We start from the raw sequence: 72089 nt of genomic DNA on the forward strand, positions 1-72089 counted from the left end.
TGTGTGTCTCTGTCTATGTGTACTCATATTTATAGCACGGTGTCACATCGTAGCTCTGTTCTGCGGTGAGACAGCTGTCTGGGGTGGGGGTGGGGGGCGTTGGCCTTTGGGCAGGGTGGAGGGGGGGTTTATGCAGAGTAACAAAGAACAAGTGGAAAGATTGAGGGACAGGCATTTAAATGAGACGTAGATGAAGGAAGAGGAAATCCAGTTGATGCACTGAGAGAAAGATGAGAAACAAATGGTAGAGAACAGAAAGGGGTGGCACACAGTAAGTAAATGGGAAAGCAAGAATTAGTGACAGATTTCAATAAAATAGCTGATAACAATCAATATTGCTGCTACTACAAAACAGTGGAAACTGGGGAAATAAAAAAAAAGTAATATTCTTTTATTGGCACCCCCACTCCCACCCAAAGACTCACTTGTGCAAAGAGAGAGAAATATTTATTCTGTGGAAAACAGAAACTAGGGAAATTACATGGTGTTTTATTGTTCAGCTGTTTATTGAATGAAGACATTCCCATTCAGAGGCCCTTTTAGATACTTCACTATTGTTAGTACAGTTACAATGGTTTTCATAAAGTCCATTCAAAACAGTAGCAGGAGACTACGTGCCATCTAGAACATGGCAGCAAGGGTGAAAAGGTCACAGAGGCATTAGCAAGGCATCTTAACATGGAGCTGAAAAATCATTTATGATAAATAATTGTTTTTGCTGTTAACATAACCAACAAGAAAATAAATAATAATATGTAGTAGCAGATCCTTCTGTGGCCATAAGTTCTCTGACAGTTGTCGAAATCCTTGCTAGCTGAAAGTGGTTGATCCTATAGTGATGATCAATGTATAAATCTCTTTCCCCTGTTTAGAAAATAAAAACTTTCATTGGACTCCAGATTTCCTTTTCTGCCCGGGACTTATCTGTTCCTTTGGGAAACAGTATAGAAAAGAAAATTCCAAACTAATTATAATTTAGAACTACAGGTCATAAAAGGTCTCTTCCAGGTTTTATCCACAGTTTAGATTCTTCAAAGTGGGGGCTGATACTTGATCCAACATGGACGTCTGGCTATCAAATGTTAGCGCTTTTTAAGCACTGACTAAACTATGTCAGTACAGAGTCATGAACTGTCATGAACACATGACACTATCATGACACAGTCATGACACATGAACCCTAACCCTAACTCTAACCCTAACCCTAACCCTAACCATAACCATAACCATAACTTGTCATGACAAAAACCGAATGACACTTACTAAAAAAAGTGTTATGTCATAAACGTTTATGACTTGTTTATAATGTTTATGACACGTTCATGACAGTGTCATGTCACTCTTATGTAGATACCAGTGTAACCAAAATGTGTTCAACATGGAGGTATGTAGGATTTGTGCATTGATATTGTTTGGTATTACTTCACACTTGGCGTGCTTTATGTGAGGAGGCTCTGGGGGTAAAGATAAGATGAGAACCTTGATGGTATTCCCAACTTCCGTGAGAGAAACGTCTGGACCAAGGGTTACACATGTTGTTTTGCCTCCTACCTGGTGGCACAATTGTGATTCTTTATGACATGGGACGCAACTTAAACTTGACAACAACAGACTATACATTTCTACACATGTTACAGATTAGTTGTATTACATTCATTCTGACCATGTATGGTTCACTACGAGAAAGTAAATTAAGTTAGAAGGATACAACTTGAATGTGAAATTTGCCTGATACTAGCAAAGCTCATTATGCAGCGCTAACATATGGAAGCTGTAACATACAATTTTTCATCATGACTTGTTGCTATACTAACCCAGCGCACTTTCTTAAAGGATGTCTCTACTAAAGGTGTCACTTTAACCAAACTCTTCATCTGTTACAGAGGAAGCTGTAGCTGACTTATGAATGGATTTATTGATGGGAGATTTTTGGGGTTAGCTGGATGTGTTGACTTGTTAACTGCGTGTATGCTGCATGTTTACTCAGTCAGCCACTAGTAAAGCAGTGGAACATACATGTGTGTAGAGGTGCTGAAAATATCTGATGGATTTCCCTTATATATGAATGTGTATTTGTGGGATACAGATGGCAGTGCTATCCTCTGATTTGCCTAATCCAATGGGCTTTAGCAAGGATACATCATGCCCTTTAAATGTTTAAACCAGGTCACTCATCATCTTCTGTCTCAGTGTGCATGTGCATTCATAAATGAATGTGTGAAATGCGTGTGTTGTTGTCAGTATAGAGTTCATAAATGCTTCTGTTCAAAAACACGTCTGTGTCGCACACATACACAGAGGGCTCCCTGAAAATAACACCCAAGTCAACAACGTCTTCATTTGACTTCATTCACCATCAGCAGCCTCATTTTACCTTACCATAATTATACCTCAACCAGCCTCCATTCCCCAGCGACAACATCTGCACTCCAGTTTCATCAAGCGGTTGAGTGTGAGATTACATTGTCAATGAATAAAATATCCATATTGGAAATATTTAACATATCAATATCATATTAGAAGTTTATCCTGCTGACACATGGGAATTATAATAATATAGATTCCCTAGTGTTTTAATGTTACTTTAAATAGCAAACAAAACTGAGTTTTATTGCAGCATAAATATAGCATAGTTCTAAGAAACCTTGGGAACCGTACTTTTGGTCAAATGTTTGCCTGATCAGACAAAGTACAGTCACATAATGTGCACAGCCAAACACGCCAGTGGCCCAAAAGGGAGAAATAAATTAGCATAGCTGCTGCAGTGAACCGAAAAGCCTCCTAGTTCATGGTCAGTAACTTGAACTTTTAACATTTCCCAGTTTTAATTCAAAAAGAAACATGCACAAATAATAATTTAGATTCATTTTGTCATGTTTTGAATTACGATATTGTTATTAGAACTCCTCCTTACACATTTTCAAGGTTGCACATGAATCATACACCTTAACTGAAAAGAGGAGTAAATAATTTTTTTTGAAATGTTTATTTTCAAACTTATGCTCTCATAAGTTTGAAAGAAAAGTTTCCCTGTGTTACTGATGAAATTGAGCCTGCAATAGTCACAAATCTTGTAATACTATACATAATGCATATAATTTAGTGTGTGTAGTTTCATGTAATACGCATTTAAGATTTGTGAATGCATACACTTTTGGCTCAGGTTAGCACACTGACCTGGATGAGAGGGCAGCAGTTTTTAGATGTGTGAGAGAGAAACACAGTGAGATGATGTGAGAGTAAGAGAGGTTAAAAGAGAGACAGAAACAGGGAGACAGCGACGGACAGACCGAGAAATTAGGGGCTCCAGAAACTGCTCTGACTCAGACAAAGTCAACATCTTTGCTGACATCACTGACCATCAGCTCCATCATTTCAACTTTAAATGCTTTGATGGCCCAAACAACCTTCATTTGTCTGAACCCACAAGGGTTTTACTACTGCCACTGAGACAGGGGTAGCCCTGTAGCCCTGTAAAAAATATGGCAGGTTTATGCTACATCCAAACACATTAAAGGTTTTTAAGTCAAATTACTTCACTGCAATGCAAAATTCTAGCTTCAGAATGTTAATATTGGCCAACGTCAATGATGAGTTCGGTATCTCTAAAAGATGTGGAAAAAAATGCCAAATTTCTTCTTTTTTTTGCAGTGACTGCCTACTTGTTAAGTGTATTCAGAATAAGAGGACTTCAACTTGAGATGAGAGAGGTAGACAACTGACCACAGGCATCCTGAAGGCACCAGTCAAATATACACCAACTTAATTGCAACACTTCTGAAAACCCTTAACAAGGCTAACAATGTGATCCATGATAGTTTTTTTATATATAATATAACACCAAATGTTCAGCAGCTGGTATGGAAGGTTAGGGAGGCATGTGAGGTAATAATACGAGGAGGGTGTGTGTGTGTGTGTCTGTGTGTGTGTGTGTGTGTGTGTGTGTGTGTGTGTGTGTGTGTGTGTGTGCATGTGTGTGTGTGTGTGTGGGGGATTTAATTGCATAACAGGCAAGTAATTTAGATTTATAAATGCTGAGAATTTGGTCATATTTGACGAATAGACTGTTTCATTAAAATGTAAGGGAAATATAAATATAATAATATACATATTATAATATTGATCTCTCAATAACACCTATACTTAAGTGTCTATCTGTTAATTAGACTTTAATGATATTCCCTTTAATTCCAACACATGTGATTCAAGAATAAGGACGAGGGGTAAGAGGGAGTTGAGGGTTTAAGGTTGTGGTTGTCTGCATGGGGGGGACAGGCAGGCCAAGGGAAAATGGGGGGTGGGGGGGTTGGGGTTTCAAACCAGCAGCTTCTAATCCTGACACGCTGCCTCTGCCAATTATAAGGGCTTTAAACACAACCGGTGGGAGGAAAAACATGACCAGGGAGACCAGACTAGCGCCGGGGCGTATTTAGCAACATACAGGCAGACTGTAATTACATATATGGCCAACAGAGAGATTTAATGACTTTTTCCTCCTTCTACTGATTGACAAGGCAGAAGGGTGGAGGAGGCTTGGGTGGGGTGGGGGTTGGGGGGGCGATGAAGCAATAACGGTGAAAGAGCATTAGCGTCAGTGTTTCATTTTAGCAGAAAAAGAACATTTCTGGATCTTTGACATAATGCATTTACTGTAATATGTGATCAATAAATTTGCAAGAGTATTAAAACGATTTTGTTATGAATTGATGTAGTGAATCATTTTTTTCAAATTTCACAACAACATACATACATACATTAAAATATACAGCGCGGTGTGTAGATATTTGGAGACTAATTGTTGGGTTGTTTTTGTTGTGGCTCTGTATTCTAGCACACTAGACTTGAAATTAAACAAAGATAAACAACTTCATGGCTTGAGTATGAAAGTTTATTCTTGATCTTGGGAACAACATGTGTGATCTTAACTTAAAGGTCAACTTAGTAGCTTAGTTCTGAGCTTTCAACTGCATCTCCCTTTCTTCATCATCTGTGCAAGCTCCATCAGGGAATCGAGCTGGGTCAGGTGTTAACATGACCATCAAACATCGATAACGTGATAGCAAGTGGTGATGGCTAGATATTAACTCTTGCCTTGATTCAAAGATGATTAGTAGTATTCACACATCATTACTGATGAAGATATGGTTGAAAGCTCGGGAGAAGCCAGTGAATCAACCATTCAACTTTTGAGTTGACATTATTTGACAGTTGAAATTATTATTTACAATCCTCAGACATCAGCACAAACCTGGTTTCTTCCCTGGTGATGCTCTGCCAGGTCTATACAGTGGCAAACAGTTTGTCAGATTCAACATCTTAGTTTAGCATGCTAACATTTGCTAATTAGCACTAAACACAAGGTATAGCTGAGGCTAATGGAATTCCAGGTATTTAGTCCTAAACCAAACTATTGGACAAATCAAAAAAATAAATCTTGATGATTGATGTAGATGAAAAGTCAGAGGGTCACCCAAGTCCGAGGGCAATGTGGATGCCTTTGCCATATTTCATGGCAATTCATCCAATATATAGTAGTAGTTGAGACCTTTCATTTAAAACCACAAATGTGTACACTACAGGAAATGTCAGGGGATACATTGTTTGTGAACCATATTGGCTGTACAAACTTTGTGCCAACAAAGTTTGTACAGCCAAGTTTGTGTTTTGAAAGTTCACAGGACTTAGACCCGCTAGATGACTGAATATATCTACCACATTTCATGGCAATCTTCTAAAACATCTTAATGTGAACCTCATGGTAGATGAAAAATATGAGGATCACCAAAGTCAGAAGGCTTATCTTCTGGTGACCACAAATGTTTGTATAAAATGTTATGGCAAATCCATCCAATAGTTGGATATTTTATTGTATATATATTTTAACCTGGACCAAAGTGATGGACTAACCTGCCAACAGACTAGCATTTCACTCCCCTGTCAAATGACAAGTAAGAACAGCTGTACAGGTATATTGTATACTGGCCCTATGTTCACTGCAATTCCAAACATCAACAGTTGGCGGAAGTAATGTGCCGTAACAAATATGTTCCGATCAGGATGCAAGTTTCAAATTTTGGGAAAACGTTTTGGGAAAGGAATGCATTCAACATATTTGCTAGCCCCTACAAATTAAAAATTAAAATGAAAACTCATGGTACTTTTAACTGTAAATTATGAATTCACCTAAGATGTAAGAGTGAATATGTCTACATGTATGTATGTATGTCTCTGCTTCCTATCCAGTTAACCAACCGCCTGACATGTTTGTTTGGATTAGGAAACAGACGTGGGAAACAGTATACCATTTTTTTTTTATCGTACAGTGAATGGTTAGTGATGTCTTCAGTGAAATGTCTACAGCATATCAACTGTTTCTTAGAGGTATGTCACAAAAAAAGCTGATTCTTCGTTTAATGCGACAATTTACCAAAGTCCTCAAATACCTAAATTCCCGAAAGTAAATTGAATGTGTCCTTATTTTTTTCTGGTGAAAATGGCAACTAAAATGTACTTCTTCTATTGTCATCGTCTATTTGAGACCCACAGAAACATGATGTTTTCATATGTTGTTTGTAGATAGCGTGCTGCTCTTGTTTACGCCCTCGCGATCATCTTACATCATTACAACCACAGCAACATAATAATAGCGTGCACTGCAGACACACACACACACACACAAACAGACATCAACACACACACCTCATCCCATCCTTTCATCGCAAACCACATTCACACTTCCCGTAAAACCCTGGCTTCTTAAATTGAAACCCAAGATGGGTCGCAGCCACACTTCCGGTGGGTTGCCACATGATAAAGAGCGCTCATATTGTTTAATGAGGCTGCATCCCAGGCTATATTTCTCCTTTTGGCTTTAAAGAGAGAGGATGTGAAAGAAACTGCCATAAACATCCCCTTCTCTTGGTGATAGATACCCCCCCCCCCTGTCCTCTATTCATCAAAAGTCTCCATCTTTAATTTTCTTCTTTCGTATGTCTGTAATCTGTCTCTACACCACAACCTGTTACCATGGAGATGACTGCATCATTGTTCATCACAGATGGTAGGGTGTTACTGTACTATACACAGTCATTACTGTACACGGCATGGCACTGCAGTTGTTCTGGGGTTTAGTTCGTCATCAGACATGTTTTGATGAACAAACAGGAATAATATCTCAGCTGCTAACATTTGTAATCAAAGAAGCATGGTTTCTGAATCACTTGTGGAAGTTGACTCAGGGCATGACACGCCCCACTTGATAAAGAGATGAAACAGATCTTGAGACAGCAATAGACTAACAATACAGTCAAACTAAATTAAGTACTGCATCACCATATTCAAATGTGTGACTGTTACAGCTTATTGTATATCATATACACTCACCTAAAGGATTATTAGGAACACTCTACTAATACCGTGTTTGACCCCGTTTTGCCTTCAGAACTGCCTTAATTCTTCGTGGCATTGATTCAACAAGGTGCTGGAAGCATTCTTTAGAAATGTTGGCCCATATTGATAGGATAGCATCTTGCAGTTGATGGAGATTTGTGGGATGCACATCCAGGGCACGAAGCTCCTGTACCACCACATCCCAAAGATGTTCTATTGGGTTGAGATCTTGTGACTGTGGGGGCCATTTTAGTACAGTGAACAACAGGCATGACGGATCCATGTTCTCATTCTGTTTACGCCAAATTCTGACTCTACCATCTGAATGTCTCAACAGAAATCGAGACTCATCAGACCAGGCAACATTTTTACAGTCTTCAACTGTCCAATTTTGGTGAGCTCATGCAAATTTTAGCCTCATTTTCCTATTTTGAGTGGAGATGAGTGGTACCCGGTGGGGTCTTCTGCTGGTGTAGTCCACCTGCCTCAAGGTTGTTCGTGTTGTGGCTTCACAAATGCTTTGGTGCATACCTCGGTTGTAATGAGTGGTTATTTGAGTCAAAGTTGATCTTCTATCAGCTGGAATCAGTCGGCCCATTCTCCTCTGACCTCTAGCATCAACAAGGCATTTTCGCCCAGAGGACTGCCGCATACTGGATGTTTTTCCTTTTTCAGACCATTCTTTGTAAACTCTAGAAATGGTTGTGCGTGAAAATCCCAGTAACTGAGCAGATTGTGAAATACTCAAACCAGCCTGTCTGGCACCACTAAAAATAGGAAAATGAGGCTACAATTTGCACAAGCTCACCAAAATTGGACAGTTGAAGACTGGAAAAATGTTGCCTGGTCTGATGAGTCTCGATTTCTATTGAGACATTCAGATGGTAGAGTCAGAATTTGGCGTAAACAGAATGAGAACATGGATCCGTCATGCCTTGTTACCACTGGGCAGGCTGGTGGTGGTGGTTTAATGGTGTGGGGGATGTTTTCTTAGGCCCCTTAGTACCAATTGGGCATCGTTTAAATGCCACAGCCTACCTGAGCATTGTTTCTGACCATGTCCATCCCTTTATGACCACCATGTACCCATTCTCTTATGGCTACTTCCAGCAGGATAATGCACCATGTCACAAAGCTTGGATCATTTCAAATTGAATTATTGAACATGACAATGAGGTCACTGTACTAAAATGGCCCCTACAGTCACCAGATATCAACCCAATAGAACATTGGAGCTTTGTGCCCTGGATGTTGAGTGATAAGTGATAAGTTGAGTGACAAGTTGAGGCTTTAGTGCGTAACTTTTTGATATTAATGAACATCTGTTACATTCAAGCCATTGCCAAATTAGTTGATACAAAGCTAATTAAGACTATCAGCTCCACACAACTCTCTCTGTATTTCTCAGTATGGCTATGTTCAGAAGATTGTGGCGTCTGCAGAAACTCAAGTAAAGTTAATTACCTTTTCTGAAGACTCCATCATGTTTTGTTAATCCTGCGTGTCCTCCTAGCATACTAGCAACTGCGTGGAGGAAGGGTGGGGGCGCGTGCGCGATCACTGAAGGCTGTATAATGAGGACGCGAGAGTGTTGTTGTCATTACTTAGAATTCCTCATGGGGGGACACAAACTACGCACTATAGCTTTAAATTTGATGACGATGACATTTTCAAGTAATGAACAGGAAAAGGGAACAATTTTTCATACGGCAATACATTTCAGCGTATAGAAATCCTTACTGCACACAGTTGAGTCTAAAGTCCTTTTTTTATTTTCTTTACAAATAGATATTTTTGTTCATACAAACCTGTACATTTTGACAGGTTTGTATGAACAAAATCATCAATTTACTTAACAGGAATATGCCCAACAAGGTGGCGCGCGCCATCGTGACGTCAAAATGACGTAATATCCTGCCGGCGCACACACCTCTTTTTTTTTCAATGGCGTGCGACAAAGCGGAAGCAGGAGGCCTGAACGAGTTCGCCGAAAACCAGATACCAGGACTCTCAGAGTGACTGCAAGTCTGTCTTGTAAACTTACTGGGTTAAGATGAGTTATTTTATGGTGAATGAAAGGCTTGATTCGACGAAGTAGGTCATCAAATCAAAGCATTGACGGCAATGCTGCTGCCAGTTCTGCCGTTGTTTACCTTTTTTCTTCTTCTTCTTCTAGTCCGTAGAAAGAGCATCATCAGTAGCGTTTGCTCATTAGCGCCACCGCTGTTCAGGAGAAGAATCCAACTAGTGTCGCGACCACCAGCGCGGGTATAAATAGTTATTATATAGCTATTTCATGATGTCACATATGCGCGCGCCAGCTGGGCTGCGGTTACTGTAAAACACACTTGAGGCATCGCACTTCTATCCCATCTTTGTTGGGAGGCGCACATGTGCAGTAGCTAGGTAAGGACCACATCACCTAGCTGTTTGTTTCTACAACTTCAATTAGTACAAGGCAGGATTAGCCAGAAGACTTCTTCTAAACGAGAGTGCACTTCCAACTTTGCGTGGAATACCTGCAGAACAGGGACATGTAAGTAGTTCTTTTGTAGATTATGGTGAACTAGTGTGTATTGTAGCAGTGTTTTGCCATTGAGAACGAGCTAGCACACTCGCGCTAGCATGCTACGGTTAGCCACCTCGTCTCGGCTCCTGACGTGGAAAGCCCTGCAGATTTTGAACAGCTCACCCAGAGACTGAAGGCAGAAGACATTCAGAAACTCGTATCTCACTCAAAACAGCATGGATGTTTTTTTTCCAAGTTTGTATGCGTGTGGAAGCACCAGAGACACAAAATAACACCCCAAATCCCAGAAAAAGTGTTTTTTTCATAATATGGGCACTTTAATATCAATGAAGTCAAAGATTTAAAGGCGTCTTGAACAAGCTACAGAGTGACACATGAATTATACTATACACATCCAAGGTGGCGCGCGCCATTGTGATGTCAAAATGACGTAATATCCTGCCAGCTTCGCTTCAGAACTCGAACCTCCTATGGCGCCATTTTGATGCTACTACAATATCACCTCTCGTTAGCATTCCATTGACTGCCATTCATTTTGACGTCACTTTGACAGCAAATAACTTTACATCTGAAGCGTTTAAAGACTTAATTTGTCCATTGTTTATTTCTAAAGAAACACGACAATGTATAAAAGGCTCCATTACCTTGTACCTCACGTTATTGCTCCGTAGCAGACGTTTTTGTAAAAGTAGGCTAACGATTAGTTACACAGTAGAGGAATTACCGTATAGTACAGGAGAAGCTTGCAGGCAGTTTCGACTTACATTAGCTGTTTAAGTTTAATTACTAATGTTAACTAGCATTTTAGTTAGCAATAATTAGCCTGTGTCTATGTTATCTCCTTACATATACCTACGCTATCCGTCTCTGCAAGATTTCTCTTGGCACAGCTACCAGAAGACTTACAACTTTCAGACAGGTTGCTCACGTCACATTTATGTCGTCTCTTTCAGTTGGAGGCTGTGCAGTAACGCTCAGCGCTCACCGGAAAAGTGCTTCTAATATCCTTCAATGGTCTCCGTCCAGAGCAACGGGATCTGTTGGTCCATTCTTATATACTGTCTATGGTCTTGAAGGGTAAGTAAAATGGAATATCATGTGTTTGTGATAAATTAGGTTGAAATCACATCCTTTGTTTTAATGTATTATATCCTATCACAATGTACTAAATATTTATTAAGTTCTCCTGCAAATAACAGTCCAACCAGTCCTATTTTACTGGACTTACTTGTCACTCTGAGATTTAAAAAGCTTTTTAAAGCTGGCCCCTCTGTAATATTCCACATTCCCAGCCCCCCTGAAATACCCACCAGTGCAGCATTTAAGAGGTGGACAAAGCTTTACTTTAAAAAAATGTCAATATTCATGCATAGTATTTATTGACAGGTATGCGTTTAATAAATCTTTCATGCATTTCATAAAAATGTGACAGAACTCACATCATACAATTTCATTATGTTGGATAGACAAAACATAGCGGCTTCAGGGATATTACTTAAAGTGATGGTTCGGAGTAATTCACCCTAGGGTCCTTTGCACCATGACCTCGAGCCAAACACCCCCCCAGAAGCTTTTTTCACCTGGGTCTAACATTGGGAGAGTTAGCGTAGAGTAGCGTTATCAGCTGAATAGCTTAGCTCAGGGGCTAACGGACCCACGTTTGTATCTCGTAAGTTACCCCACTAATAATGCCCAAAATGATACCAAACGTCTACAAGTAGTACAAATAGGTTATGCTCTCATAAAACGATGGATTGGAAAGTTTGTAAGTACACCAGAATTTTATGTAAATAACACTTGCCTGCTCTCTTCTGCTCTCTGCTGTTGTTGTTGCTGCTGTAAGATGAGTGCTTAGGGTCGTCTACAAATTACAACACCGAAAAGAGATGCAACAAAAATATTTATCAATTTAATTTTTTTTTTAAAGTAAGTGCTGTAGTATAACTAGCAGGAGACAAGTAATAATTGAGGTAAGTTCGGAAACATTACGTTATTTAATCATTGAATTAATAAATATTTTTGTTGTAACTCTTTTCGATGTAATAATAGCCAAGCGACTTCGTCTAACTGCAGGTAGCAGGCAGCAGCAACAGAGAGCTGAAGAGAGCAGGCAAGTGTTCATAACTTCTGGTGTACTTACAAACTTGCTCAATCCATCGTTTTATGAGAGCATAACCTATTTGTACTACTTGTAGACGTTTGGTATCATTCGGGCATTATTAGTGGGAACTTAACAGACCTAAACGATGGGTCCGGCCCACTTAAGCTATTCAGCTGATAACGCTACCCGCTAACTCTCCCAATGTAACAACTTTGATGAAAAGGGTGTTTGCTTTCGAGGTCATGGTGCAAAGGACCCTAGGGGGAATTACTCCGAACCATCACTTTAAGTCCTGGTTTTTAAAATTGAAAATAGCAGGTGAAAACTTAATGTTGAATTAACCTAAAATATTATGTAAAAGTCTGCAAGTGTTGTACCTTTCTAACTATACGTAAACTACTAATGCTTATATTGAATATTTTATTATCTCCTACTATTTTGCTATCACGCAAACAGATCTGTAAACTGGATGCCAGGGCAGTGTCCCTATATGCACATACACTCTCTCTCTCACACACACATGCACACACACACGCACACATACACGCACACACACACACACACACACACACACACACACACACACACACACACACACACACACACTCACACACACACACACTTACATATTGCTCCCAGCAGATGTTTCGTCCACCGCTGCCTTCCCAGAAACCCACAAGTGAGCGTATTTTCCCGCCGCAGGGTCGGGGAGCAAAACCACTGAAGAAGACCGCTGCACCCCAACATAAAACAAAACACCAGAGGGAAAAAAATGTACAGAAAACCTTTCAAAAAGGAAAGGAAGGGAAAAAAGCAAAGGATTTTCTAATCCATCCTTTATTGAGGTGGCTGGTTTTCGGCAGTGCAACCTTTTTTATGTGTGAGAAGCCTGGCCTGTAATTTGGGTAGCCACTGCGACCAGAGGGACTTGTAATAAAACGAGACTCTATTCTGGGATGCTCTGTAATAATGGACGCCACCATCCAATCCTCTTGTTAGAGATGGAGGGATGGATGGAGGGATGGAGATGGATGGACAGAGGGATGGATGAATGGCAGCATCACATATGGACAGGCTGAAAGACCGATGGACAGTGGATGGACAGTGGATGGACATGAGCGCTTTATGAGGAATGAAATTAGACCAACAGAGGAATAGGTCAAACAAAAAGCAAAAACTTGAGCTAATAGCCTGATAGAGTATTGATAAAAAGATTAAATGGATGGACAGATGAATAGACAACTGGATAGTTGGCTCAGCAGATAAACCAGTGAAATCAGTCACTCGAGCTCACACTAGCTAACTCATTCCCTCTCAGGCTCCCTCTCAAACACACCAACCTACCTGTTGCGATCCATACTTGGCAGGACTTCTGAGTGACCATTTGTCACTGTTAAAAAGTCCCTGTGGTTGCCTTTTTGCATTCAGACACCTCTCTATAATCTCCACGCCATGTTAACAGTCACCCATTATGCCAAGGCCATAATTAGGAAATCACATTGGCATATACATCCATTCATTAGAAGTGTCTATTGCTATTGCATTGTAATTACATTTTAGTAGGTTGTTATTACACCATTTAGAAGCTGTCCGTCTTACCTCAATCTCCTCCTTAATTGGTCATTTTGGTCTGTCCCGCCCCCCGGGTCCGCCCACCTCTTTGACGGAACATTCCAGTGGTCTAAGCATTTTAAGCTGGAGAGTATTACAACTGAGTCTAATATGCCACAGAATGAAAGAAATGAAGAAGGAGAAAAAAAAGTGGGCAGAGAGAATTTGGTGAAAGACAGAACTTGGGAAGAGGGGTAAAGAAAAAAAGGGATCAAGAAGAAATGAAAGAGGGAGAAAAGGGTGAAAAACACAGTTTTCTTGTTGCATGACAGATTCCCTCCCAGTCAACCAAGGCTTGTCCTTTAATACCCAGAAGCCTTCATGTGGCTTCTCAACGATTGCACATGGGGCAAAGCTGACCACATCGCTGCCACGCTGCTTATTATACGGCATTGCTCACACTTTTCATGTGTGTTTGCATGTGTGTGTATGAGACTAAGTGCCCATGTACAGTAAATGCATACACATGCAAGTGTGCATGTGCATCTTGTTGGACAGCAGCATCAGTCATGCAGAGAAGCATTCAATGAGACTTGCATGTCCTAATTTGTCAACACTCTGGTGATGGATGGGAGAGAGAAAACTGGGGGGAAATTTTAAAATATATAGAAGAAATGGGATAGAAGAGATACAAGTGAATAAATGTTGATTTTGTATCATTTTGTAATAGTATTTAAACAGAAGTAAATCTTGTAAAAAAGATATATAATCCGCCCTCTTACTGTATGTATCAGTTTGAAATGGATAACTATGAGCAGTGTGTCAACTTTTCTTTAATTGTAAATAATCCCATGTAGGTACTCCCATGTACAGAAGGTCTACAGCAAGCAAATAAACAACATACTACTGTACCAACGAGGCTTCACTTCATTATGGTATTTCATACAAGTGCATAAAACTATACAGGCTCACTCACAAAAAAAGGGCCCACTGGACACACTGCATTAGCTTTCCACTACAGTCAGAGGCAAGAATAGATGGATGAAGGAGAAGAAAATGAAGGACGCAGGCTATGACATGAAGCAAAACGTGTTCATTTCTACTGACCGCAAGGATTTCCTCTTTATAACCTTCGTGACCAGCCTTGTCATGCACACACGTGCACATATAAACACGCATGGACAGTGCAACTTTCTAAAACTCGCTATAAGTCAGATATCTGATATAGAAAACACATATTTGAATATATAAAGCAATTATGACTTTTTTAATATGATACAAAACATTCCGATCTAAAAAACTAAAAACAAAACAACACCAATAACTCTACATGACAGGAGGAAGAGAAGGCATGAATAAGGTTGTCTTGTTTTGACAGTGACCCCCTGAGACATGCAAAGACAGAAATGTGCCAATCAACAGTAATGTTCATGCTCAAACAAAAACTGACTTGAAGAAAATAAATGCAAGTACAGTACTAAATACAGTAGACTTGTATAATGGTAGTTTTACTCAGTAATGCTCACTAATACTGCAATGTCCACCACTTTGGAATAGCATATGAACAGTAAACCAGCAATGTAATGTGTATGTGGAAAATATGTATATATTATATTAAAATTTAAACACAGAAATGTTAATTTTACGCATTAATACTCACATTAAACATAAATTTTAATAGTGCAATAGTTTGACTGACTGTCCAATATTACAAATGCTCCTATTGTTAAATTGTGTCAAGCATATAATAATAGGCTATACTGTATATTATAAAAATATAGTAGTGATTACAGTATGCCCAACGCTTACTGATTCTGAACAGGTGGTTGTGTGACAACATTATTGGATTTTGCTGCCCTCTGCTGTTCAGCAGTCAAACTTCAAAAGGCTGATTAATATTTATCTCTAACAATTGAATATACAAAGGAAAGAAGTGAATAATTTGAACAACATATGATAGTCAAATAAACCAGTGAGCTGAAAGATTTCTCTAGACAACATACCTGAAAAAACAAACATTAAAATGCATAGTCGTGTGTTTAAGAAATCATTTGGAATAGCAACTAATTTGCTATTTTAAAATGTGCCTTTTGGCATGTACAATATCCAGTTGATCTGTATTAGTTATTAGTTAACAGCAGTTATTATTCTTGTTTGTCTCCAGACAGTTGGACATAGATATCATGACTCAGTATATAATGTACACATACCCATCTAAATTATAGTCACTCATCATCTTTAGGTCAGAACTTCCAAATATAGACAAGACATGAAGAAACACACACACACACACTGCACATAGTGTATTGTAGCTTAATGTTCTCGGTCAGTGGGTTAAAAAAAGTTGTCAAATGGCCGATTATAGTCAGCCAAATAGGGCTAGAGGTGTGTGTGTGTGTGTGTGTGTGTGTGTGTGTGTGTGTGTGTGTGTGTGTGTGTGTGTGTGTGTGTGTGTGTGTGTGTGTGTGTGTGTGTGTGTGTGTGTGTGTCTGCGTGCCCGTGTGTGTGGACAGGAAGTGGTGGTGGCTGGTTTGAGGTCAGTGGCAGGAAAGAATGGTAACTATGCTGTTGCTGTGACTACGGCTGGTCACAGCGCAGAGCTTTGGGTTTCCTGACACGCTGCAGCCTAAACCGCATCCCACCATCACTCCATCCATCTGCCCATACCTGCTGCATCTGTTTCATTGATGATTTTACAATAAATCATTATGTTAAATAATCTCACATCCATCCTTTTTTTTTCATCTTGTATGCATCTCTTTGCTTCTCTCTCTTTGTATCTCTTTTGCATCCACCCCAAATCCCACAACAACCCAACATCCCACTCCATGCCCAGTGGCATCTATATAAAATGCTTCCTTACTAAATGCTGCTCCACCCTTCTCTTTAACCATTAAACGCTGCACAACAGCGTGACCACAGGAACTAAAAGGCCGTGTTTCTGTGCTGTTTACTAGCCTGAGACATACCGCATCCCTCTCATTCACATCTGGGCCCACAACCATCTACAACCAATGAGAGAGGGACCAAATGGCATCTTTTCAGAATTTTGTTTTCACACACCATGAAAGCAATAATAAATGTTTTTAATTATTTCTTTAATTAATGATGTAATATCCAATACTTTTTGATATGATAAAAGGGTATCGTACAGCATGTTTAAGCATTGATCTAGGACCACTGTATGATGGGTAGCTGTCAATACAAGTAACTATTTAGTGATCCTTCAGTGGGGGAAAAAAAAAACATTTACACTTGAGATTCTGCAAACTGAAACAATTGGTAATGGGAATTTCCCAAATATGTAAGGGTCATTTTTTGGTAATTTTTTCCAAAGTTGCCCAAAACAAGAAATCACACTAAAAGAACAAAAGTACGGGCTCTGGTGGCAAATGAAAATAAACAAAGCCCTAGCCAAAATTATACCAGTAGATGTCAGTCTTGACGAAGGAAAAAGTCAAAGGAAGATAAAAATGAAGCCAAAGGAGGGTATTGGGTTCACCAATTCAGCACTTTCAGAAACCATCAAATGATCTGATTTAAATGTGCACCAGTCTGAACTATAATCATGTTGGCTAATACCAAGTGAATTCCAATTTTGTTGTGCTGAATTGAAACTTTAAAACTTTATATGTCCACTTTCAATGTTGCCGCAATGTCAGTACAAATCTTACTGCATTGTTGCATTTTACATTATATCATATTATTTTAAATAATACTTAAACTATTGCCAGAGATGATTCTTATATTATATTGTTTTACTCTTGTAACATGTATTTATTATTATATTTATATTATTATATTGTGTTTTATTATTGATTTAAAAAAAAATGTCGGCCATTTGTGATATAATTGACATTAGTAATTCAATACCGTTCATTTAGCTGTATCAAACATGATCAATGATCAGTGGCCTCAGACTGAAACGCGCATGCGCACAACAGCGGGAACCCTCTGCCAGCTCAGCTGACAACAGCAGCTCCTCGGCCAGATGATGATGGCAGACTCTGGAAGTAACGAAGAAGTAGCTGTGATCGTTAACACCGACATCACTTCAACAGAATCCGAGAACAACCTTATAAACACGGTCGTACTTTTTGTTGTTCTCTATGAAAAACATGTTTGGAGTTTAAAAACCTGTCTTCACTAGTGAAAACTTCCCCATACAGGCCTAACGTAATGTAAGCTAATGTTAGGTGGAGTTAACAGTGACATGAAGCAACGGAGACTTTTCCACTCACCTTTTCAAAAAGCTGTTGCAATGTTTAGAATGTTAACTGGCTTCAAAACTAAATGTAGCTACTAGTTCCGCAAGGTAACGTTAAGCTAAAGTTGCAAAGTTGCTAACAACAGTGGTTCGTCTTTGGTAAACTTTACTCCTGACGTTAGCTTGCTAGCTATAGCACGTCTGAACGCTAAGTCTAAAGTTTAGTTTAAATTAGCCAGAGTCTTCTTTGTGTCCTGCATGTCTGTCCAGTCCTAATTACCGTGGTTTCTAGTGAGAAAGGACAATTTCCGGGATACATGAGCAACGATTTCTATGCCTTTGGTGGAAGTATTGGCTTGTCTTGTGACCGGGGCACACGCCTGTCATAACCCTGTGTAAAGAATCACAGTACCTTCAATAGCAAAACATCTGCCTGCTTTTCTGTGCTCATCTGGTTTCATGCTTGTCAGTCTGTTTAGAATTGAATAGAATACAACTTTATTGTTTATATTATTTATTGTGTATTAGAGTGGAAAAGAGAGAATGTTTTGTTCTCTAGGAACCTGAGAACACATACCTGTCTGTTTATATGTTATTTTTTCTGATGCTCCATCATATATTGGCCACATACCTTTTTATGTTTTTCTCTCCCTCTTCTATTCTCCCTTTCTTTGACTGTCTTTCTCATGCTCACACAATATGTTTTCTTGTCTATGTAGATGGTGGAAAGAGGGACAGCTCTGTTGAGAAAAATGGAGATAAATGTGGCAGAGGCAGAGAAAAGAACAGGAAAGAATACGGTTAACATGCAGGAAACCTATACAGTCTACCTCATAGAAATACGGTAGGTCATAAACTGGAGTGTCTAGTTTTCTGCTGCCATTTATTGGCCTTTCGTTGTTTTTGAATAACCTACTGTTACTTTGTGCAATACATAAACAACTTTTCAGGTTATTTACCCTGATTGTTATCTGGCTTACTGGATGTACAATGCAAGGGCACCATCACTGCATCTGGTACTTAGCTCCACACAAAACAATTGTGAAAGCAAAAGCGCTGTGGAGATAGGTCTGGCAATGCAAGACGACCTTGATTGTGACAGCTATATAAACAACTTAATATGGTGGTGCATACATAAAAATAAAAAATAGCCGGGACAAGAAGAGTGGAGTGGGACCACATAGTCCTACACTTTATCAGTATTAAAAGCACATAGGACATATTTGCTTTATCTTGAACATTGTTATTTCGAAAAGGTCCTTAGAGTAATTAAGCCAAAGTTAGATGAGATATGTTGCTCATTCTGTGTCTTAAGTTGCTTTGAACATCAGTAGCTTAAATGCCTTACCACTTCTATCATGACACCTGATAACAATACTGTTTTCTCATTCCTCTGTCTGCAGGCCAGCTGAAACTGTTCCAGAGGGGGGTACGCCTGCCACACCTGACACTTTGTGGAGACGCTACAGTGAGTTTGAGTTGCTCAGAACATACCTCCTGGTCACCTACCCCTACATCATCATCCCTCCACTACCTGAGAAAAGGGTGAGTGACAGATACTGTAGGTGGAAGGAAACTTATAATTAATAAATAAAAAGATAAATTAAGGCCGTCTATTACACCTATAGTTAATTTGCTTTGGTCCGAATGACTTGATGAGTTTGTAAACTTGGAGCGTGGTTCGGTTTTATTTTTACACAGAGGAAAATCCTAACGAAACCGAAATGCAACACTACCAGAGCTTATTGGTCAGATATGTCTGGGGCGGGAGCAAGAAAATAAATACAGGAAGAAGGTCCTTTGTTCTGGACTAGTGCATATTTCTTGCATCTCTATGGACAAACCAGCTTATTTCATTGAAATCATTTTTCGGACATTGTTTTGCAAGCAACATTACTACGTCTGCTCTAATCATGAGAATTCGCTCTGTTCTGTCTCCAACTTTGGCGGCGGCTGGTTTGACCACAGAAATGGGAGTGACGGCAAGCTTGACTGCTGTCTATTTCTGTGAGAGAAACATTGCAAGCTGCCACAGTTTGCCTGGTCTGCCGCATCGCAGATTGCAAAGCACACCTGACTACAGGAATCATTTAGGTCAGACTTGCGGAGTACAAACATAGTTTGGGCGGTTCGAGGTCAGGTCATGTTCTCACCAAAAACGAACCGCTCCAGAGTTTGTTTGAAAGCGTACTGAGACCACCTCTTCAAGGAGGTCTTGGTACGCTTGTTTGGTCCGCTTTTGGCGCGCATCCGAGTGTGATTGCTTCATTCACACATGCCCAAACGAACCGCACCAAGGTGGAAATCGAACTTTAGTGTGATTGAACCGAACTTAATGAGTTAGGTGTGAAAGCCCCCAAAATGTAATTAATTTGCTGGGTAAAGCTAATGAGTTTTTGTGATATAACTACTTCATCTGTAGTTAGTTAATGACATTTATTTAGTCTTTCTTTCATAGTTTGCTGACAGTAAATGGTGCATACCCTTGTCTTTTGAGGTGGTATTCACTTTTTCTTTTTAACTCCCTGGATTGGGCCTCTTGTAGGCAGAGTTTGTGTGGCACAAGCTAGCAGCAGACAACCTCGACCCAGACTTTGTTGAGCGACGAAGAGTCGGCCTGGAAAACTTCCTGCTGCGTGTTGCATCGCATCCTGTCCTTTCCAATGACAAAATCTTCTTCCTCTTTCTGACAGAGGTTAGTACTCAAGCATTTAATTATTATGTTCCACATAATGTCCCATTGAATTCTGCCATGCATATGTCAGACATGCACACTCTCACACACTCACAGTCTAACATGGATTTCAAACTGACAATAGCACTGTGGCAAAACAATGCACGATGCTGCACTGGTAGGAGGATGCAGACAAAGAAGAAGAAGTATGAAAGGGCAATTCCAGTCAGAAGGGATATCATGCTGCTGCGGAAGAAATAGGGGACGAACCTGTTGCAATGGCACCCCCTACCGTACTTATTGACATGAATGACAAAGCCTTTTATTTTTGCCACAGAGCTATTGCCACGCGCCCATACCAGGTAGAATAACTACAAGTTCATAATTCTATTTTCTGTATGTCTGTTAGTATGGAAGTAGCCTATATCCTTGACGTTCCACTTCCGGGATTGCTCCGTTGCTGACGGAAATTCCGCCGGATTTCACTCATTTAGGCCGGATATCCATTGCCTTGGGTTTCCTTTGTGTTGACATTTTAAACTCCGGTCGATTTATAACCTTTTCTTAGATCTTTGCAGGGTAAATCCAGACAGCTAGCTAGACTTATCTGTCCAATCTGAGTTTTCTGTTGCACGACTAAAACAACTTTTGAACGTACACGTGTTCCACCAAAACAAGTTCCTCCCCGAGGCTATTTTGCAGCGGCACCGGGGCTTTTCCTTGTGCCTAGCACCGCCCTAGCACCGCCCAGGAGTGATTGATTTAAAGAAATGCCAATAATCCAGAGCACATTTATCTCCCATCCCGGAATGCTGTGTGGACTAGACTAGGGCTGGGACGATTACGTAAATGCGTCGACACAAATAATTTGCATTTACTAAATAAAATAAATAAATAAAACTTGTGTGCAAATTAATTACTGTAATGCGGAACTAATGTAATGTGGAACTACTGTAGGGCTGTGCAATTAATTGAATTTCGATTTCAATTTCGATTTTTGGCTCCCAACGATCACCAAAATAGTATAATCGAGAAAAAAAGATTATTTTGCCATGTTCTGTTTTGAAAGAACACTCTTATTTTGTCTTGTGTTCTGAATGACACATCTGCCCCTCTCGAAGCCTGTCAGGGAGGCAAGTCGTGTGCATATCATCCGCTGGAATTTAAAACCTCAGTGCGAGTAAAGATGGCAGCAGCGTTTGGTGAGCAAAAAAAGGCAAAACCAACTCAACTGTCTGGGAACAGCTAACGTTAGCTAACCCTGCGGTCCCTCTGCCTTTGCCCCCCCCCCGCTGTAATATGCTGTCTACGTTGTATTCATAGACATACTGCTCAAAACTAACATGAAAAAACATAGTAATGTTCCCTCAGCGTTTAGTTTTGTTGTTAAACTGTATGTAAATGAGCAGGGACGTTAGATCACCTGTTTCACGTAACGTTACTCTAAGGTACCGTCTATGTGCTGGATTTTTCCTAAGGTCAGCTAGCAAATAAGCCCATTGACAGCGACATTATTGTTGATATTTTGGCACAGTGTTTAGTAATGACAGTAGTAGTGGTCATAGTGAGTGAACATGTGATGTGAGATGCACATTGTGCTATGTCTGTGGAACTGTTCATTAGCTGTGTGATATCTGTAAAGCTGAACCGACTCACAGTAGTAAAACTGATTATATTCTGATCCAAAGACTCTTTCTGTGAGATAAAGGACACTAACCGATTATACCCTGGACACTATCCATTATATCCAAATGTTAATGAGTAATCATGTTAAAAAATCGTTTGTTAAATTTCAATATTGACCAAAATAATCGTGATTATTATTTTTTCCATAATCGAGCAGCCCTAAACTACTGTTAGATACACGGGTTCTAGGGACACCTAAACTGTAGCCCCGCCTTAGCCTTAGGTCAGTTCGAGTAGTAGGCTACAGGCGAGAGAGTGGCGGATAAGACAAGGACTGTGTGTCGGCGTTGTTCAGCAGTTGTTGGGTATGTGAGTGGAAATACATCTAACATGCTATCCAACGCCATCACCCAGATGAAAAAAAACTGTCCAACTTCTCCTCCCTACAGTGCTTAACCAGCCTTTAGATACAAATAATTAAAGTCAAATTAAAGGGAAAAGAGCTCAGATGTTAAACAAGAGCTTTTTCATTATTTTACCTACTGTTAAAAAAAGCAAATACAAGTTAATCTCTCATACACTACTCTTCTTGCACTTGCTCTGTTTACTTTAAGTTTTTATTTGTGTATTCCTCCTGAAAGTGACTTTATTTTGTGGTTGGATTGATAGCCTACATCTGGCTTCAGGTTGCACTACAAATTAATTTTACTTGAACAATGCAGTGTTAAACAATCCTGTCTATCATGTGTCTGTCATCTGTCAATCATCTGTCCTCAGGAGAAAGGATGGAGGGAGGCGGTTTTGGAGACAGGCTTCCAAGACAAGGTACACAGTTAGTTGTACTTTGTCTCCTTCGCACTTTAGTTTGATAGTACATTGTCTAACTGTTTAACAAACATCCATCAAGTTCCTCTTTTTCTGAATTGCTTGACTGAGAATTTAGTTGTAAAATAACACTGTGAGTGTTTCAGTCACTTGTTTTATAAAAGGCAAACTGGATCATATGTATTACTTTTCATAGATTCTCCTGTATGCCATATGCATATAAAAACCCTGTTAACGTGTATAATTCTGTTCCCCGCCAGGTTGACTCCAGACTAAAGTCTCTGAGTGCCATGTTCAGAGTCAAAAACCCTGACAAGTAGGTGTACAATGGACAGAAAAAAAGTTTGACGATCATTAGTTTAACCAGGATTTATACAAAGCAGGAAATGTAGTCAGATTACTGAATTATCGTGAAAAAATGGTTTGAAAGTTGTTAATGAGTAGACTTAAAAGTGAACGATCCCAGTGGCAAAACGGGTAGCAAGAGGTAACATTAGATGGTAATTAGGTGATAATAAGAGTTTCTCATTAGTAAACATCACACATTAGAGCAAAACAAACTGTATCACAAAGAAATGCTAAGAGTCAGTTAAACACTGTTTAAGTTATGATCCATTTGTTGTGTTCTCCAGGCGATTCACAGCACTGAAACACTACAGTGATGAACTGAACACTGTCATCTCTCAGTTACTGAGGGTGCGGGCGGTGAGTTTTGGGATGTGCAAACACACACACACACCTATATTCAAATGTCTGCTTAGGTTTGGCCTGTGGTTTTCTTGTACACCGTACTGTGCTGTGTAACATGGGCATTAATATTTCACTGACATTTAGTCTGCCAACTGCTGAGAAATATAACTGGGTATTTAGCTTGTTAGATTTTGACCTTCTTCATCAATTACTTTAACTCTGCCATTTTGTCTAGGACAAGTAGTACACAATCAGCGTGTGTGAGCTCCTGTGAGCGCTGCCTACATTTATTTCTGAAGCAGCATCATTCTGGATTCATTTTTCTGACTATCCATAACATATTAATGATTTGATTGTCTTTATTTTAGAAAGTAGCAGACCGGCTGTATGGAGTTTACAAGGTCCATGGTAACTACGGCAGAGTCTTTAGGTGAGAAACAGCTGTCCTGTTGTAACTGCATTTGGACATAAAATCATAGTTATGGCCTAAAAGAGGGCACTACATGTAAACAAAAGAGCATCAACAAGCCTTAAGTTAAAATTAAAAGGCATTCAGTGCATATACTGTATCAAGATACCTTTGGTCTACACAGTTGCTTATAGACACGTGCAAGCCATATCGTATTTAACATCAGGTTGAATTTAGTATTTCTTGAATTCTGTATTGTTGTGTCTCCAGTGAGTGGAGTGCTATTGAAAAAGAAATGGGAGACGGACTACAGAGTGCTGGCCACCACATGGACACGTAAGTAGACTAAAGATGCACTTTAACTAATGTACCCTCTCTAACACTCAAACTGTAGCTTACACTTACATGTGTTTACATGTGTCATTAAACTACTAACTTAAACACATACAGTAATACTTTTTGTTGTTGTATTTGTTTACTTATGAATGTGATCTGTACACAGGTATGCTGCATCAATAGATGACATTCTGGAGGAAGAAGAGCACTATGCAGACCAACTGAAAGAATACCTTTTCTACACTGACGCTGTCAGGTGTGTGTTTGTGTATACTTAAAAGAGAGAGAGAGCCAGGCCAAACAAGCTAATGTTCTTGTTGGTATTGACAGAGTGTCAGACTAGATTGTAAGTCAGCACACTTGATTACCATATGGTTTGAAGAAATATCACAATATATCAATTAGTCAATTGAGAGAAAATGAATCGCCACCTATTTTGATAATGGATTAATTGTCTAAGTCATTCTCAAGCAAAAATACCAAACGTGTGATGGTTGTGGTAGACATTTTTCATTGTTTTCTAATGTTTTATAGATCAAACAATTAACTGACTAATCATGAAAATAATCTGCAGATTAATTGATAATTAAAACAATCATTAATAATAATAAAAATAAATAAAGGATATGCCATCTCCAGGGTATTGGTCATTAGTCTGGCAAGAGTAATGTTAGTGGTTGTTACATGTTACATTACATTACATGTCATTTAGCTGACGCTTTTATCCAAAGCGACTTACAATTGCTATATGTCAGAGGTCTCACGCCTCTGGAGCAACTACGGGTAAAGTGTCTTGCTCAGGGACACACTGGTTGATGTACCACAGTGGGTATTGAACCCAGATCTCCCACAACAAAGGCATGTGTCATATCCACTGCGCCATCATGTAGAGATAAACCCTCACTTTTCCGCACTCAGTATTGCTCTTATGTTTGTTTGGTTAAAGCTTTTCTTAGGTGGGTTTTAGAGCTGTCTGTTAAATAAGGAAAACATTTACGTGCTGTTCTTCCGCCTCATGTTGACTTTGTTCTATATCTTTCTATTCAAAACAAAGCAACATGTAGCGGTGCTAATGCAAACATTTTATAGCATATTTAAACCATCTTTCAGCAGAGCATGTAATGCAGACCTGTAGTTGTCAACGGGTACTGAGGTTATGGCTCCTTTTATTAGATGAAGATCAGCTGTGTCTTACTTCATTAATAGTGGTAGTGAAAGTGTAATTTCTGTTTGACTGTAATATTAGTATCAGGATGCAACACTGTCATAGGACTACACATTTTTGTGGTGTAAATAAAAAAAATTGTCTGTGTGTTTGTGAATTAAGGTCAGTATGTAGGAAACATGAGTTGATCCAGTATGAATTGGAGATGGTAGCTCAGGACCTCGTCCATAAGAAACAACAGAAAGAAGAGCTGGCTACTGGGGTAACGCACTAACACTCACACACTCGCTTATTGTCTCTCACTTTCTCACACATTCTGGGCACATACACAAGTGGTACACACACACACACAATGACTGTGTCAAAATTGTGCATGATTACACATAAGCAATATAAAGTGTGTGTGTGTGTGTGTGTGTGTGTGTGTGTGTGTGTGTGTGTGTGTGTGTGTGTGTGTGTGTGTGTGTGTGTGTGTGTGTGTGTGTGTGTGTGTGTGTGTGTGTGTGTGTGTGTGTGTGTGTGTGTGTGTGTGTGTGTGTGTGTGTGTGTGTGTGTGTGTGTGTGTGTGTGTAGACAGTACGTATCTTTTCTCTGAAGGGGATGACCAGTAAACTATTCGGCCAAGAGAGCCAGGAGCAAAGGGAGAGCAGGTTGGCAGCCCTGGAGCAGAGTATCCAGGAGGGAGAGGAAACACTCAAAGAGAAAAACACAGAGTGCGGGTAAGCTCAACCCCAATTATGAAATCCTCCACCTTCTTCTAATTTGTCTGTCTTTTAAAGGAATATGCCACCGATTGTTGAAATAGGGCTTATTACGGTCTGCCCTGGCTGTAGATAGGTGGACCAATGCATTTTTTGTCTTTTGTTGGCTCACTTTTACTCACAACATGCTAACCGGCAACATAGGATTCCATTCACTACGCTAAGCTAACTAGCGGCGGCGCTGCCAGTGTTGCACCGGACTAAAACAATGCATGCACAACAAATGTGTTGGCCCACCTATCTACAGCTAGGGGAGACCGTGATAAGCCCTATTTCAACAAACGGTGGCGTATCCTTTTAAATGTATTCCTTCTTAAATGTCAGGTCCGCTCACTCTTTTCCTCTGTCTGGAAATACAGTATATTGTCTGTTTTATAGTCAAACAATTTGCAGATACCATATTACTTTTTCCAAGCATGAAGTGGTGGATAGAGTTCCTTCTGTGAAGTCTGAATCATAGCCCGGGGTAGCCCAGAATCAAAATCAGGTATTGGGTATGAATAAAAATACATCACTAATATTACTCGGTAATTTTGAAAACAAAAACTACCACGTTGTACGTTCTTCTTTCTCTTCCGTGTCTTCTGGTCCACCATCCCCACCTCTACTTAACACAAAATGATCTTTCTGATTGTGTCTCTTCAGCGAGTTTGTGCAAACAGCCTGGGAAGACATTGAACGTTTTAAGGAGCAGAAGGACAAAGATTTGCGTGAAGCACTAATCAGCTATGCCATTATGCAGATCAGCATGTGCAAGAAGGTATGGGGCTCTTTTCCACAACGCGTATGTTCTTGTAAACTTGCTTACTTAAAGGTCCCATGACATGGTGCTCTTTGGATGCTTCTATATAGACCTTAGTGGTCCCCTAATACTATATCTGAAGTCTCTTTCCCAAAATTCAGCCTTGGTGCAGAATTACAGCCACTAGAGCCAGTCCCACAATGAGCTTTCCTTACTATGTGCCATTTCTGTGTCTGTAGCTATTGAGGAGGAGAGGGGGGGGCAAGGTGGAGGGTGGGGGTGTGGCCTTGACCAACTGCCACTTTGCTCGTTTGAAAGCCATGATGTCTCTCTCTCATGGGTGGGCCAATTTCTTTGGGTGGGCAAAGCAGAGAAAGGGGAGGTAACCTTGCTCCTTATGACCTCATAAGGAGCAAGATTCCAGATCGGCCCATCTGAGCTTTCATTTTCTCAAAGGCAGAGCAGGATACCCAGGGCTCAGTTTATACCTATCGCCATTTCTAGCAGGCTGGGGGAACGCATATTAATGTTAAAAAAAAAACTCATAAAGTGAACTTTTCATGCCATGGGACCTTTTAAAAATGCCAGGCATTTTGTGATGTTGATTCTTCAGCATGTTCTGCTCCCCATCTGATTTGAGATTGAGAAAATTGTCTTGTTTTTGCTGTCTCAGGGAATCCAGGTGTGGTCCAACGCCAAGGAGTGTTTCAACAAAATGTGAGCCACTAGCTACTCTCTTGCACCAAAACAATAGTCAATCAGATTGTTCAGAGTGGGATCATCAGCCAATCGTTAAACTGCAGTCTTATGGAGATGGACCACGGGAGCCCAAATACTGCCTTCACTTTGTTTGCTACGTTGAATGATTTCTCTCTCTCTCTTTCTCCCTCATGCACACACATTTATTTAGAAAGAGTTTCCAAGTCAGTCATTTGGTGGATCCATGGCTCATTTTTTTTTTTAATCCAAGTGTCTTAACAGTACCATTCTCTTGGCTTTCTGCTGACGTTGCTTTCATACTTTTTGTACCTTTTCCTCCTTTGTTGCACAGCTGACAGCATGTCCAAGAGGAAAATCCTGCACTAATAATGCACGATAGCTGCACATTGGGAATGGCTGTGCAGTGTATTTCGGTTGTTGCACTTCTGTCTCTTACCCTGAAAAATGTAGTTATGCGAAGCTGCGCATTTCAGTCAGTGGTTCATTTGACTCTTTTTAGAGTTTCCTGCCTTAGAGAAGTTGAAACAAACTGTGTTGTGCCTTTCCGATGTTTTACTTTTAGAGATTGTACTCTTTCTGATGACAGAGTGAAAACAAGTTCTACAGCATCAAGCTTGTTTGGTCTGATTTTGACCCTTTTAAACACATTATTTGTCACTGCACTAAAGCATAAAACTCTTACTTGGATAATGAGCCTGTCGCCCATGCTAAAGTCTGCAAAAAAATCATCTCCCTACATAAGCATCTATAAACCATTCCCAGGCCTCCCAAATGTAGCAGAACTTTGAAATAAAAGGGCCGACGTTAAGGAATTAGTCTGAGAATTGTTGCCAGGAATTATATCCAGAATAAGGAAGTGTAATCTTTTGAAATTCTAGTTATTAAAAATGTCGGGCGGAGATCATTCAGAAACAAGAAATTAGATTTTAAGCCTAGGGAACATAGACCAAGCTTTAGGAAGTCACTACAAATTCACTTCCTTTTCTTATTTTCCTGAAATGCGTTTGAAATGCTGTTATTGATTGATAGCCGACCAAAGTACTTATGACCAAGTACCAGTCTGTATAGTACGGAGCACAGGAGAGGGGTTGACAAGCTTGGGGTAGTTTTGGTTATTGTTATTGATATTGTTTTGTTTTTTGTTTTGTGCCAAATCAAAGAGCCATGAGTAAGATACAGTCATGAAGGCCTTACAGGGTTTTGGTTACAGTAGAGCCTCTTTTTCTTGAACTCATTAATGGAGTTTTCGAAGACCGAAACATTGCACCCCCAGAAACTACCTGATCTACCAAGTGCAACCATAAGTGTTGCTAGCAACACACTTAATAGATCAGTGGAGCCTTTTCTTCGCTGTCGAACTTTATAGCCTTAAAACGAACATTGGTTTTGTACAACAGGGGAGGGACAAAACATTTGTTTGTCCCTCTTTGCCAACTGTCAATGTGCCTCGCCCCTTTTTCTGATGTTAAGTTACTGCACTAACTAATAGACATGAGTTCAAAGCATGCCTTAGGTCAATGTTTATGAAACATACTGACAAAATAGTGGAAACCTTTAACTACAGATGTTGGCTCCTCAAATTCTGGCTCAGTACTTATGCTATGTACATACACAATACATGTGCTACTTTTGCTTCCTTAATGACATCCACCTAAGGAGGAAGGATTGATACTTATGGACATGTAAAAGTTGTGCAGAGGTGACTTTCTGTCAGTTTACCCTACCTTTTCAGAATAAACAATCAATTCACTCAAATAATCCCAAATTCAGGCTTTATGTACGTATGTTTTATAATAAACGTGTTAAATGATTGTTTTTATGTTCATGTAATCATTGTGCTGAGACTCTAATAAACATATTTCTTTTTTTAAACTATTTTCAGTGCGTTTTCATAACAAATGTACAAATGAGTCTAAGGTGATGCTGAAAGCTAGGACGATATGTGACACTGCTGGTTTCACACAAAGTTTACAGATTACTGAGCCAGGATGCTTGATGACTTTTCATGTATGGGACATTTTGTTTTTCTTTGTGTCTAAAAGACTAAATAAACTTAAATGAGCACATTCTTAAGGTCAGACTATTGTAATTCATCTGTGTCAAAGTAACACAGCCTCATGATGGTGTATGGATTAGATGGGCATGTCTGTGTCTATTCTGATCAAGCATGAATTATCAAATCACGGTTATGATTTTTTTGTTAAAACAGATTTTTTTGCTAAAACAGTAAGGATATTAAGCTACTTCTTATTTAGTGGATACGTGCATCAACTGTTTAATATCTACATGCATCATTCTTATAATATGAATATTGTTAATAAAAAAATTTAAGGTGTTATTGAAAAAAATAGGTCCTATAAGCTTTGCTAAGGTGTTTGATTTTCAGCCATCAAAAAATCATAGGTTATTAATCATTCTTGGAGGTATTTAATACAACTTAGTTAAATGTGATTTGTCTGGTAAGATTTAATGGATGTAGCCCTTCCTTCACCATTTATGATCTACAATATGAGATATAGGCCTACTTTATCTAAAACTCAAGCAAATTCGCAGTATGGTGGTTTGTATTGCAATTATCTTGTCAAAAATGCCTTTTGAATATTTGTACACTGCAGCTAGGAAGGGCTCGACAAAGCCTTGAACATTTTCACGAGTATTGGGATTTGAACGCCTCATATAGAAAAGATTGGTTGAAGGTGTGAACTATAATTGTGAATGAAAGGCGCCACCTGCCGATCAATACTAGTAAAGGCATTTCAAGTGGTAATGTAAAGGAGCTAGGAACATGCTCTCTTTTCAGATCCACCTACTGGTTGGTTTGCATGAGGTCATGTGAGGTTTTCTCAAATAAAAACCTAACATTAATTTAACATTATAAACAGACCAAAGCCTTACATTTCCAAATCCATTAATTCAGTTTTTCTCAGAAATCCGATAGGGCCTAGGCTACTTTAATACATCCAAGTCAATCATAGCCTCGAGGCTGTAAGAAAGTAGCACAGACTTCCCAAAATCGTACCCAAATCATAATGGAGATGTTTCATTGTATAGGCCTAGACATGCTGATAGGGGAGATTTTGTTGAGAATTTTTTTTTTTTTAAACATGATGGATGGATCCTGTCAGTTATGGACTAAAATGAAAGGGGCACAATTACAATTTCATCTCAGTAATCTAAAAGGGCGACGACTGGAATATTGTTCTGCATAATTGAGCTTTTTCTCGCACTAATCGATGTTGATAAAGACGAGTACCAAATTGTTGATAACAGTCATAGCATCGGAATGGTAATGGTAAAAACCCTACCCATTAGAGGGTAAGTAATGCCTTCACAGCAGCACCGTACACAGCCCTTCTGTCCGCCTGCCTGCCTGTATTTGAGAGAAGAGACCCGCCCACCTTAATAAAGACTGGACCTTCTCTCTTCAAATCCAGACAAAAGGATCCGCGGCGGCGCGCACTGAGCCGAGCATCTGAGCACCTTTGGAGACACCACGGGTTTGATCCGTAGCGCAAGAACGCACCGGCACACCGACACGCACGCCCTCCAGGTCCACCTGAAACCTTCAAGCCGGTTAATTGACCTGTTGGAAGGCCGAGGAAAGAGAGTCTGAGCACCGGTTCAATCGCAGCCAGAACACCGTGTTCCCATGATGTCATACCTGTGGATTCTGCTATTAGGAAGCCTACTGGCGGCAAGCGCCAAGGCACAAGGTAATGATTTATTTTCAATTAATTCAGACCAGCCTTCAGCTGAATGTAGATGTTTTTGTTTGCACGCACATTATATCTATCTATCTATCTATCTATCTATCTATCTATCTATCTATCTATCTATCTATCTATCTATCTATTTATCTATCTATCTATCTATCTATCTATCTATCTATCTATCTATCTATCATGTCTGTCTGTCTGTCTGTCTGTCTGTCTGTCTGTCTGTCTATCTTGATATGCCTTCTGCCTTCTGTCTGTGTGTTGGTCATCTTCATCTCACTGTCTCTTTTTCCCTCATCCATATCCCTCTGGCTTTAACCTATATCTTTCTCTCCTGCCTTTTCTCTCCTCTTCTTCTTCCGTTTGCCTCATGTCTCATATGTGTCTGTGCGAGTGCAATTTCCTCTTGTCTCTTTTGCCAGCCTGTCTGCCTCCCTGTCGGAATGCCAATTCAATTCACCTTTACGTGGCTGTAATCGGCTTGTTTTACTCAGTTCTGACTGAATGAATAAAAGCAGCTCTGCCCTCTTCTTCTGTGCTGATTGTTCAAGGACCTGCAGCCCATACATTATCAGTGAAATAGGTGTGTCATGTAATGTGGCCATATATTTTTGGAAATGAGTTTTGGCTCACAGGGGTGTGGTAGGCCCATTATCTTTACATAAGTATTTCCCTCTTTTTTCTCTCTTTCACCCCTCCTTCCTCCTCTTTTTTATCTGTTTTTTCTTTTTATCATTTGATCCCTGATGCTTTTTTTTTAAAGTCACAAGTCTTTCTTCCTCTCGTCCTTCCTCTAATTTTCTTCTCTATACCATTATTCTTCATTATTTGCTCTCTCCTTCCTCTTCCTTCTTCTTCAGCTGGCCCATGGGCCCCTGCCCTTTCCTGCGGAGCATGCAATGATTTCAGATTGTTCAAACGAGCAATAAAACTGAGGGAGAGAAAAGAAGCATTGAGAAAAGCACAGACACTGGGAAAGATGGAGGGAAAGTTTGGGAAATGTTGGAAGAAGATAAAAGAGAAATGTAGCAGATTTAGAGGGAAAACAGAGAGATATACAAGGAAGGAAAGAGTGAGAAAGATAGTCAGAGCAACAGTGAGCTTCATCATCATTATGCAAACAACATTTCAGTTGAACGTTGGCTTTGCTTGGATATGATCTACTGTAATCTCACTCTACCGGTTCACGTTTTATTATCAAACGAACAAACCACCAGAGAGGAATCACCTTTAAAAACACACACACACACAAACACACACACACACTTTTTTCTAATGCTGAACTGTAACCTCACTGTAAACCCAATGGGTTCTGGTGTACTGTGACACAGGAAATCTCCATGGGTGTTTGCTCGCTGAAAATGGATTGTTAGGTCAGTCGCATGTGTGCACATCATTCACGGTGTGTGTAAGCTATAGAAGTGAAGGACAGGGAGTGTCTCAGTAACTAGATCCAGCTCCAGCTGTAGACAACACCCAACAGCACAACTAGTTTCAGCGCCTTCCTCTCCCCCAGGGCCCTCAGCATATGTGTGTGTGTGTGTGTGTGTGTGTGTGTGTGTGTGTGTGTGTGTGTGTGTGTGTGTGTGTGTGTGTGTGTGTGTGTGTGTGTGTGTGTGTGTGTGTGTGTGTGTGTGTGTGTGTGTGAGAAAGAGTATGTGTGTGTGAAAGAGTATGTGGGTGGGTGTTGGGTATGACTTCAATGTACAGACATGTGGGAGTATGTGAGTGCTTCATTAATGTGAGTGTGTGTAGTATGAGTCAGTTATAGAGTGTGTGTGTGTGTGTGTGTGTGTGTGTGTGTGTGTGTGTGTGTGTTAGAGGCAGATGAAAGCAAAAAGAGCTGTGTGATGTGTGCCAGGTGTATGTGTGTGTGTGTGTGTGTGTGTTTACACTTTCAACTACCAACACATACAGTAAATCACTCTTTTAATGAAAGACACACATGCACACACACTCTTTCTCTCTTCTCCCATGGGGACAGTTTAAAGGTGTGCATAATTGGGGTAAACAGCACTTTCTGTCCTACAAACACACAATAGAATCATACCTGACAAAACAATGTGCAGTGAAAGTGTTGTTTTATCACCTGACCCACCCAACCACACACACACACACACACACACACACACACACACACACACACACACACACACCGTTTCTGGTGTACTGTTACGGGGCAAGGCTTGGTTATTGGTATATGTACATGCAATATTACTCTTTCAATCACACGCAGGTAATCTCACAAACTCACGGCAGAACTCCAAAAGAGTCGGAAAATTAAGTTCCTCGCCCTTTGGCATATGCCTCAGACTCCATTTTGTGTAATGTGGACTGTGTGTTGCATAACTAAAAGCGCAGTGATTGAGAAGATATAAAATATTCACTTATTTGTTGAACATGACGGAAATTAGAAATATGTTCAGTTTTTTATTATCAGGCTTACCAAGAAGTGTCATCAGGTGCCATGGTGAACAGTTTCATCACATATCACCCGTGGGATATCAAAACAGTGGCACCGGCATCAAACACCATTACAGCCCTAAAACTTCCACGAAGCGTTTAAAACATAACACTTCAAGTGCAGTCTTCACACTGTATTGGCTGTTGTCATAATAGCTCACCAACAACATGATGTAACTTGCTGATAGTGCTTCCAGTTTTACTATCGACTAATCAAATGATTCAATAGAGAGATACCTATACTTTATGAGCTACACCTGTACAATCTAATACAACACCTCAGGCATACATTTGACCTTTCAATAATGTTCAGTTTTGATTGATACTGTCAGAGAGCTATACGTTTAACTAGGCTATATGTTTAATATAGAATATGTGGCAGAGCTGTTGTATTGGATTGCATCAGATTGTACATGTACAGTATAGTTCTACCTGATAAAGCGACCATGGAGTGTACGTATCAATCTATCAAACCACTTGATTAGTTTTCCAAAATAACATAATGTTACTGACAGTATGATTTTCCCATACGTGTAAACTGGTTTGACTTAAGAGTCTTCCTCTGGGGGACCTTTTTGAACACTCCACATGCTGTACAGCCTCATACAATAGCGTGCAGCCATGTCAGAGACACACAGATGACTCATCACCCTCAAGGGAAAGCAGTGGCAGAGAAACAAAGTGAGTTTGGGAGAGAGACAGAGAGAGGAAAGGGGGGAGACAGTCCTAAAATCAAAAACAAAGCAAGAGCAGGAGGGAGAGAGGTTTGGATGTGCAACAATTTGTTTCACTGCTGCACTAACACAAAACAGGACAGCACTTACTCAAAGTGTAAGAGGGAAAGTTAACTTGCCTCACGTGTGTGTGGACATGGGGTTGTTTGTATGTTTGGAATGAAAGGAGAGGAAAAGGTGTTTTAATGAGTTTATATGCACGCAGACACGCACGTGTGTTGGTGCATGAATGTGTGTGTTGGTGGGTGGGGGGCTGTATAGGAGTTTTCAGCGGAGGTAGTTAGAGGAGGAAGTGGCAAACTGATAGATGGGAACAGAATGTTCTATAGAGTGGCAAGAGAAAGAGAGTTTGTATGGGGGGCAGTCTCTCTCTCTCTCACAACACACACACACACACACACACACACACACACACATTATGTGTTACATGAGAGCCACATACCTCACACTCACGTTCATATAGGCACAATGTCATTAAAAAAAGGTGCCGACTTATTTCCACATTTACTGTTAGCAAAAACATAAATACATATACACATATTAACAGAGACCCTGGTCTGACAAATAAACAATAAAATGTCAGTTAAAAGTTCATACTATTCAACAGGTTCAATGTCGTGCCACGGTACGTTTGATTTAGACAGTGATTTCCGAGGAAGTCGTAAGATCGTGAAATAGAAACACCCACACAAGCACCACACTTGCACATACATGTACTCACACATGCAGTCCTGTTTATCCAACTCGGAATGCTGTTTGATTCCTAAGAAACCATTGATGGCACTGATTATTGTTTAACTTGGGTGATAAGCTCGTACAGTGACATTCACTGGAAAAACAGGGATTGAGAGAAACAAAGAGTGCTTGTTTTTTTATTTGTAACCATGCACCTGTGCATGTCTTACATTCATGTTTCTGTGCATGAGTGCATGTATAGTGTGTGTTAAGCCATGCTTTTGCAAACTTACTTGCGTGTGTATGGATTTGTGCGATTCTACATTCTCACTTGGCAAACAGTGATCCTTCAATGGAAATGTTCTTGTCAATGAGCAAATGTTGAAGAATTATTTTCTTTGAGCATGTTAAGGAAGAGAGATGTGATACTGAGCAGCAAAACCTCACGACTCGTATTAATATACATGTATGTCTAATTTTCTAGTAGTGTTTTGGCACACGTTCTGCCTTCCTGTAAATTTTCTTCAACTTTTTCAATCCATTCTAAATACTGTTTTGCCAACAGACAGCACAGAATCACTAATACCATCATTTCTAAATTATTATCTTTTATTTATTGGTTGGTACTCGTATTCGGAAGAAGATACTGTCCCGATGAACCAGCATCAGGGTGCTGCTGAAATCAGCAGAGCAAGGAATGCTCAAGTCAGAGAACAGTTTTGCTGTTTCAGCTTCTCACGTGCAACAGGGGAATTTCACAGCACTGTCTCAAACACACACAATCACCATGCTCATCTCACACACAGAATGACAAAGACATGCGCTTTGTATTTTCTCATTAGTACAGAGTTGCAATGCCAGTACTGAGGTCGAGTCTTCATAGGATTTTGAGGCAGGTGAGACGTGATCGATGCGTCTGTCAACTAGTTGTGGCTGGAGCGTTCACATCAGGGACCAATCAGAGCAGGGTGTGGCTCTGTGTATTTGTGTGTGTGTGTGTGTGTGTGTGTGTGTGTGTGTGTGTGTGTGTGTGTGTGTGTGTGTGTGTGTGTGTGTGTGTGTGTGTGTGTGTGTGTGTGTGTGTGTGTGTGTGTGTGTGTGTGTGTGTGTGTCGTTCGTGATAGTTGTGTAAGAGAATGTGACTTTAATGGTTTTAAATTACAACAGATGGAATAAGGCATGCTGCTTTTAATTACCAATGGTTACACTAATCACTACCAGTCTCACAGTCTATTGGTTCTATTTTAAGTTATAATATTTACTCTTATTTGTTTGTGAATAGAGAGGGCACAAAATAATGGTCAATACAGTCTGTTTTGGATGTTGTGTTGTCAAGTTTAAGCCTTCAAAGGCATAAGAAGTCAGTTGTGTGATGTTTGTTGAAGCGCCAGGGTTTCAGGACAGCCCTTTATTTTTCCCTGTTTTTAAATTGATATGTCAGTAGTCAGTATATCCCTGTATGGGTGCTCTGTATTTGATTATTGTCATGATTTCTTTCTTTACACATCTCTGTGTAGACGAAGTAGCCCCAACAGAGGAGGCAGTAGTAGCTCTTGAGACCCCAGCCCCTGAAGCAGATGCACCAGAGGTCAATGAAGAAACCGCCGATGATGATGATGAAACTGACCATACAGCCGAGGTAAAGAATAAGAATATTTTTGTTTTTGTTTTGTTTGATTGTTTATTTATTTTGTTCATTTGTCTTTTATCTGAGTAGAGATCTCCTGGTAAATCGCAAATCTCAAAGGTTCCATCATGTAGCCTACTGACTGTCTTGAAAAACAGATACCTAAAAAAGTGACATACTGTAAGTGCAGGTCCGACTAATGTAATCAATAATGTAAAGGTGAATATAGTTATATATTAAATAGTTATTTTCAGTCAGGTTACTGTAACATTGCAAACTTTTATTGCCTTTAGACCTTGTCCTTATTCCAAACTCTTATCTTGCATAGCCAGGAGCACAACTCAAAGGGTTAAGCCCTTTAAAAACCACAGTACTGACGCAATATATACATAATACATAAATAATCTGTATCATGTCTTGTTGGTGATTACTGGAGGGTGACCTTACAGATGTTTTTAATGCTTTTGCAAGAATAAATTATGTGTGAACAGACAATAAAGTGTTATCTTATCTTATCTTATCTTATCTATAAATCCTGTCCAGCTCTGGGCCACCTGAATTATTCACTGTTTCTGGGTTACAGTGCTTTTGCATCTGCTTCTAGTCAAGCTCTCTGAAGTCTGGAGAAAATCTAGTTCTAAATCCTTAGGCAGTTATTTGATAATCTGAGACGTATCAAATGGCTGAAAAATGTGTCTTGTTACTTCTTAGTTGGATATTAAAAAGTTTTATGTAGCATTATGTTATTGTCTTGAAATGTATTCGCACCTCTGTGTCTGCCCTTTCAGACTGACTTTTTAGTTTTGTATTTCAGCATAGCTCCAGTTGCAAATCAGTTGTGCTTAGTAAAAGAAAGATATAGTGAAGCACTAACAAATAAGCAGAAGTTATCTTAAAACCCCCCAACTACAGAGGGCCTTCTTAACTATAAATGTTTAGAGATTTGTTTTTCTGGATCATTATGTGAATGTATAAGATGTATATTGTGTGCTGAATTTAGGAAATACCGACTGATCCTGAGCCTGAGGCCGAACCTGAGCCCAAGACTGAGACTGAGCCTGAGGCCGAGCCTGAGGCCGAACCTGAGCCCAAGACTGAGACTGAGCCTGAGCCCGAGACTGAGACTGAGCCTGAGCCCGAGCCCGCTGCTGACCATGAAGATGGAGCCGATGAACCAGTGACTCCTGCGGTTGAAGACGCAGAACCAGCGACACCTGCACCTGAGGAACCAGAACCAGCAGACACTGAGGCAGAAGCAGCTGCAACACAAGGTGATTACTAGGTGTTCAAATATGCACACTGAAAATGAAATACTGTGAAATTGAAGTATAAATATATATAACATTTTGTGTGCTTCATTCAGTTGATTATTCTGACACAAATTAAATACTAACAGAAATAAGGCCTTAGTTGCTAAGTTCTCCATTTGCACATGGCCTTTCATGTTTAAATACAGATATCAATCAAGTTCTGCAATTCTTCCATGAATTTCCCCTTTCTATGTATTACCTACTCCTTCCATTCACCTTGTCAATGTGCAAAGGTGTGGCACAATACTTTTTCAACCTCTTTTTAACAGTGCAATAAAACACTTTGGGTAAATGAATGATAAAAACATTTCAATGATCTAATACTTGCCCTTCCCTCTGTTTCACTCTCCTGTCCAGAGCCTGCAGCTGATGCAGAGGTTAAGGATCCAAAGGCTGATGAACCAACAGGTAATGGAGAGGAGGAAGCTACCTCAAGCATTGGTGCAACACCTGCTCAGGAGGAGGTCAGTAGCAGTGTCAGAAAGTCTACGCGGATATTATTCAGGAGTTAATGTGTCCTTACAACATGTTTATATGCTATATATTACATTTTTAATAGAGTGGACCTGAAGCCACACCAGCAGCAGATCCAACTGTAGCAGATGAGGAAACACTTACTGATCCAGCTGGTGATGAAAATGTAGTACCACAAGTAGACGTCCCTGTCCCTACAAGTAAGAAATATAGATGCTTTGGTGCATATTATGCACACTTTGGAAAATAAGGCAAAAAAGATTCTGGTGCCACTGATACAGTAATTCGTGAAAGCAAGAATTCCCATGCTTGTTTCCGTGTTTTTTCCTTAATTACACTGGTACAGAATAGCACTGAGAGACAGTGGGTAAGAACTTATAAATTGCTTCATTCTAAGGCATTTTGGATTGGAGTGTGTACCTTTTTGGTGTGAAATAAAAGTACACAGATATAAAGATGAGTTGTAGAAAAAGCTGAACACGTGTTCTGTACATGAGCTCACTTCTTTGGCATATATGTACCTTACAATGGGAAAATGTACAAATATGTTTGTAAAACTTTAGGCACTGCAACTTTGTTCTGGTACATTCTGTCTAATTAACATGTCAGGTTGTGTCATGGTATCAACATTCACATAATCTCCTTTGTGAACACTTTTAGAAAGCTGTTACAACTATGTGTGCTTATATGATTTAAGATGAATTAATTCAGCTTATTTTTTAACTAGGGGGAGAGAGAGAGAGAAAGAGAGGGAGATAGAGGAGAGAGAGAGAGAGAGAGATAGAGCTATATGAGAAAACACCATTTCTGCTTTTGTAATTGCATCAAACCATGTCTCTGTTCTTTGTCTTTGCCAACAGTAACAGAAGATATTGTTGCTAAGGTGAATGCAGGTAAAAATTATTTTTCATTTCATTTATACAATTTCCAAAGCCACATTATATAAACCTCAATCTCTCTGGAGCCGTAACACAGTTAAACAAATTACTAAGGCACACCACAAATAATTGCTTATGACTGAGAAGCTTTTTTCATCATACAAGAGCGCTTCAGGACTACATAATAAAAAGCCACTTATGTCAGTGACTAAGGTAACAATGAATCTGCAGCAACTAACATTTAATTGACGCTTGGGACAGATGGAAATGTTGAAATACTACATACTGTAGGAGCATTACATCACATTATTGTGAGTGGGAAATAGCTTGGAAATCACAGAACAGTATCAGCAGTTGTGTTTGAATAGAGAAATTATGAAGCTCTGTCTGTATGGATGTGTTTGAGCTAAACTGACTGAATACTTTTGTTGTGTATTTCCCTCAAACTCTGGACCTACTACAATATGTCAAAACATATTAAATCTCCATTGTGTCACCATTTGACCCCAGGAATACCCATGAAAGTATCGTTGTTACAGTCATTTTGTGTTATCAATCATTTAAGATAATGTACATGTCCTGCTTTCATGAGATATAATGTTTAATTTTGCTGCAACTCCCCATTTTCTGAACAAATTAATGGGAAACAGATGTGCTTTTTTTTTTTACCAAAAAGCACAAGTCACTTAGAAAGGTTATGAGGTGGGATTTTGGCGCACACAATTTTACCTCATTAATCAGTTGCTGTAGAAGGTTTCTTCCATGTGATAAATGGCAGAGAAACATTCTTGCACGGTGGTCACAAGAGGAAAATAATTGAGAAATGGAAAGGAGGATAAAGAAAGGAGAGGAGAAAAGGGAAAAGGGAGGGAGGGAAAGTGGCAAAGTCAGAGTGAGATGTAAAAGCAAAAAGAAAAGAGATAACAGGAGACGCAAAGGGAAAGAGAAGAGAGGAGAAGGTGGTGAGGTTAATGGAAAGGCCAGAGAAGTATAAAAGAATAAATAGATAGAAATGAAAGCAGGAGAATTCTAGTATTGGAGTAAAACTTGGCTCTACAATATGGTTTTATTATTTAACATTCATTTGTCACAAACGGTGCTTTACAAAGTGAAAGCTTACTAACTGTGATGTAATGTCAGGATTTGTTTTAGATGAAAAAATATCTCAATGGATAACTGTGCCCCTGAGGTTCTATCTAAAATAATTCACTGATCCTACCTTGCCCTGCCCAGCCTAAAACTGTTGTATTAGTCACTTGGGTTTTCCCTAATTATATAGAGTCAGGGTATGGTATTGTTTCTGGCAGATAATATGCCTTAATCTAAGTCAACACTAGTTCCCAAGATCTCTGTCACACCCTTGCAGCAGGGTTTCAGAGTCCTTATCGAGGACACCTCTGCAAGGTATTCACTCTAGGGGCCATTAGGGACTGAAAGCTTCCATGATGGCTGATATTATCATTAAATAGCTCAACATGCAATGGCGTAGTATAGTGTGTTAAAGAGATTACATGTTTTTGGTGAACATCTGGAATATATCCCTCTTGGGCGGGACAGTGAAAAGTAAATTTCCCCTAGGGGGATTGATATTACATTCCTGTCACCAATGATATTGTTTTTTCAGATGTAGGATTTAACCTGGAAGATGCTCTGGCAGGAGAAGAGAATGCAGTGAACAGCCAAGGACGGAGCCGTTCTGGGGGTTAGTAACGTCTTATGACAATTACTGTTGATATCATCATTGTAACCAATAACCAAAACGTACGTAAGGATGCACAAGAACCTTTGGGTACACAGTTAGCAATACAAACAGACATGAGTAAAGACATAGTTCAGTTTTAGTGGAATTGTACTTTTTTTCATAGTCACCTCAATCTCATGGATGCCTGCACGCTGTTTGCAACTATGTGGAACGGTGAGATTAACCCCGCAGTAACTGGATGTCTTTGGGATCAGAACAATCTCAACTCTAAAGAATAATGCCTCTTACATAAAGGGGTTTTATACTTTGAGCTAGTAAGCCTAAACTTAATGACTTAAAATATATAGAAACATGACTTAGTTTGACCAGTCATCACCGTTGTGCTTCCTGTACTACTTAATTGGAGCAAAGCAGCTTATTAAACCAATAGATATTTGTGCATTGAGCCAAAATAGGCTAATCTCACCATTCAGCATTGTCTGTAACTCTAAATTGTTCTTGATTTTGTCATATTTATGCACCTGGTGTAACTGGCTTTAGTCTGGCATGAAAACTACAAAGTAACTCTTCCAAATGGTTCGTACCACGTCAAGACAACACCTCATACAACATGCTTTTAGAAATTCTTCTGATGAATCTATGTACTTGTGCTCTTCTAATTTTATGAGCTCTGTTCCCAAGAGAACAAATTGACCCGTTTTACCTCCTGGGTCGAGAAAGCTTATTCACTAGCCACAGAGCAATTTGACAGCAACACTTTAGCACTGATGGCTCACAGTGTTCACCCTTTATTTCCCATCTGAAAGCTGATTCATCTATAGTCCGTATAATTATTTTAATCTAGTGAGAGGCACTCTTCTTTTTGTTCTCTGTTATTTGGGGCTTTGTCATGTTGAAGCAGGTAGAGGGCAGCCATGATGTCACAGGCATATAAAGACAGGCAACGCAGAAGGAGATAACAGGGTTGTTTTGCATATGTATCGAATCAAAGATCAGAGAGAAAGACATAGAGGGTGTATGTCTCTCACAGATATGTTATTGCTCTGATATTATAAAGGTGTCTCTATGAGTGTACACAAGGGACATTTCTTTGTGTGTGTGTGTGTGTGTGTGTGTGTGTGTGTGTGTGTGTGTGTGTGTGTGTGTGTGTGTGTGTGTGTGTGTGTGTGTGTGTGTGTGTGTGTGTGTGTGTGTGTGAATAATCTTGCTCCTCCCTTGTTCTCTGTTTTCTGTGCTTTACATACATTATTAACACATTTAAACTTGGAATGATAATGCCTTTTATCCCCATCCTCCTTACTCGTCTTTCTTTTTTTTCTTTCTTTTTAGCACATGCTGCTGGCGCCATAGGAGATGGTAAGACTTTTTTGTGTTAATTGTCAAAATATGTATACTAACAACAAAAATAATCACATCACACCATCTGCAGTCCAAATCCCAGTCTACATAGCTTTGCAGCCATAGCAGCTGTAGTTGGGCTCATGTAGTTCGAGAAACTGGTGAAGCACACAGGATATTACTGGCATGCCTCTGACAATACAAACAGGATACAAGACTCAGGAGAAAAAGCCTCTCCCCTATTGTTTAAGTTCAAAAAATGTTTGAAACTGGTCTTCTGAGTATTTTCCTCAAGTGCAGTTGCGCTACATCTGTCAAAGGTGCTACTTCTCAAGCTTGGACATAACTCCCGTTCCTGATTTTCAAACAGATACAGTAGGGATCCAGATACAGGTGCATGTTTAAATAAACCGTTCCTTGTGTCACATTAATGTAACTCCCATAGTGTTAAACCAGTTTGTTTCATGTTGTTAACTGTATTTGTGTGCTCTCTGTTCTAAACAGCAGACAAACCTAAACCCAACGGTGAGTTAATCCTTCTTCTCTTTACTTTAACACATTAACACGTTATTTCACCCACCCATGCACTGCCCCAAACATGCATAAGCATTGCCCTATTTTATTGTGTATCGCAAAGAGCCTTGGTGTGTTGTTGCTGCAGCTGCTGCATGATATTTTCTGAACTTTCCTTTAAACTTCAATAAATATCTTTGTATGAATAATGAACTCCAGGCAAAGGAGGCAAATGGGGTGGTGGTATCTTAAATTTGCATTATTTATTAAAATTTAAAAGTTTTTAGCATACATTCACATTGCCTGTGTCAGCTGTCAGACAGTGTGGCGAAAATGCAGGTCTTTATATTCATTTTGAATTTGGGGTAGTGCGTTTAGGCTGCGGCGGTGGCTAAACTTTTGGAGAAACGCAGCCCGACGGCAAGTTGCGGTGGCCAATCATGTAACCAGCGGTCAGACTTGTCGGCTTTGATCAAAGGGGGAAAGCGAGCCTCCACAAAGCGTACGAGTCATTTTGATGCTAATAAGCCATCACCTGCCGTTAGCATTCCATTGACTGCCATTCATTTCGGTGTCACTTTGACAGCGAATAACTTTACATCTGAAGCATTTAAAGACATTGTTTATTTCTAAAGAAACACGACAATGTATAAAAGGCTCCATTACCTTGTATCTCACGTTATGGCTCCGTAGCAGACGTTTTTGTAAAAATAGACTAACGATTGGGTCATAACCACGCTACTTTCTGTTGCATAGTAGAAAAATTACCGTATAGTACAGGAGAAGCTTGCAGGCAATTTCGACTTACATTAGCTGTTTAAGTTTAATTACTAATGATAAATAGCCTTTTAGTTAGCAATAATTAGCCTGTGCCTGTGTTATCTCCGTCTCTGTAAGATTGGGAATGATTGAGATTTCTTTTGGCACAGCTACCAGAAGACTTACAACTTTCAGACAGGTTGCTCACGTCACTTCTCCGTCGTCAAGCTCAGTTTCAGGCTGCGCAGTAACGCTTAGCCATCACCGGAAAAGTGCTTCTAATAGATTTCACTGGTCTCCGTGGAAATCTACGGTGCTGCTTTGTCCATTAATTTCACTGTCTATGGCTTTGATGCAGTGTGAGAGTCCCATACAGTAAACAGGAAACATTACTGCCTCTATCGCTGCCACAAAAAGGTTTCAAAACACTATGAGGGTAAAAAAAAAAAACACAAGCACTGAACTGCCCAGGAGTTTGTGTTACAGCTGAATGTTTCCTGCAACAACAAAGCAACGTCTCCCACACCAACCAGCGGCAAATCGCCAGATCCCCTTTTGCTGGTGTGAATGCAGCCTTAAGTCTAATGAGTTTAATGATAGTCAGAACTTCTTTCCAATTCTGTTTCTTATCAATGATATATACAATAATCTGTCTAAGTATTACAAGTCATAGATCAGTTTGTCTAGATCATCACATTGTAAAAGTCTAACTTTTAGCTATATTGACAAACTACTATAGATTTTCCTCTGACCTCGGCGTTGTATCTTTCAGTAATGTGATAGGGGTTGTGGTTGCTGACCACATATGGTCACCATTGATTTGTGTTTTCCATAGTGCATCTTGTCTGTCAGTTTATCGCTTTATGTTTGTATGTACACTGTACGTGTATGTGTGTGTAGGTGTGTGTATTCATGCAGCCTTTTTGCACCAAACAAACTGGTGTGTCCATGGTGTGTGTCCTGCGTTAGTGCATATGCATGTTCATACTTGTCCGTGTCTACCTACCTTTTCTTTATTGTACTGACTCACTGCCTTTTCCAATTTTATTCCACTTAATTTCACTGACTCATTCCTTTTTTATTTATTTATCTTGAGTCACGCAAGTTCTCTGACTAATATATGTCCCTTGTTCTTCTCACCTTTTGTTTATCACTAGATTTACTGAACTCTTTCATTCTTTCTTGTGTGCTTAAGTTGCTGACTCACCCACCACACCCAACATCCTTCCTCCCTTCCATCTTTCTCTCTTTTGCTACTTCAGCATATCCCGCCGTTATTACTCTTTGTTGACTGAATCCACTACAGGGACAATAAAAAGCAACTTTTTTAGAAGAGATGCAATGAGGAAAAACAATGATATAGGACAATTTTACAGTATACAATCCATTTTTGTCTGATTTCTTTTCTTATATGTTTAGTTCAAAATTGCAACAACAAAAAAGTTACAGATTAAATGTAGGCATCAAACCATGCACTGCCTTATAATCTAGTCTGAAATCTTACTTCCTTCCTCATTTATAGTAAATTCAAAAGGCTTTAGCAGCATAATATAGTCATTAAATATTAGCATCATTTTGCCTCATATGACCTGGTGATGCACCTACATCAAACCTTGAATACTGCACAAAGTACATGTAATGTAGACACCTGCTATTTGCTGTTAAATCTTTAGTTTATATATATTTATAGGTTAGCCTATGTATAGGTTACTGTATATTATATATAACAAATAATTAACATTTACGTACAAACTGAGTAATTGTGTGATATTTGCACTAGTATCAGTATCTTATGTTACTTTATACAAATGCACTGTACTATAAATTGCTGATAATACCTTATATGATTATCTTTAGTAAAATATAACATAATCTTGTGGTGGTGTATTTTTAATGTATATAAATGAAAGATCCATTGTCATCATGGCATTTTAGGTTTAATGCGTGCATTTGTTTGTGTGCCTTTAACAGACTATGACAGCTTGAGAGCTATTTGCTGTGTGCTATGACACAGCATGAAAACTATACAGATCGGTGTTGTCCTAGTAACTGGGTTACAGGTGCAGATAGATTTATGCTTTCACTGTGTTTAGGGGTCTAGATTGTTAGGTAGGCGAATGAAATGGGATCAAAAAATATTACGACTACATGATAAATCTCTCTCGCACGCACACATTATGTCATGTCATTGAGCCTCACTGCTCAATTATTTCAACAGCAAAATGGCACCCAATGTTGATACTGAACATTACAATCTCTTTAAGTAGCTGTTACGCTGACAGATCTTAAACACAGTGCAGTCATATCTGTATAATAAAACATGCTCACAGTAATATGTTTAGAGTTTTAAATGTTTTTTTTGTTTGTTTTTCAAATGATATTGACAAAGTTGACTATACATTTGCAGCTCTGACGCACCGGTGTCAATTATCTTTTTATTTGTTTGTTTCCTACAGAGGCCCGCTCCAGCCCTATAGTAGGCATCCTGGTTGCAGTTGGTGTGGCTGTAGTTGGAGCAATCGTTGGATACTTCACCTTTCAGCAGAAAAAGCTGTGCTTCAAAAATAGACAGGGTAATTATCTTGCTAATTAATTAACTAACTGGAAAAAAACATGATACCTAACTGTTGCACACAAGGCTTAATATTTGCTTTATATGGCACTTATTAAAGCAATTCCTTTAGACTAGTCTAGTCTAGTTTCTTGAATAATGATCTGCAAGGCAATATTGTGTTTTTTTGGTGCAGCATATGAGTACTGCATATGGTTGACTTGGACCATAGCAGAATCTCAGTCTTGATTTAAGCTAGCATCTTAAGTAACACTTTGCCTTTGCCAAGCTCCAGTGAGACATAGGTGGGGTGTGTGTGTGAATTTTGGTCTGAATATTACAAGTTCTGAAGGTCAGCAGTCTATCTTTGAGACATAGCAGACTCAGCTTTATCCCTTAGAGAGTGTTGTTAGTTGCAGTCAACTCATACACACCCTGCATATCAATACTACCAATTCAGCAAAGTTTTAATTTACAGTCAACATGAGCAATAGGTCTTTCACCTTAAGCAATGTAGGGCAAAAGTCAGATTCAGAATAAGGATTATACTGTGACTATTAATAGCGAGTATTTCTCAAATATTTTAAATTTGAATAAAAAAATCACTTCTATATATATTTAGTATTATATATGTATTTAGTCTTCATGAATATGAATGATTCTCCCTCAGTAGTGAGTGAGGATTGTCAATAGCAATGTAATCAGTAAGTACAGCGCTGGAGCTGCTCCTTTGACAATAAATGGGTAGGCTTGACTGCACATGAACAAGTAGTTTTAAGGTTTTACACCAGAAAAAAATGAAAAATAAATTAAAGGTGGTGATAAACAATTAAAGCTGAGAAATATTAACATCCTCGGAAACTCCCCCCTGGGTGCTTTCACTGTCACACATAATTTATGGTCAGTTAATTAAATGCTTGTGAAATCTAAACTGACATTTGATGACTTATGGGCTTCATTTGGACGCGTTTTTGTGTCTATCTGACTTTGTCGTTCTCTGTTATTAGAAGCAGATCCAGAAGCTGCACGCAAAGTGGATACAGCCGAGGCTCAGGCAGATCCCCAAGGTAGGACACACACACACAAATACAGATATAATGCATTTTAAGAAGATACAAACACACAGATCGAACACATACAGTACTCTGAAATGTTCTGACCTTTTTTTTTCTTCCTTTTTGCAGTCCTAAGCAACCTGCTGAACTCCTCCTAGACCAGCAATGATCGCATGACTGCCTAGACCAACTACTGGCAAGCAAAGTGGCAATCTCACTGTTAGGCTCTATCTTTTGCAGAGCTAAATTACTGTGAGGCCCCAGAGTAGGGCTGTGTGTGCATGTGCGTGTCTGTATGTGTGTTTGTGCAAATGTGAGTTCATTCTTGTGTGTGTGTGTGTGTGTGTGTGTGTGTGTGTGTGTGTGTGTGTGTGTGTGTGTGTGTGTGTGTGGGGGTTGTGGAGGTGTGGGGGTGTGTGGGGGGAGGGGGGTGTGTGCATATATGTGGGAAGTAAATATATGTGAACCTTGGGGGTTGTATGATTGTTAGAATATAGGAATTTATTAAATGATTGGACAGACTTTCTACTTTGAACCAAATCCATAATTTTTTTAAGAGTGGACATTAAAGGGATTAAATCTCAAATTAACCATAAAGTGGCTAAATTATAGAACTGCCTTTTTTATTTTATTTGTATGGCTACTATCCAGTTCTAGTTATTCAGTGTGAGTATAAACCAGTGACAGTCATGGATGTTGTAGACGTTTAACTTTGTACTGAATTCTTAAAAGTAGATTTTTGTTATTCTAATGATGTTGTTGTTTGAGCCACACATATGGTTTTGAAAATCAACTGACAACAGTCACTTAAGTAAAACATTTTTTTCTTTTTGTAATTGTCTGCAGTACATATGCAGGGTAGATGGATAACAGGGGGCTTCAATAACTACCACTGTATTTCCTGGATTCTGGCAAGGAAAAAATAGAATAGGATTATAGGTGGGCCACTGATATCACTGTATGTGTGTGTGTGTTTGTGTGTGGGTGTCTTTTTTGGGTTGGTGAAGGGGCTAAGATTTAAATCCGGTTGGGTGACTACCACTTCTCCCCATTCAGTTTAATAAATTAGAGTGAAAGAGTGGAATTTCCAGTTAAACACAAACAAAATAAAAATGATACAAACTCAGTTCATTCATTTCAAATTGATCGAACTATTAAAACATATCATATGTATATACTGAGATGAGGTGAAGTGAAGTCTACTCCAACCCTGTTTCTGTCAATGGATGAATGTTCACCTGACATGAAAAAATTCAAAAGAAGTCATGTAGTAGTGTATTAGACCTTGTTCTGTTGTAGTATGTGTCAGTCTAATTGTGATGCAGTAATTTCTATAGTGCCTTTCACTGACACAGCCTGGCTTGACCAATCTACAGACACACAGGGAGAGAGCTGGCACAATAAACGTGAAAACAGGCAAATAAGTAGTTGAATGTATCAAAATATACTAGACAATTGAGGAATGTATGATCTTAATTCATTCATAATCATGTTGGTGGTTGAAAAGCCTCACCTTAAACTGCTTGTGTATGTGAATCTGTTACATTATTCTAACAGCTGCTATATAGCTGTTCACAGTGGGTTGGTTGCTGTTTAATTTCCAGTACTTTTTTAATTAATATACCAAACTCTTTTAACAGCCTCACATTTCAGCAGTATAAGTATCCTTATTGTGTGTCTCTTTATTTGAGCAAGCCAGTTGCTGTCACAGTGTTTTTGTATCATTCATATTACTACGTAACACCATTCACCTGTGATTTTTTTTTTTTTATATGAATTTTACATTTAGCAGTGGTGCCTCAGAGCTGACACAGATAGTCTATGGTCAACTTGTTTGCTGTAGTATTTTGTGAATATTATTGTGAAATGCCTCAAAAGCAACGCTACTGCATTTTCAAGAAGAAAAAAGGCCCAACAGTTTTTTTTGCGACTGTAGCACAAAAAATATTAACTTCTGAATGTCTTTTTGTTGCCTTGCAGTTTTGTACTTGCTCTGCTCCCTTTAAACTTTGAAATAGGGTTATAGAGGTTGCATAGTACTGCAGTTCATGTCAAGTGTGTAACTTGTAAAGCACCATATAGCTGCAATACAGGACAGAGACTGTTTTTAACAGCCTAGCCTCAAGCTGAGAAATATTAATAGTCTGTGATGTCACATATTGATTAATCCTACTGTATAAACTGTGGGCTGGATGCCGGGTCAAAGCTCGGTTTGAAATGCCTTCTTATCCTGTAATCTGTGATAGATAAGCGGATGGTGTGTCTGAAATCTCTTACTGCATCTGCTACAATGGCATGGAGTGATAATGCACAAAATATCCACTAAATAACATGCTTTCAGATATAGCCACTGATGCCTTCAAAACAAAACTTCCTCCTTTTAATGCAGTACTCGCCCCCTTTGAGCACTCCAATAAGTTAAATAGGAATCAACAAAAGCATTCCGCTGTCCTGCAGTGCACATTCAGAAACCTTACTGGCCTCGGACTGATTTGATGTAAAGGAGACTAAAACAGCAATACATCGATAAAAAATGGCACAAGGAATGCTTGTGTTTTGAGCATTATGGTCCACTCCCAAACAGTCCCATTCCTTGTAAACATAACTATAACACAAACTATTGGAACATTGCATCCAAACCAGAATGTAAAAACCAAGGAAATCATAGACTTATTGGGTCCTGAAGTGCACTTCCCAGATAATGCCAAGGCATCAATTGTGGCGCTGACCAGTCCTGCCTTATACCGCCTCTTGAGTATTCCAGAGAGCAAAATGTCAGAACGTAAACGGTTAAACAAACAGAGATGCTTTGCAGGTGATTTGAATAACACAATCTCTATGGGAGAAGCACTTTCCTATCCTGTATACATCTTGATTCATTAAACGTATTTAGACAATTTATATTTGATTCAGACTAGTGACCCTTTTTATTTAAATACACTGTGTTTTTATTTTGTGCAGGATCTGTCTTCATTTTTTGTCATCTGGCACTTGTGTTGTTCTTCTGGAAATGTGTAAATAATGTTCGAGGAGTCAATTAAACAGTTTTCGTGGGAGTTGGTGTTTTATTTCCCTGCCAAATATTTTTGTCTGGTTTGTGAGTAGTCCAAAAGGACTGCATAATGCGTCACTGACATTAAAGAATGATATTCAAGTATTGGTATTTTTACAGTTAAGATTCATATATATATATATTATATATATATACATAATACATACATAATTTATAATTGTTTACATTGATCAAAAAACACATTTACTGTATGTAAAGTTTGCGCAGCTGCTTGTACCTCTGTCTGTCTGTCTCTCTCTCTCTCTCTCTCTCTCCCTCCCTCTTTGTTACGTTATAGAGCCTGCAAGCTGTTTAAAAGTTAAGAAAGCTCAGGAGAACAAAGGGCATCACAAGACATGACCTGAAATGTTTAATATGTCAGGAATTTATAGAAGGAAACTCATATACACAGCTTTGAGCTTAGTGAATGATTGATGCTGACAGGTCCATAAAGATACACACCTGAGGCCTTTAGAAGTAGAACGAGGGAACCTGCGTAGGTTTTTCATACCAAACATATACACCCACAATTCCTGTACATGTGCACATATTAATTTCATACCCACCAGCCATTACACCCACGTCAACTGTAAACACCTAATTAAACCCAGCACTGCAAGCGGCTGTGACGACTTGATATTGACTCAGTAATGGAGTTGATTTTATTGTAAGTAAATCAGACTTAATTATCTTTAATGGTTGAAACAATAAAACTGCGTTGGTGTATGCGGGGTAAACACACTCATAAAAACACCAGAGGTAAAAGAAGCATTCAAATCATTTTACTCAGGTAAAAGTACTGTAATGCCAGTGTTTTTTGTAATTCCATTACAAGTAAAAGTGGTATTGTTATAAAGATTATTGATGGACTGTATTATGACCGCAGAAGTTTAATGTATAGCCGGTCCATGTCGACCTACTACTCCTGTACTGTTAGGCTATTTACAACAGTGATCAGAAAGCCACACGTGGTCACAAGATAGATGTAAAAAGTAACTAACAAGACAAGACAAGAACAAATAAGACAAAACATTACTGCAATACTAAATTGAGTTTAGTTTTGCAGACTTTTTGCTTTTTTTCTTCAAGAGTTTTGACTTGTCAAAACTCTAAAAATGGTTTAAAATGACACAGTATGAGAACAAAACCACTGCTCAAGAGTATACATTGCCTTCTATAAAAGATCACAAGGCAAAAAGGTGGTATCAGTGGTTTAAACTACAGCAATGAGCAATTTATCATGTTAAATTATATCATATGTAAGATATATTAAGTATTGATCTACAAAGTACGTGGTACTACATCCATCAGAGACATTTAGTGGAATAAAAGTTAGTGGAGTAATTGTTCCTTAAAAAGTGGAAAAGAAGTAAAGTGACACAAAATAGAAATCCTGAGTAAGGTACGAATACATCAAAACATTGTTACTTTCCACCCCTGTGAAAAACATGCATGTATAAGTATGGATGGGATATAATACAATAGCAGGATAGCTATAGAGTGCATGTTTACAATACTTGTTTGTTTCCATCAGGAAACTAAAACAGAGGATGCCGACTATGATTGAGGAAGACTTGTGAGGTTCATTTTGCTGAAATTCTAAAACAGTGGTTCCCAAAGTCACTTATTTTGTGACCTCCAGTCACAGGTTATGGCCTTTGTGTGAACATGAGTTGTGAACAGTTCACCTGAAGAGCAGTTTTTTTTCTTCTAGTTTGGTTCTTCTTGGAAGATTGTTAAGTACCTGCAAAGGTCAAAGCATGCATTCAGAGAAAAAAACATTATTTTGTGTTGTGTTGTTTTTCTTTTCTTTCTTTCTTATCACTTTAACCATTTGAGGGCTCTTGACCCACAGTGGGAATCACTGCTCTAAAATATATAACTATTTCTTTGTGCGCATTTACTCCATACATTACGGCAAATGTGGTTGTGCGCTCATAAGCCTGTCAATACTGTAGAGTCAAACAAGGAGGCGCGTCCTCTCTCCATGGCTTCAGCAGAAGGGGGGGGGGGGTAATGTGTCACATTTTTTAACTCTTATGCACACATGCTTGTAGCGTTATGTGAATGAATCAGTGCATTGTGCAGGTATGAGGTGAGTCCACGTGGCAGGTTTAACTTTGCCTTTTTTTTTAAACAACAGCACATGCAATGGCTTTTGACTGAACTACCGTAAAACCAGCTGAATGAACTAATAATAAGTAACGAAATGATACGTCTATCTGGCAGGCTGCAGACTGTGTTCACACTTAGCACATTTGCTAGTTACCACTTCTACTTTTATATATCTACTTGCAAACGTTTATTTTTGTTTAGCCTACTTAAAAAGTGCAAGGTGTTGTGCGTCGCATTCACTGCTATCAGATGACATCAGCCAGCACGACACAGGACAGGGGAGATCAGTCATTCCTGGAAGATCAATTCCTGCTGGAAGAGGCAAATGTCCATGTTGTAATAGTTGTAACCTATGGTTGTAACGTTAATATCTACGGCGCTTCCGGGTCTGAAAAATTAAGCCAATGCGGAAGTGCCTTAAACCTGCATTCTATCCATGGATGTATTGATTCTATCTCATTTCCAGTAGAGGGCGATTCCACAACCGCAAAAAGAAGGTGGCTTGCATAGAAGTCTACGAGAAAATGACCCTAGTTCTCACTTGATTTATTAACTCCGTAAACATTTTCATAATTATTTATGGTCTCAATTGCAAGTTTCATATCTTCCCTAATACAGCATGATGTTCATTTAGTAAGTTATGGTCCCAATTATTTAAAAATAGACAATAAAGCAGGGCATCCTTTAGGGCGTGGCTTCGCCAACCTTTCGGATGAGAGGGTGGAGCTGGGAAGGATGACGCAGCCAAGCCAGTGTCTCATTATCAGCTATGGGTATCCATGGCAGTGTGAGCTGTGAACTTGTTTTCGGTGTTGTCCATGTTTTTGTCAAATGTTGACCCTCTCACTGTGTAATTATTTTTTATTTTTTTTTACATCAAAGTTAATTGTAAGATTTTGGTCGCCTTAAAACGTCTTGTTCAGCGTTCCCTGCTGATTTTCTGTACTGCTGTACATGCAGATTAATGGCGTCACTACCCAGAGGTCTGTGTTTACTATAAAACAAAGATTTGCTTCAGAAGGGTTGAAATTTAGAAACTTTCTTTCTTTAGCATTTAGCTTAGCGTAGCGCCCTTGCGATGGTCACGTCATCCTCCCCAGCTCCACCCTCTCTTTGAAAGATCTTCACACAGAAGATGGCGATGGCCATTTACCAAACTCAAGGCTTCAAAACAGTAGTCCACAAACCAATGGGTGATGTCACTAATGGATGATGTCACTAACGTCCATTATTCAGTCTGTGGAGCTGACTTAACCACAGCCACATTGTGTGTCGTTCTCCTTGTCATTTGACTGTGTTATAAATGTCGATGTGTTCTCTTTGTCGTTTGAGTAGCTTACTTCTAAACCGATCTCGTTGCACTTTTAGTGCAACTCAACAACCAGTTAGGCTATCTTTGTTATAAGTCAGGTTTGGATTTCTTAAATAAGTTAGTAAAATTTAGAAAGCAATTGAGAGGGCTGGGGTACAGGCGCAAATTTCTCAGTAGTCAGGTGAGGGTCAGGGAAGAAGGGTAGCCAAAGCGGACCCTCACAATTTAGTCCAAAGTGAAATGTTTTGTCTGACCAACCTGAATATATTCAATTAACACTGATATAAGACAGAGGAAATTAGCACACATTTTAGAAGCTGAGGCTAGAGAATGTTTATATTTTGAATGATTAAAGGATTCTCATAATTGTTGCTGATTAATTTTCTGAGGATTGATCAATCAACTAATATTCACTTAATTTTTCACCCTAAGGTCCCACCTGTTGGCACATCTTCTCTATCTGCTTCTGGCAGCAGGGAGAGATGTCACAGGGAAGGAGGTAGACAGGAAGCCCAACTTTGTTCTGATGATGGTGGACGATCTGGGCATCGGTGATGTAGGATGCTACGGTAATGACACCATCAGGTCAGTTGTAACAAATGTGTTACGTATGGTGCTGTTTCTGTGCGTTTCTTCCTTGTTTTCTCACCCATTGTCTGCTTCTATTCTCTCTTATTTCTGACTTCAACTTTTCATTGTCAACAATGTATTTTATCATCTTCACAGCCTGTTTATTCCATCATGTCTGTAGTATGTCAATATCTCTGTTTCTTCTCTCATTCTGATTCCTGGAATTTAATGTGTATTCATTTTTATTATCTACATGTCTCTATAGGAGCATTATTATAGCAAAGCTTTGTATATGGAGAGTTGTGTATCTCAATCCGTGAGTGTGTAATCAGCTTTGTAAATGTGTAAAATGCGTATTGAGATTTGTGAATGTGTACAAGAATCTGCAAATGTGTAAAAGACAATCTGTGTATACGTAATCTGATTGTAAATGTGTCAAAATAAATCTCCAAATCTGTATTCAGATTTTCAAGTGTTTTGAGATTTGTAGATATGTAGACAAATATGTAAATGCATACATTGATCTGCACATGGGTAGAGAAATCTGTAAATTCGTACAAAAATGTAAATACATAAATAGATCTTATTGGCTGAAAAGTACGTACTGCTCTGCTCGCACTGTGCTTCAATAGCAATACAGCCTACATACCACAAATTTATTAAACACACAAGCATTGAGATACAGTTGCCCAACTCTCCACATGCATACGTCTCTGTTCTACCTATTAACTACACCTATGTACACCTGTTCTGTCCCTGTAGAACTCCTAACATAGACAGACTTGCTTCTGAAGGGGTAAAGTTGACTCAGCACATTGCAGCTGCTCCTCTCTGCACCCCGAGCCGGGCCGCATTTATGACGGGGCGCTATGCACTCCGCTCAGGTAACAGATACTCTTAAACTTATTTGTCAGTGCAAAAATTAGCCTCCTGGTCATATTTCTACAGCAATGTTTGACAGTATGTTCCATATTGTTTTATTTTTGCTCACGTGTGTGTCTGTGGACTAGGACTGGGTAGCACAGGCCGTGTGCAGGTTCTGCTGTTCCTTGGAGGTTCAGGGGGGCTGCCACCCAGTGAGACCACCTTTGCTAAAAGGCTACAGCAACACGGATACACCACCAGCTTAGTGGGTGAGGCGACATAATGTGATCATTTATTCTTTGGTTGTCATTGTGAAATGTCTCCTGACCCTCCCTCAGGTAACAGAGTTATGGACACTTCAGCCGGTCAGATGTGCGCCATCATGTAGGTACTTGAAGCTTGGTCAGCTGTACAGGATGGCACTTGGTTGTTTACACGCAGCAAGGTGTATGGAATATAGAGTGTGTGTCTGTCTGTGCTCAACTTCTCTTGGTCTTTTACTTACTACTACGTGTGTGTTTTAGAAAGTATAAGAACAAGACTAGGTCAAAACCTAGTATGTGGCTGGACTGTGTACAGTATGGTCAATGTGCCATATTTATTTATTTATTTATTATTATTATTATTCCTGAAATCACCATACTGAGTGAAGTTGGAAAGAATGAAGAACACAGACATCAATCAGTATCAGTCCTTTTGTCCTGTCCTATGTCCTCGTCCCTCTGCTAAAATTATGTAAGTACCACTGGTATAGAGAGGCGGGCTGGTTTGTCTCAGCCAGCAGCTAAGAATTTGTCAAATTTTAAGATACATGGCAAACTAAGCTAAACAGTTAGACTATATGCAGACAGGTTTTGTTTTAGCTTGTCTGTAAGAGAATAGAATCGTAATGTAAGTGTAGGTATACTGTAGTAATACAAGTTTGCATTAGTTTGGAGTCACTGGGTCACATGACATAGAAGATATTGAAAAAACTGCAATCATTGTCTATTAAAATATGCATATATAATAAACAGAACGGCTGTCAGCACACCCTGAGGACAGGGCTGCCGGCGCCAATTTATTTTGAAAGAGCAATGGCCAATGAGGAAGCACAACACTCACATCATCAATAACTCTGACCAAGGGTGCAACCTTATCACTCATTCACTCACTCAGTGACTCAGTGACAGACTTTCGTGTTTATAGGGCTATCCTCGCTCTGCGGTACCACCCAAAACGTATTATCTCTCTCATAAGGAGGCAACTTGAGTGTAGTAGTTGCATCAACATTTTCACACTTAAGCATTGGCAGCACAAAAAAAGACATATGGTTTTGCATTTGGCATATACTGTACACTGTTTTATGCAAGAGAAAGGAGGATGTTGAAATGAAACAATTTAGCAAAGTGAAAGGCTGGTGTGTATTCACATTCCTGTATCTTCTTTTTGTTTTTTAGTGTCTGGTTCTCTCTCTCTTTTTCTTGCTCTGCAGGTAAGTGGCACTTGGGTTTGAACTGTGAACACAGAGGTGACCACTGCCACCATCCGAACCAGCATGGCTTCAGTTATTTCTATGGTCTGCCATTCACCCTGTTCAATGACTGTGTGCCCGGACAGGGGAGTGATATCCTGGCAGACCTCCAGCACGCACTACGAAATCTGACCATGTTGCTTGTAGTTGGACTTTTTACACTGGTAAAGGTGATTTTGTCAGTTGGTCAGTTTAGCTTTCTCTCCTTCGAAATCATCACACAAAGGTACATCTGAAAAAGACATATAGAGGCACATACAGTAATATGAGAAAAATATGTCTAGAAAGCTACAGCTAGAAACCAAAATGAAAATAAATAAAATTGAGAGATACATTTGGGTTAGCAGATGAAGAAGAAGAAATTGGAAAACAAAGAGTTGCTGTGCCGTTCGCCCCAAAGCAAAATAACTAATGTGTAATCACTGAGACATGAGCCACAGGGTTTAAAAAAAAAAGAAGATTGGAACAAAACCAGCAATTGTGAAATTCACAGTCACGTCTGCCTGAAACCTGCTTTAGGGAAAAGCAAGTAATATCGAAACTCAGTGAAGACTTGGCAATGGCAGGTACCTGTAGGATGAATGGGAACCAGCTGTGCCAAAGGTAGAGCAAACAAAAAAAGCTTGAAAAGAGGAAGAATGAACCAGTCCAAATAGAGAACTCAAGTTAGAGGTCCCAGCAGGAAGACAGAAGCCTATAAAACTATTTCAGATCTAAATTTAAATACTGTACAGTATGTGTGAACAAAGGACACAATGTACTCCGTGTTCTACTCGCAAAAATGGTCTTTGGTAATGGTTTGTGATGTCATCTAGTGGCAAAATCTTGGAATTGCACTTCCAGACAGTAATATGACGTGTCATGGTAGCATATTATTACATGTCCAGTGCAATACAGTCCAACAGCCCTGCAATAAATTCGAATTGTGGAGATGATAATGTTAAATATTGGTTGAGACATTATCGGAGAGATGTTAATTCAACAATAATTTTTTTAGGTTTTAGTTTGTGGTGATTAATTATATTATAAGGTGGACATATTTTCCCCTTCCCTCACTGTGTATATACGTAAGGATATTTCACTCTCTTATGCATATTTTTGATATACCTTATGTATTCTTTATTTATATTTTTTAATTGTTTAGGGTTTTAAAGACATATGCTGGACTTTTATATGCAACTTCACAACGTCATTAAAAGTCTGTGTTTACATCCATTGTTTTGATTGAGAGACCCCTAGCAGCAGAAAATTACATATTGTACGTTAAGTAACTTCATTGAAGTGTCCAATGGCAGTTGTTTTATTTTGTGTGTGTGCTTTGTTTCTAAATGCACTGTGTGTTATATGTTTTCAGGTGTGTGTCCATGTGTGTGGCCTCTTTGAAGTCAGCCTGTGGCTATTTGTAGCACTTTTTTTTCTCAGTATCCTAGCAACCGCTGTGTGGTGTATGCCCTTTAAACTCCTGCCGACTTGGAACTGCATCATCATGAGGAACCAAGAAGTAACTGAACAGCCAATGACAGTGGAGACACTGCCCCAGAGGTTGCTGGGAGAAGCACAAAGCTTTATAAAGAGGTATGTGTTGTTTATTTTTCTTAACATTACTTCTGAAACAGAAAATGACATCACCACCATAATCCCCTGAGTATTTACCGCACCAGGACGCTGAGAGTTAGGGTTAGGGGATTGGTCAGGGGATAGGACATGTACATGTAAGCATGGACATCTGGCCAATAGTAGTGTGTGAATGCTATTGAAGGGCGGGTCTTGGCGTGGCCATAGTGGGGAAAAGAAATATCGCCACCAGGACAGGGTATGTGGGATTGATTTGGAATAAACTGCAGTGCCCGTGTTTATGTGGCTCATTTGTGTGTGTGTGTGTGTGTGTGTGTGTGTGTGTGTGTGTGTGTGTGTGTGTGTGTGTGTGTGTGTGTGTGTGTGTGTGTGTGTGTGTGTGTGTGTGTGTGTGTGTGTGTGTGTGTGTGTGTGTGTGTGTGTGTGTGTGTGTGTGTGTGTGTGTGTGTGTGTGTGTGTGTGTGAGAGAATCTACCGGGACCCCTTCATGAATGTCCCTTGGAATAATTTGATGTAGCCTATTTTTTTTTAAAGTTATATAGTCTGAGTTATGTGAAAGAACAACACAAGATAAATGTATTAGAAACAATATTAGACATGTATTAAACATATTTGCAGATGAAAATTATAGATTTGTAAGATTAAAAAGTAATCTATGAACCATTATAGATTTAAAAGTTGATTGAATATATATATATATATATATATATATATATATATATATATATATATATATATATATATATATATATATATATATATATATATATATATATATATATATATATAAAATTTTATATTTCTTACTATAAATCCTTTTAAGACACATTTTTATATCATGATTTTATATCATGATGTTCCAGAGTGCCACAGACTCCTGGGGGTCATGGCACTTTGAGAATCACTGTGTTAGTTGATGTGGTTGTTTGTTTTGGATATAAGTGGAGGTGTATGGCACTTGGGAATAAGCTACAGTATATCAGGGATTGGCTACACAGGCAACACTGTTTGTGGGATTTATTGACAATAAGAAAAATACAGTGTCGCTTTATCCTTCATCATACTTGACAAAAAAACGTATCTCCTCTTCTCTTCAGGAATGTTGATAATCCATTCCTCCTATTCTTCTCATTGGCCCATGTCCACACACCACTTTTTAAAACCCCTGCCTTTGCTGGCAAAAGTCGCCATGGTCGCTACGGTGATAACCTAGAAGAAGTTGACTGGATGATCGGTAAATATATTTGGCATGCATTTTTAAACATTTTATACTGGCCCTTTAGTTCTGATTGGCCATCAGCTACCCAATGCAACATTTCACGAAGGTGCAAACATCCTATCATCACTGGGTTCTACCTATACTACTCATCTGTGCGTGTGTCAAAGTTATGCTAACTGCTAGAAATAACAAAACTACGAAAGAAAAGACAGTCCTTTTAACCATCAGGAAAGTCAGAGAAATCCTACTGTCTCTATCTGTTTATGGAACTCGCCATAGCCAACCATCTCTAATGCTTTTAATGTTAATATGCTTTCTAGGTAAAATCACAGAGACGGTGGACTCCCTTGGCCTAGCCAACAATACTCTGATGTACTTTACATCAGACCATGGTGGACACCTAGAGGATGCTGATTCCATCATCGGCCAGAAAGGAGGCTGGAACGGCATTTATAAAGGTAGACATCATCTTACATCTTTTTTAATGAGTCACTTTAACTGCCATCGTTGATGCTGTCATCCACGTATTAATCTGGTATTTGAGCTCTCAAAACATCTATTAACAGTTGATGAAACATTAACAGCATAGAAAGTTGATGAAAAATGACTGGGGAAGTACTAGTAGTAGTAATATGTTACATATTGGTTAAATGAACATTATATCACAGGCATATCTTTCTTACTGCATTTACTACAAAAAAATAGATATTTGCGTTGTGTAATTTCTCTTAATCACTCACCTATAGGTGGAAAAGCCATGGGAGGGTGGGAGGGTGGGATCAGGGTGCCTGGTATTTTCCGCTGGCCTGGCAGACTGGCAGCTGGAAGAGTAGTGGATGAGCCCACTAGCCTCATGGACCTGTATCCAACACTGAAATATTTGGCCAAGGACACACAACCAGACAGGTAAAGATTACGGGTGCTGTCTGTGAGTCTTATTTGTTTCTTCAGATTTTTCTTCTCTGAAAGGTTGAAAAGCTTCTGTATTTGTTGAATAGAATAGTGCACCAAACCATTGTTTACAGTTACAAAAAGAGGTGAGAAAGGACCATACAATTACTCTAAACCAGAGCATAATAATTAAGGCATTTTGTAGTCGGATGATTACAGTGTGAAGCCAAAGGTACCTTATTATCTGTAAACAGCTATGGCTTTTGTATCGGAGAAGGCTGCTGTGTGGAAACTGATTTAGCTAATTTTGCAAGCAGTGTAGGTGGCATATGTACTATTTATTACTATAACTTATTTACTTACTATTGATCCTGACATAACAAGCTTGTTTTATTCTGTTGCCAAGATAATTATTTTCCGGGTACACTAGTTATAATATGATCATTACAATGTGAGATAGTTCATTATTGAATAAAAGGCTTTCTGCCTGTAGTGTTGTGGTAATGGTATCTCCCTTGATTTTATAGTACAATTGTATCTCACCTTTCCCCTCTTCTCTCTCTGTTTCTCTTAATAATACCTCTGTCCCAGACAATCAGATGGCTATAACCTCATGCCACTGTTGGAGGGGAAGGTAGACCGATCAGAGCATGAATTTATGTTCCATTACTGTGGAATCTACCTGAATGCAGTACGCTGGCACCCACCTGGAAGTAAGTTCACACATGTAGACATAGAGATGCAGTCAATCATCTAGCAGACAAATGTTTTTATTATAAAGGTCTGATGTTATGTGACATTTTGTGAATGGCAAAACCTTGGACATGCTTGTTGTTTAAACATGAATGTAACTGAGAAATCTGATGAGGGATGGATATTATTTAGATTTTAGCTCTTCCAATTCCTTTCTGCATATCAGTTCCAGTTGTTATTGAATCCTGAATCTGATTCTTGGCAAATTATTTGACAAGCAGAGGCACCAAAATATGTTAAAAGTGAGCTTTAACCTGTCACAGTATAAACATGTGCATGTTCACATCGTTCATCATCTGGTTGGTGTTTCCATCCAGGTGACTCCCTCTTCAAGGTGCACTTTTTCACTCCCAACTTTTCTCCCCCGGGAGCCGGGGGATGCTATGACACGAAGGTCTGTCTATGTCATGGAGATCATGTGACGCACCACAGCCCCCCACTGCTGTACGACCTTTTCCACGATCCCTCAGAGTCCCGCCCACTGACACCTGATACTGAGCCGAGATACGCTGAAATCCTCGAGCAGACTGCCAAAGCTGTGGAGAGACATCGAAATACCCTCACAAACAAGCAGGCATCTGATGATACTCATTCGCACCCCAACGCAGATGTGCCCAGCGTTCAAAGCCAGATGACATGGGACAAGATTCTGTGGAGACCCCGGCTTCAGCCCTGCTGTGGGACTTTTCCATTCTGCGGCTGCAAGGAGGAACCAACCCATATTTAAGGGAAAAAGTCCACCACACGGTCCTAAAAAGTTGCAAAAAAACAAAAACAGCTTGTGTTTGGTAAAGCTCCTCTGGACTCTACAGCAGAGTTATCACTTTTTTCAAGAATAGCTCAGGGTACATTTAGGAGCTTTTAAATTGATTGAACAATGCAATTAATTGTAACTAAGTTTGAAATGTAGACCATAAAGTCCATATCACTCGATGGTGTTTTAAGCCCCCAACATCGACTTCAAGGCAGCGCTGCGACCGTTGACTTCAAGGCACCTAACCCTAACTCTAACCATTGCCTTTCAGGCAGCGCTGCCTGGAAGATGACGTTGGGGGCTTAAAACACCAAACACCGTCCATATCATGTAGTGAAATTAAAATAAACAACACACCAAATTTAGTCAAAATTGACTAAACTTATATTATAATGAAGTCACCCAAAATCGATGGAAAGTACTGAAACTGATCAAAATTAAATGATTGAACAATGCATTGACTGCACTATACATGGAGTAAGTGCATTGAATGAATGCAAAAGTGCCAAAAAAAGATGCATCTTCGCTTACATGAAGGGGAAGTGTTTTATTTCATGTGTATCATTTATTATTGATGGATCTGTTCAGTTGGTGCTCTTAATTCTTACAATAACTAGTTTAGTTAGTAACATAATATCAGTGCTTTAAATATGTGTGACAATAAAATGGCTATTCAAAATAACTGCATTTCTGTCACATTGAATACATAATTTAATCTTAGTTATTTCCCCCTGAATTCTATGAGTCCTTTGTTAGTGTTTCAGTCACTCTGCTTACATCCAGACTGGTAGTGAGGTTATCAGACTTGTCGTAATGCTTGTGAGTTTCTCTTTCATAGCTTCTCTTTCATAGCTCTAACAGTCAGTCTAACATTTTGGTTAAGCAGGACTGAAAACAGGTAGTAGTTTAGAATGGGCCATTAGAGGGCAGAGTCAGACTGTGTTTGGATGATAGCTATATGTGTTGTGTGATTATATGTGAGAGAGAGAGAGAGAGAGAGACTTGTGTTGGTACACAAACACATGAGTGTAATATATGAATAAAGCACGTAACATTTTGATTATGCTGTAAAAGTATAACATTGCATCAGTAGCGCTTGGCTGCTAGTTACAAATGAAATCCCTCAAGAATAATTATCCATCCCTCCACCACCATTTTCCTTGTTTCCTTCTATCCCTGTTTTTCTTAATTCTTCTTAATATTCTCCCTCATCATTTCTTCCTCCTCTTGTATTCATCCAAATTGTTTTGGTGACAATATGATACTTGTTGATCTCGGAAAGAGAGTTTTCCTCTCACTCCCCTTCATTAATGTCCAAGCACAAGGTCTGCTGCAGAACAGCATTGCTCAAAGACATTAAGGCATGGTGGATGTTGTCCCCCCAGGCTGGTCTAGTTTGTACAAAAGGACACAATGTGGCTCCACAGATCTTCAGTAATAAAGATCTGTGTGAATTTCTCCATCATCAGTGTCATCATTGTTGATTAACATCATCATGCTGCTCTCGCACTCGTCTCCCTCCAGCAGTGGCTGGCTGTCAAAACATCAAAGTCTAGTCAACAATTGTTCTCCTTCCTGTCCTCCATCTCCTCAAACAACTTTCTTCATCGCCTCCTCCTTGTTGTCCTCCCATCTTCCTCCTCCTCTCCCTCCAGGAATTCCACCCACATCTGCAAGTAAGGAGGGGATTTTCATCATCATCATCTTCATCACTAATCGTTGCCATCACGATCATAGTATTTACTTCTCTCCCTTTCAGCAGTGCCCCCTACATCAAACACTCAGCAAGTTCATTATGGTAGCCAATCCATATCTGTAATAATAAGTCATGCAGTCGACCATACATGTTGACATTTGGCTGTATGTCAAAGTTAATGATGGCTGGTGGGATAGAATGTTGCTGGCTGTACATCATGTCACACACACATAACTATGTGCACATGCTTGTGCACCTACATGCACACAGTATGTCATGTTTTGAACAGATCAGTGGCTTTCTGTAAAGGTCAGTGTTTAAGGAGAAGCCATAAAGCATTTTTTACAACCCCCTGTTTGACACAGAAACACAACTTGAAAAGATGTACTTTAATTATTGCATGGCGGCTTAAACACTGGAAATAGCTCTCTTGTATTAATATGCATGTTACACAAACTGTAATAGCTAAGGGGCTGTTGTTGCTTTGTTTTGATTTAGTTGTAGGTTTGTGCCTATAGTTTGGGTGATGTTTAGAATAGAGGTCATTATAGAGCAGAGAATGTTTTTAAAATGAATAGTGTCAGTCAACTGTGGCAGAATATCTTTTGTTGTGGAAAATCGGTTTAACATCTTAGCAATTAGTTTGAAGTGACTATTTTTTTAAAGAAAGTGATGAAAAAAAACATTCTGATACTGACATTTTAATTGTCAAATACATACATACACACACACACACACACACACACCACAATTGTTCTATTAATCAAATGTTATACTGCTTTTGAATGACAACAAACAAGTATTGTAACAAAAACAATGTGTTTATTTCTTTGCAAAAAACTGTGGGGTGGGGTGACTTCCTGGACTCACTGTGACGACTGAGTTTGCCAGGGGTTGTACCACTGGACCTGCACAGAGACCTAAACTATATGCTGCAACTATAAGCACCTAACCACGCTATGCTTGGAGATGCTGCACAGACGTGCTAGGCAGATGGAAAAACTGTTCTTCAAGAAATAGTGGGCAATTACCCTGAAAAACACAAAGTGTTTCTGTTTGTGTTTTTCAGGGTCCAAACACAGTAGCTGTGTGTTGGCTGTGGAAGTGTGGGAAGGAAAGAAAAAGATAATCTATTTATATGCATGAAAATGAGGGCAGAGTCTCCATGGCCAGCCTTACTGCTCTGTTCGGCTGAGGTTTTGTTTAAACCACAACTGACCTCTGTGGTAAAGCCATCACATACCATTACAATCTATGCCCAACACAGCGTGCACTCTTTGCCCTCCTATGCCTTTTATTATTTCCTCAAAATTAAAGCTAACGTTGTGTGCAGTGGGCTGAAAGGCCCGGGGCCACATGACTGGGGAACTAAATGAAAATCACAGCATAATGTTAAAAAGTGAATGCATTGAGGGGGTGCACATTTCACAGATGCAAGGTTTCTGCAGAAAACACTATACAACTTAAATCAGTCCACTACTTAATTCTCTTAACTTTTCTTACCAACCATTCTATGACCAATACTGCTCCATCAATCAGTGTTGCCTATCTATTTGCCCATATGTCTGTTTCTCCTTCTGGTTTAATATTCTTGGTCTCACCGACTGTACCATAACAGATTGCTGTGGCAATGGACCATTGCATCACTATTACATTAGGAAGCATGGAAAATGTGTGTGATGGAGAGAGTGTCAATGTGTTTGTCAATGAATTAGGCGTGAAGGTGTTTATACTGCTATTAGTGCTGATTGGATGTATGTGTGTGTGTGTGCGTGTGTGTGTGTGTGTGTGTGCATGCAGTATCTGTTTTTATGTGTAAATATGTATGTTTTGCTGTATGCTTATTTATATCATGAACATCAGTGCAGCAGAGGCAGATTTTTGTGCATGTACGTATGATTTTGTGAGATTATACAGTATATGAGCATGTTGCCAGCAGCAATAGGCCAAATTGTTACAGTGTGAGATAGGCTCCAGGGGATGAAATGTTGTCTCTGCTGGGAAACTTTCACTATGCACACACACACACACACACACACACACACACACACACACACACACACACACTAACTCTGACTCTACGCCTTTCTTGATCTCTGCATGTCTGTACTCTGCTCTTATACCTAAGAGCAGAGTAGATCTTACTCTGATCCCCAAGACCTGCGAGTGAGTTGTACTGCACCAGACCGTGTTGTGTTTTTTTTCATTGTGTGTATGGTGTGATACAATGTCTGTGGTGTAAGTTTGTGTCATGCTGTGTACCATATGGCCAGAATTACCCCTCACAGGGGAAAGAGCCTTAGGCAGGGAACAGGGCATTTGGCCTAGCATGTTGGCACATACACACATTCACACACTCAGATCACACAGATAATAAAACCACAAAATTTAACATGCATACTCTCCTCACACATTTTCTCAATAATGTAGACATACCTAATAGTGACAAACAAAACACTTTGGTTACTACAGTAATTACTGCACTCACAGACACACAAATACACTTGTGCACATTCACAGTCACAATCCAACACACTACCTCCCGCAAGCTTTAACATTCAGCCCATTTTGGCTGACAGGAAGTGTTTAGTGAGGTGGGGTTTGATGAGGAACAGATAGCTAAATAACTAGGCTAATGGGACAATTGTAGCCTATTATATATACACATACAGGGACTGCGCTTAATCTCTCTTCCTGTCCTTTTAAAATGACAGAATTTGGCTGCAACACTATCATCTGTTATTCAGTTTAGCCCTCAAGAGCAACAGCTTTCAGGCGCTGTGATGCTGAGGCATGCTTTGACTTAGGGGGGAAAAAAGAACTGCAGCAAGATGCTAAATTACTCCTGGTTAGTAGGACGTGTTCAAGCGGTGTGTGTAATTAAGGAGAATTACAGGTTTTAAAAGTGAGACCCACTCCCACATCTGAAACCTAAACCTACATATACACACACATACACATGTATACTGTGTCCATTTCAACTCAGACAGCAGATGTCCCAGTGATGTTAGTCACCATGTATAATAGGCTTCCTGAAAACTACATGTATGGCCTACATATTTTCACTTTTCACATCTTACTTAGTGGTTACTTTACCACTAAGTAAGATGCAACAGATTTCAGGGTTTTCTTTTTATTGTTCCAGACTTTCTTTGTTAAAGCACTCAGTTTAGTCTGACAAGAAATAGGCAAACAAATACCACATGGTGCGCGGAACTCTCAAAATCACTGTGTGTGATTATGTTGTAATTTTTAGGCACAAAATATGAAAAACCATAATCGTCACTGCTTTTTGTTGTTTGAATAGTGAAAGCAAAATCCATGTGGCTTTCCATGTTTGAACTTGTGATGTGGCAGAGCAAGCAAGGGAGAAGAAGAAAATAACTGACTAGCTATGCCACCTGGGGAATTTCACCCCAGGAAATATATACAGTAATACTCGGAAATGTGTGACACTAATTATTATTAAGGAAACTCGTTTAACACACAGGGTGAACATGTTCAAAGACAAAGTACATTTTGTTCACAGAAATTAATCAGAGAGGAGGAACTGAAAGTAGCTGCAGGGGGGAAAAAGGCCAACAGATTATCATTTCAAAGGAATCTAATCTAAGAATCTATAGGAGGTTGTATTTAAGACAGTAAACCAATTCTCCTCAAGAGGGGGAAGTTGCCTTCCGACAGATTTAAATAAACAAATTAATACAACAGGAAATTAAAACACACCCAATTCCTGACAAAATGTTAAAATGTAGACCTTTTGTGCCAACAACATGTAAATACAACTGAAACCAGTTTGAAACATTCAAACCAGATATAGGACCAGATATCCCCTCTATAACTCATCATGACAGGGTCCAGGCTGATGAGGAGCAGAGGGATCGAACGTAAAGCAGGAATGAATAATGGAAACATGGTGCGATGGTCAGTGAAGGAGGGAGGGGTAATGTGTGATGGAACGAATGATAGTGGCAATAGAGGACAGAGAATGAAGGCATAGCAATAGGAGAAGTGCTTGAGGTGTGACCAACATGATACAGACTGGGTGATGACAAATTGAAGAAAAACTCTGACTTTTTATTCTCATAGGAGAGAGAGAGAGAGAGAGAGAGAGAGAGAGAGAGCAGGAGTGAGGAAGGAAGGGAGCAAAGTTATTTTTGTCATACTATTTCATACTGTATGAGAGGATATTGACAGAGAGATGAGCAGGTGGTGGAATTGAGAGAAGCACTCCATACCGGAATGATTGGGGAAGAAAATAAGAGGAGACAGGCTTAAGTATGGATGAGTAAGAGAATATAATTGTAAGACGCTGATCAAAACCTTAAGGGTCTGACTCAAGGGATGGAGAATAAAAAGTCTGAATAACAAAGTACAATGGCAGCAGGGAGAAGATGATGCTTTTGGAGAGATAGGCTGAGAAAGTTTCTCTCCAAAGGGAGAGAGAAACTTTAGTGATACTGTCCCACAAAACAAGGAACAATGTGTATAAAGAAGCAAGAAGTACGGCTGTGTTCAAGAGATGCAGAAGTCTCACAGAGGAAACAAATACAATAGGAATATACACTATACTGTACGGCCAAAAGTATGTATACACACCTGGTCTACATACCTTCTAGGACTGTTTTTTTTCATGGTTTGGGGCCAATTGTGTATAGTAACCAATCACATTTACTTAATGTTTTTTATTTATGCTATTTGATACATGAACTATCACTTTTATGTTTTGAGAACTTTAGATCCTAGTAGGGATGGATGTTTGGAGAGGAACATCTTGAAGGAGAAATAGTAATGACACGAAAGATTGAAGGAGTGAGAAGAGGATGCGGCATTCTTGAGAGATGGCAGAAAACTGATAGAAGTGTTTGTCATCACTAGAGAAATGAGAAAGAGGAGAGGAAGATGAACTGAGGGATAGGAGAGAGAGAGAGAGAGAGAGAGAGAGAGAGAGAGAGAGAGAGAGAGAGGCAGAGAGGAGAATGGATATAAAGAGAGATGGAGAGGGGTTCAGGGGGCAAATAATGACAAAATGACAAGAGGATGATCGAAGTATGGGTCATGTTTACCCACAGGAGAGGGAGAGTGAGAGAGATGGCAAAGACTCTGGAGGCGGAGAGGCGACAGCAGACTGAAGGGTCACTCTGTTTATGGGGAGAAGGAGAGATTGAGGGATATTGATGTGAGGAGGGAGGAGAGAGATGAAGAGAGACAGCTCGGGATGGAGAGAGGGCCTTTGGCTCCGAAAAGAGAAAGGGATGATGAAGCGAAGACGGGACAGAAATGATGAGAGCCTGTAAGCGGGTAAACACTCATAGAGTGAAAAGACATTGAGGGGAAAACAGAGAGAGAGAGAGAGAGAGAAAGAGAGAGAGAGAAGCTGAAATCCAATGAGAAAATGGAGTCCACTGCACATAAGCAGTTCTTTGATGTTCTGGAAAGATGCAGAAAACATGAGGGATCCAGTTTGTAGCAAACATACTGTTTTTTTATCCAGATGAAGGAGTCTGCAGGGATTGAAAGAAGAGACAGAGAAACATGATTTATCCGTGTGTTATAAGGGAGAAGTACAGACCGAAAAAGAGAGAGATGGTTGCAATGTCAGGGATCAGAGTTGAGAAAAAAAGAGATGAAGGCATCACCTGCAAAATATTCAGATCTGGGTTTCGACTGTGAATAAGAGAAGGCCAAGATCAGAGCTAAGTGTCAGGAACTGGATGTAAAGACAAAGCAACACGTCCTGCTACACTGCAGCTTGTGTGGAGACATATGAACCAAGGCATATGGTGTGTTACCAAAGTAAAATGCAAAATGACGACCAGAGTCAAAATGAAACAAAATTTGATACTTACTCGGGTGAAAACTTACATAGCCATTGGAGACGCAAAAATACATAAGAGCATGTCGGAGCCTGAGTGAAAACTACATCTCATCTTATCATTAATATTCTTTCTTCTGGTTTTTGTTTATTTCTTACATACTAAGTTTTTATATCTATACTGTAAACATGATTTAGCAATTTTGTACTTCATTATGGTCATGCCAGAGACCATGTTTCAGAGGGGTGACTTACCTCTCTGAGAGACAAGAAAAAAAAAAAAAAAAAAAAAAAAAAAAAAAAAAAAAAAAAAAGAGAGAGTGATGGATTGAGTGAGAAACACATAAGTTAGGGAGACGAAAATGCTGAGTCACTCCGTTGGGAGGAAAATGGTGGTAATGAGCGAGGGCGAGGCAGCCAGGAGTGGGTGAGAACAGATAAAGGGGACGAAGGGCGGAGCGGGGGAAACGACGGAGCAAGAGAGAGAGAATGGGAATGGGAGAGGGAAGAATAGAGAGATGGAGGGAGTGGTGGGAGTGAGGTCATGCTTTTGCAATCGTCAAACATATGTAGGTCATCCCTTTTTTTCTCTCGGATAATTTTGACTTAAAGCACACCTGTTTCTTACTAGTAATGACATGTTGAATTGTGCCTGCAGTGTTTGTGTGTGTGTGTGTGTGTGGGGGGGGTTGTGGTCCTCCAAACTAAACGTCAAAATCAATTCAACATTGATCTCATGCAGGACAACAATGTTTGCAAATGACTGACTTCTCTACTCTCTCAGCACCAAGCCCACTGATTCCTACTGAAGACGTAAATCTTTCCAAACTGGTCTTGAATATATTCTACTAATGTTTTTTTAAAGGCTCAGTAGTTTCCTAAAACAGCTGGGCAGCAAATGTTTCTCAAATAGTAGTCAATAGTTGTTATTGTTGGGGAATCTTTTCAGTTGCGGAGTATTTGGTGAGGTAGTTTTTACAACAACGGGAGGACAGGGTACGTACAATCGACTTCAGTGACTACAGAGAGGGCGTGTAGCTAAATAAAGAGAAAAGAATCCACTATGTAGAGTTCCCTGCAACTAGCAGCAGTAACAGCAGGAAGCTTCACTGAACAACTCTCAAGGATGGACTCCTGAGGTTTTTAAATGTTGGACGACAATGGGCCAAGAAACAATTCAATTATATCCATCACTTTCCTTGGGCCTTGTGTTTCAGGTGTCATTCATGTATTAGCTTTACTTCAGTGTGTCCCGCTCTTGGACCTACATGTCCTCTTGCCATTACAGTATGTAAAACTGCCCAGGCTAATTAAATAAATGAGTTATTTCTTAAATTAACAGATCATATTATCAGAGCAGCTAACTTCATCTATGTTAAAGGTGCTCCAAGCGATGTTGTGTGTTGGCACTTCTTGTTGACGTTCAAAGTATTTTCAAACAAAATGAGGCTAGCTTGCCCCTCCCTCCTCCTCATCCGATACCCTCTCCCTCCCTTTCCCTCATTTGATTTGATTTATTTAATTGTAACAAGAATGCCTTACACATGATAAAAGGACATCAAATACAAACGAGGATAAAAACACAATAAAGTCCAAGACTTATTTCCATTGTGGTCCTCAACACACAACATCAAGACAAGATACTCAATGACATAACATAAAAACATTTTTCTTAAATAAATAAAAATAGTAACTTGCCCTTTAATCTATTCCGCAACCTTCTCTAATAACCAGACCTTGATGCTCTTTTTAAAAGAGTTTAGGTTGGAAATGACTTTCATATGACGATCTAACTTGTTCCACTGAACTGCCCCTATATAGGCAAAAGTTCCTTTCCCTAACACTGTCTTAAATTTATAAGGACACAGGTCAGATATGCTGCCACGAGTATTAATATTGTGTGTGTCCTTTACCTTAGTTATAAGACACAACAAAAAAGTTGGGACATTACCAAACAATATTTTCTGAATCATGGTCAGTCTTAACATATTAACACAAGACTCTACAGGGAGCCAGTTGAGCTCAACAAATTGTGACCTACCTATGTGAGACCTATGGCCCAAGTTCAGGATTACTCGTATTAATTTATTCTGTGCTGTTTGTAGCCTCCCTTTGAGTCGGTTTATTAGGCCTTCAAACCAGGAGGTACATGCAAATTCAAAGTGGTTTAAAATTAAGGCATTGGCTAAGATGATCATTGTTAACCTTTCTAAAAATTTTGAATTTCTGGCTAAAAACTTTGTGAGCCCCGTGACTTTACTCAAAACCTTGTTGGCCATATTCCTGCCATCCAAGTTGTTTTCTAGTATGCACCCCAGGTATTTTACTGACGTTTTTGCACTGACCATAACATTATTCAAAATGACCCTAAATTCATAAAGCATCTGTTCAATCTGTATTTTGAACCAAACAAGATGGCCTCTGTCTTACCAAAATGTA

The 72089-nt window shown here is 39.4% G+C and overlaps 3 protein-coding genes across 9 annotated transcripts; all 3 read left to right on the top strand.

Moving 5' to 3' along the window:
• Positions 1–17501: 17501 nt before the first annotated feature.
• On the top strand, positions 17502–29799 carry LOC120570233 (sorting nexin-4-like). Of its 2 annotated transcripts, XM_039818470.1 has the most exons (15): positions 17502–17658; positions 18498–18622; positions 19182–19323; positions 20324–20473; positions 22856–22903; positions 23164–23219; positions 23536–23608; positions 23962–24023; positions 24273–24338; positions 24505–24594; positions 25666–25765; positions 26077–26222; positions 26910–27024; positions 27680–27723; positions 28058–29799. In XM_039818470.1, the coding sequence occupies exons 1-15, from the start codon at positions 17563–17565 to the stop codon at positions 28059–28061; spliced, it is 1317 nt and encodes a 438-aa protein (XP_039674404.1). In that variant the 5' UTR covers positions 17502–17562; the 3' UTR covers positions 28062–29799. The 2 variants fall into 2 exon arrangements, with proteins under 2 accessions (XP_039674404.1, XP_039674403.1); XM_039818469.1 differs by having other exon boundaries at positions 27680–29799.
• A 1344-nt stretch (positions 29800–31143) lies between these two features.
• On the top strand, positions 31144–47875 carry si:ch211-39i22.1 (proteoglycan 4). The gene is made up of 12 exons (XM_039818030.1): positions 31144–31439; positions 36832–36953; positions 37942–38212; positions 38609–38715; positions 38811–38925; positions 39586–39618; positions 41228–41305; positions 42635–42661; positions 43148–43168; positions 46372–46488; positions 47474–47533; positions 47651–47875. The coding sequence occupies exons 1-12, from the start codon at positions 31376–31378 to the stop codon at positions 47677–47679; spliced, it is 1044 nt and encodes a 347-aa protein (XP_039673964.1). The 5' UTR covers positions 31144–31375; the 3' UTR covers positions 47680–47875.
• Positions 47876–52579: 4704 nt separating this feature from the next.
• Positions 52580–62821, top strand: arsh (arylsulfatase H). Of its 6 annotated transcripts, none has more exons than XM_039818033.1 (12): positions 52580–52668; positions 54433–54585; positions 55333–55454; positions 55581–55703; positions 56874–56908; positions 57034–57117; positions 58302–58522; positions 59620–59756; positions 60062–60199; positions 60488–60647; positions 61224–61345; positions 61703–62821. In XM_039818033.1, the coding sequence occupies exons 1-12, from the start codon at positions 52664–52666 to the stop codon at positions 62110–62112; spliced, it is 1710 nt and encodes a 569-aa protein (XP_039673967.1). In that variant the 5' UTR covers positions 52580–52663; the 3' UTR covers positions 62113–62821. The 6 variants fall into 6 exon arrangements, with proteins under 6 accessions (XP_039673967.1, XP_039673968.1, XP_039673970.1 ...); XM_039818034.1 differs by having other exon boundaries at positions 57034–57111; XM_039818036.1 differs by lacking the exon at positions 57034–57117.
• The last annotated feature ends 9268 nt before the right edge of the window (positions 62822–72089 follow it).

Source organism: Perca fluviatilis, chromosome 12, assembly GCF_010015445.1.
Source record: "Perca fluviatilis chromosome 12, GENO_Pfluv_1.0, whole genome shotgun sequence".
Lineage (NCBI taxonomy): Eukaryota > Metazoa > Chordata > Actinopteri > Perciformes > Percidae > Perca > Perca fluviatilis.

What these genes read in the sequence shown, in the direction of transcription:
- LOC120570233 (XM_039818469.1), top strand. Translation starts at nt 17,563, where the DNA reads ATGATGATGGCAGACTCTGGAAGTAACGAAGAAGTAGCTGTGATCGTT. An exon ending in AGAGTCAAAAACCCTGACAA is followed by an intron (nt 23,220 to 23,535) that starts GTAGGTGTACAA and finishes TGTGTTCTCCAG; the next exon opens with GCGATTCACAGCACTGAAAC. An exon ending in TTCTACACTGACGCTGTCAG is followed by an intron (nt 24,595 to 25,665) that starts GTGTGTGTTTGT and finishes TTGTGAATTAAG; the next exon opens with GTCAGTATGTAGGAAACATG.
- si:ch211-39i22.1 (XM_039818030.1), top strand. Translation starts at nt 31,376, where the DNA reads ATGATGTCATACCTGTGGATTCTGCTATTAGGAAGCCTACTGGCGGCA. An exon ending in GGCAAGCGCCAAGGCACAAG is followed by an intron (nt 31,440 to 36,831) that starts GTAATGATTTAT and finishes ATCTCTGTGTAG; the next exon opens with ACGAAGTAGCCCCAACAGAG. An exon ending in AGACAAACCTAAACCCAACG is followed by an intron (nt 43,169 to 46,371) that starts GTGAGTTAATCC and finishes TGTTTCCTACAG; the next exon opens with AGGCCCGCTCCAGCCCTATA.
- arsh (XM_039818031.1), top strand. An exon ending in AGAAGTTGACTGGATGATCG is followed by an intron (nt 59,757 to 60,061) that starts GTAAATATATTT and finishes TATGCTTTCTAG; the next exon opens with GTAAAATCACAGAGACGGTG. An exon ending in ACGCTGGCACCCACCTGGAA is followed by an intron (nt 61,346 to 61,702) that starts GTAAGTTCACAC and finishes GTTTCCATCCAG; the next exon opens with GTGACTCCCTCTTCAAGGTG.